This window comes from Impatiens glandulifera, chromosome 7 (assembly GCF_907164915.1).
Source record: "Impatiens glandulifera chromosome 7, dImpGla2.1, whole genome shotgun sequence".
Taxonomy (NCBI): domain Eukaryota; kingdom Viridiplantae; phylum Streptophyta; class Magnoliopsida; order Ericales; family Balsaminaceae; genus Impatiens; species Impatiens glandulifera.
This window is the reverse complement of record NC_061868.1, coordinates 40,246,525-40,318,613: the sequence shown is the minus strand read 5'-3', so window position 1 is coordinate 40,318,613 and position 72,089 is coordinate 40,246,525. Positions and strand designations below refer to the sequence as shown.

The following is a 72,089-nucleotide window of genomic DNA, read 5'->3' as shown; positions in this document are numbered from 1 at the left end:
AATATTTCTAATTTAATAAAACTTATAAAGTTAAAATCTTATAATTTACATTGGATTTAGAGAACGTGCTGAACAATGTAAGACGTATTGCTTTTATTCCATCGTTCTACGAGAGCATTATGAACAACCTCATACAAGTTTGAATCTTCGTTGTGAGACCCTTCAAAATATCAATCTTAATTTTCTTTGTCATTCTATCCCACCATTCACAAACTAAATGAAGACAAGGTTGTTCAGTGTCTACTTCCCTTAACATCTCATAAATTGAACTTGTGAAAGAAAGTTTATAATCATTTTTTTCTCAAAATTGTTCATCCAATATTTTGTACTTCACTGCTCTAGCCTTCACTACATCATCCTCTTTGTAGAGATCCCATTTTTCATTAATTTCCATGGTTTCAAGGCATTTCTTGATTTTCCTAAACATTTTATGCATAATGACCGTGGAAGCAAATTGAGTATTCAAAAGTGAAAGTATCTTCAAGTTCCAGTTATCAATGAAAATTGATAATCTAATTCATTATAAAATTCTTAATTATTTAAACACCACTTGATACTTATGTTATCCACTTGCACTATTCAAAGGCAAAATATGATACAACTAAGGAGATTTGGGATAATCTTGTCAGACTATATACGACAGTCAAATTTTTGAGTCAAATTTTTGCTAAGTAGTATCAGCTAGAGATAAACATTAGTTCATTTTAGCAGAATAATAAGAGTATACATGAATTTTATTTTACCATGTCTGATCTTTGAGATCAATTGACCTACACTGAGTCTGCACAATTGCGGAAATTTGAACCTTACATAGCTCATCGTGAAGAGCAACGTTTAGTGCAGTTCTTGATGGCCCTTCGAAATGACTTTGAGGGACTACATTGATTAATTATACAACGCTCTCCTCTTCCTACTGTTGACTTTGTTGTCAATGAATTGCTAGTAGAGAAAAATCGACTTAGGTCTAAAGTAGACAAGTGATCTATTACGTCTACACATCCATTTGTTTTTGTTACTAGCAATCAAAATTGACATACTTCTAAGGTCTGTCTAGATTAATGTGTATTATGTAAGTAGAAGAGATTGAAATGTTCAATGTCCAAAATTGGTGAGTAAGAATTAACAATAACTACGACTACCTCAACAACAACGTTCGTCACCGAGTGCCCCATTGATTTATCGCCCACCGTATATTAGTAATACAATTGTTGCTCCGACCTTTGATTCATATATGTTTGAGCAGTTTCAGCAGTTCCTCGCCTCACAGCCTCACGCTATATCCGTTTTATCTCATAAAGGTTTGTCATTGTCTGATAATTTATGTACAACGTCTCCCTTATGGATATTAGATTTAGGCGTCTCTCATCATATGTCTTCTGATATTAACTCATTTACACTTATCACGTGTAATCAAACACCGAACTAAAAATAAAATCTCTAAAACGTGTGTGTACACTTAAAATATTTTTTTTTCCTAATTTCTCGAAAAGTAAATTAGGTGACAACTCTAAAAAGTAAAAAACTAGTTTAAATCGATATTTAAAATACACTCTAGTCAAATATATCATTTTGATTAATCATTTCACTCAAGATTCGAGATAAATGTAAGTTATAGGATACGACAATCAAGTTCGAAAACTCATTTTTTTTTTAAGAGTGATAATAGTGGCATTGGGCAACTTAAAAATACATTAATTTATATATATATATATATATATATTTCTTTTTTATTATATATTACATGAGAAGGGATAGAGATAGAAAATTGGAAGGAAATATGTTACATTGAAAAAAAAAAAGTATGAGAAAGAGAATTTTTATTTTTCTGCAAATCAGCCACGTTGTTCTTTTTCAATTTTTTTTTATCTCCATTGAGATTAGTTATTTCATTATTTATATATATATATATTTTATTAATTATATTATTTAAATTATTAAACTACATTTATTTTTATTCTATATTATATAATTAGAATGTTTGATTTAATGACCTCAAATAATTTAGTTTTTAATAACTTATATCTATTTTAATTTTATTTGAAAATGATTAATATTCAAGTAATCAAGTTCAAACCAGGCTTCTCTAGAATACTTTTATTTATATTTGAAATATTTAAGTTTTAAAATTTGAAGTCCATAATTTTATTGTTTTATTTTTAAATATGCTAAAATATAAATTCAGAATGACTTAATTCTTATGATAATATGGTCTAGATATTATTTAAAGATTTTTTTTATCATTCATTAATTAAAATAATTTAAATGTCAAGAAAATAAAAAAATCAATAATTTTGATCAGAAAAAGTTATTATTTGATTTTAATAGAGTTGTACAAGTATTTTTTTTTTAATTTTTATATTAAATCAAATTTCATATAATTTAAAATATATAAAAAAATAAACAATTATCCTTTATAGGATAAGATATGAAAAACGTGCACGCTTTCCAAAGGCCTGTGAGTTCCCATTAAACCTCCAATCATAAAGTTCAAGAGCTCGTTTGATTGTTAATTTGTTTATAATTTAAAAAAGATCATATTTTTCTTAAATCATTTATTTATTAAATTTATTAATAAAAATACTAAAATATATTTACTTTAATTTTTATAAAATTTATATTTTATATAAAAGATATTATAATAATTTAAGAAATTAAAATTTTAAATAACTTATATTTTATTCACAGAATTTTTTATTATAAAAAACTTAATAAAATTCAAAAAAAGACTTTTTAAAACGGTATAACAAATTATTAATGTTTGAAGAGTGACAGAGAAAGAAAATTTTGAAAGAGGAAATGAATAAGAGAATTACGTATCACTACATTACTGACTGAAAAAAAAATATAGGTGAAAAAAAAGACCGAAAAAAATTATTAATTTTTTACGAATCAAATTACGTCACTTAATTTTTTTCTCAAATTCCCTAATCCAATTGTTCCTCCTCCAGTGAGAAAAATTATCATATATATATATATATATATATATATAATATTGTAGAATGATTATAAGGTAGTTAAAAAGAATACCACACATTCATAACCTAAGTTGGCATTTAAAAAAAAAATTTAATATAATTTTTCTTTTGTCTAGAAAGTTCACTTTTTTATTTTTTTAATGTTTTTTTTTTAAATATTTTTTTTTTCTATCTTCAACAAATGTTGCCGACGTAGGATTTGTGGTTTTATTTTCGTTACCCCTATTAATATTCTTTATTTTAACTAGAATGACACTCACAATAATGACCCGTTTCAACTCAAAAGCGTTTTCAGTTGAACCGTGATATTTTTGACATCTTAAACCGACTATTAATACTGAATTACCTTGTAGTTTAATAAGTAACGACGTTTTTGAAAGAGTTAAAACCAATTTCTTTTTACTATAGAGTCTCAAATTGTCAATTATTAAAAGTCTTACTTTAATATTAATTTTTATATAAAATAAGAATATATTAGTATTTACATTAAATGATTTAGTACGTCAAAGAGGCCTAATTAATGTTTTCGCGTAAAAAAGATGACATGTCATCGTCAACATGTACCAAGAAGCGAAATGAAATTCATACTCTATAATATAGAGAGAGAGGACATGATCTATAAATAGAAGATCAAATTATATCAATTTAGGGATTTTGCTTTGAACAATTGATCGAACAAGATGAAGAAATGTGAAGATTCCTCAATTGTCGCCCAAGGTCGATTAGCTGTTCTATCGGCTCATCTCTTAGCTGCAGTGGAATCCAACGACTTCTCTTTCCTCGAGACATCCTGCGTTTCATCTCAATCAAACGTTGCTCCTCCACCGAACCTTAAAGGCTCGTTGACGATCGTTGATGATCGGACTGGAAAGAAGTATCAGGTTCAGGTTACCGAGGACGGAACAATCAAAGCCACCGATTTGAAAAAGGTTCATAAGTTATAAGAAAAATACATGATTTTAATTGAATGAGTATAGTCTATATAGTCTGTGTGAGGATAACTTGATTCGATTCAGCGACTGAATGAAATGTGATTTTGATAATTTAATGATGGTTGTGTGTTGCAGATAACAATAGGGAATAATGATAAGGGGATTAAACTTTATGATCCAGGATATTTGAACACTGCTCCTGTTCATTCATCAATATGTTATATTGATGGTGATGAGGGTATCCTTAGATATAGGGGTTACCCAATTGAGGAGTTGGCAGAAGGCAGTTCCTTCTTGGAAGTGGCCTACCTGCTAAGTGAGTTTTCTGTGAATCTCTTTGTATCATTACTGGAATCAACTAGTGTTTGTCTCTTTTCATTTCAATCTTACTTGTTACTAAAAAGAAGGAATCATCCTTAATGTATGATAACTACAGAAACTGCTAAGTTCTTCTAATCTCAAGGGAATTCGTGCACTTGTAATACATATACAATACAAATAAAGAATGGCTATACTCAGAGGAAGATTTTCTAATTTATGTAGTTGGTGTTTTCTTTACTTCATGGGGAATGGGAGAACTTGCACACTAGCCTCTGGTTAGATTCATAAATACAGATTTATTCAGAAGACTTTGTCTTCTTTCAATGGTTAAATTTTGGTTTAACAATAGTTTTTGACATATTTGGAAGCTACTCATGAAAGAAGCATCTTGTTACATTATCATAAATGAATTAGGGTTATTTACTGGTGGAGAAATATGTCTGAAGTGATTTTTTCATGTTATCAATGTTCCTCCTACTATTTTGTAATTTTGTTGGTGTCTTTCCTACAGTGTATGGCAATTTACCTTCTCAGAATCAATTAGCCGACTGGGAATTTGCTGTTTCTCAACATTCAGCAGTTCCACAAGGAATTTTGGTGCGCCATCTTTCTCTATCCTATAACTGAAGATTAATCATTAATTAGCATTAGATACCTGCAGTTTTATTATCGAAGAATTATTTTAAGGTGGTCCTTGATGCTTATATATTGCTAGATGTGTATACAAACACTTGAGTATTGTACTAGTGGTTCATCTGAAAATGTCAGATTATACCCACATAACTCACAGCTTCCATTTTCTAGCATAAAAAAAATGGTTCTTGGAATTTTATTCTACAATAAATCTTTATGGGGAAGACTGAGTTCATCAGGGCAATCAATAAAACTTTTTCAACTAACTCTGCTGTCAGATCATTGATTGTGCTAAACATGCCTTGAGGTTAAGAATATTCAATCACCATATATATTTGGGCTTTAACAAACACCAACTAATCTCACAAATTAGTATATTAGAGGATGGCTCATCTCAAGAAAATTCTCTCTTTTCCTGTTGAATATCCAACTGGCATGGTTTCTTGTTTTGAAGCTTCACATTTGTGTAATTCTCTATTTCTAGAGTTCTTAAATATTTTTTCTTCTGGCATGTACCATTACATGTGCTTCACATAGAATTGCATGTGTTGTATTTTTATTCCCAATCATTTTGAAATAGAAAAAATTTAACCTGTAAACAATTCACTTACAATGAGTTTCCCGAAACAATGTCAATCTCTGTGGTGCAGGATATCATACAGTCAATGCCTCATGATGCCCACCCGATGGGTGTCTTGGTCAGTGCAATGAGTACTTTATCCATCTTCCATCCTGATGCCAACCCTGCTCTCAGAGTAAGTAAATAATTAAATTTATGGCTATTTGATATTTTTGTGTAAAAGAATTGTATTGGTCACATCTTTATCATGTTGCAAATATTGTGATGTGAAACAAAGAATAGTAAAAAGAAGAAGGTAGAACTGAAAATTATAGCCATTATAGTAGAAGAGATAAACTAAGAAATGAACTCACATTTTCAATATCAATCAAAGAGAAGACCTAAACATGGGAGTTGGGTTATTTACAGAGCCAGCTCCTCAAGTAAAGATGATTATAACTAACTCATATCCTATTTCAACTCAAATAGAGTCTGAAAATACTAGATAAATAAAAAAACCCTAATCTCCTATTATTGAGAACTAACAAGTAAATGTAGTGACATGTGTTAGGATCAAGCTTTTCACATAAGTGTTAATTATTTTAACTCTTGATTTGACAGTCAACGTTTTAGATCTTACTGTGAAGACTTGTTGAGTTATTTCCTTCTTGGGATAACTTCTCATTAAGGATCTTATGTATTCTTGTTTAATCGGTTTAATTATAACTGTTACTTCTACTTGGAGATTTCTTGACCATTTACTGCTTGTTTGTTGGTGGTAGGGCCAAGATCTGTACAATTCTAAACAAGTGAGAGATAAACAAATTGTTCGTATTCTGGGAAAGGTTAGTTATTTCTGTGACTTTGGTACTATTTGAACACTGTAACCCTTCAATGATCAACAAGATTCATCATTTGCAAACTAACATCCATTTGTAAGTTTTTTTTATCATGTTCTCATGTAATTGTTATACTCAGGCGCCAACTATTGCTGCAGCGGCATACTTAAGGATGGCAGGAAGACCTCCTGTTCTTCCCTCCAGCAACCTTTCCTATTCAGAGAACTTCTTATATATGCTAGATTCTTTGTATGTTCTTCCCCTTGTTCCCCCTTTTTACTGCTAAATCTATATACAAATTAATCATCATATAATATCATGATGTCGCATATTGTGTTTGTGTGCATGCAAATGCACAGAAGCCTCATATGATTAGGAAAAGCTTTTGGAATCACTAGTTTACTCTTGATAATATACCTATTTCAGAAAGAAAAAAAAAGATTTCCTAGGAATCTCTTGCAGGATATAGTTGGGGCTTTTTTGATGTGGTTTATTTGGATTAATCTAAATAAATAAATATCTCATCATCAATCACTTCTTCCATCAAATTATTCAAATTATCAACTAGAGTACTTTGTTCTTTATAACATTTTAATGTTAAATACTAAGGACAATTTTAGTCATTTTCATCAAACAAGATGTTTTTTTTTTTGAAAAAAAAACCTATTTTTCAGAAAATTCCCACAGAAAATAAGTTCTCAAACATTTGTTCTTTCTTATACCCAATCTAATGGTAAATAACATCTTTTGTATCTACTCACTTGGATTGCAGGGGCGATAGGTCTTATAGACCAAACCCTCGACTAGCTCGAGTTTTGGACATTCTCTTTATCTTGCATGCTGAGCATGAAATGAACTGCTCAACAGCTGCTGCAAGGCACCTTGCTTCCAGGTAATTATCTGTTTTGTATGTATTGATGTATAACTAACTGGCACTGAATCATGCATCATATGTCACTATCTATTTATGCAGTGGAGTGGATGTATTCACAGCTCTTGCTGGAGCTGTTGGAGCACTATATGGTCCTCTACATGGTGGAGCAAATGAAGTATGTTGATTATTTAGCTAAAAGCCTTTTAAGAGTTCTGAGATAGATAAAATAGATGTCCGCCCTCTTGATTTGGTTTAGGTCAATGTACCAGTTTATTCTTAGTTTTCTTAGTTTTAGCCTCTTTCCCTGGATGTAACAGGCTGTGCTTAAGATGCTGAGTGAGATTGGAACAGTTGAGAATATTCCAGATTTCATTGAAGGTGTTAAAAACAGGTCAATGGTGATAATTTTGGCTTTGTTTAGTGGTCAAAAGGTTCTTATTCCTTCTGTTACATACATTCTCATACAACTATTGTGTTCCTTCTGATCTGATTTATTAGGAAGAGAAAGATGTCCGGTTTTGGCCATCGTGTTTACAAAAACTATGACCCCAGGGCAAAGGTCATTCGGAAGCTAGCTGAAGAAGTGTTTTCCATTGTCGGTCGGGATCCTTTGATTGAGGTTAGTTGATAAAAATATATAATGATTTTGCTTTTAGTTGCATTGATTCTTAAGAGTAAATTTAAGCCTATGTTAATAGCCACCCATAGTGGTTTAAGTAGTAAGAGTAATGAACTCAAGGGTTGAGCTCTCAAGTTCAATTCCCACTGCTAACCTCCATCCATGTATAAATCCTAATTTAAAAAAAAAAAAAGATAATTACTACCCATTTGACATTGATATTAAAGAAAAACAATTAGAAATATAGTTTCTTTATAACCAAACCATGGAAACAGGTTGCTGTTGCTTTGGAGAAAGCTGCCCTATCAGATGAGTACTTTGTGAAGAGGAAGCTATATCCAAATGTTGATTTCTACTCGGGATTAATTTACAGGTACTAGTAAAAATAAACGAGATAATTACTTCTCTTTTTTAATACCACAAGAGTTATCTACAGAGAATATTAAATAATAATAATGATTAGGGCAATGGGGTTCCCAACGGAATTCTTTCCTGTTTTGTTTGCTATCCCTCGGATGGCTGGGTATTTGTCGCACTGGCGAGAGTCTTTGGATGATCCAGATACAAAGATAATGAGGCCTGCACAGGTTTGTTTCTCATACCAAGTGAATTACCTTCAATATAAGAAATGTGTTTTTTTTTCCGGGGGATTGAATATATAGTTTTGTTGTGGTTACTAGGTGTACAAAGGGGTATGGTTACGCAGTTATATGCCTGTTAAGGAAAGGATGGGTTCGTCGGCGGAGATGGGTGATAAGCTTGGCCAGGTTTCAGTTTCTAATGCGACTAAGCGTCGGCTTTCTGGTTTTGCCACATAAAGAGGTATAAGCCCTAGGATTGAAGAATTGGATGTTTTCGGGTTATTCAGAATAAGTGTGGTTCTTTTCTGTTAAACTTTATGTATTGGTATAGCATAATAATTAAAAAACAGTTTATCAAGTTTCTTTTTCTTTCTGGTGGTTTACTGTTCCTTCAATAAAAACTTGATATTTTTCTTGGGATTTTTTATATTTGTTTTTTATAATATAGAAAAGCTATATATGTACTCACTCATTTCATATTGTCTTAAGGTCTTGTTTAATCTGGGGTTATGAGATTATTTGAATAGGCAAGGCATTGTTTTCAAATAAACTCTAACCTATTTGAGTGAAAAAAGTATTTTTGCTTCTTTTTAAATAGGTGTAAGAAAAATTCTAAACCAAGAAATTTCGGAGGAAAAAATGCAAAACTAATACTTTTCTTAGAATTTTACATCAATTATCCTATTACTCATATATTAACAAATTTGTTTTGGTTAAATAGTTTTCTGTTTTTAATTTATTTTAATTAAATATATATATTATTATTTGTTATTACCTTTTGTCTCTAGTATATGTGAGTAGGAATGATGGTCTTATAGAGTTTTTTTTATTATTATTATAAATAAATTATTTACAACTCTAATAAAGTAAAAGAATAAATTATGGTCAAATTGAATATTATGGACTAATTGAGATTTTGTACGTGTTATATGATTGCAAATGATACAAGCGGCTCGCGAATCACTTGGTCAAAGTCGAGAATTTAACTTTAATTAAGTTCGGGTTGAGCTCGAGTCGGCTTGTTAAATATTCGAGTTGATTTCGAGCTCATATAATAATTGTTCGATAGTTTGTCGAACTTTTTCGAGCTTGATAATAAATAATATATTTATTTATTTATTTTAATATTAAAATCTAAAATTTAAAATAAATATTTTTTTAAATATTTAAAAATTTAATTTAATTTTAAGTTTTTTGAGTCGAACTTGTAGGTAAATAGTTTAGTGGAACTCCAATTTATAAACTTGTTCGAGTTTGAGTCGAGTTAATAAATACTTAATCGAGTCGAGTCACATTCTCGTTTTATCTATCAAAATTGGGAGAACTAGTATTATGATAGATAATTTAAATAATAAAATTGACCATATAAATTTTTTGTTTGAATGGAATTGAAAATAATCTACAAATAAGCTCAAAATAAAAACATTTGAATTTGGAGTTGGGATTGAAGCATTGAAAATAACCATTCCATGAGAGCTTCATCATCAATCCTGGTCTTCTTTAATGTCTTTTTCTTCTTACTGGCTTCGATCATTCAATTGCAGAGACATCAAAACTCTTAAAATAATCCATGGAAAATTCATAGTCTCAAACAATTATCACAAACCCATATCCATCCAACCCATGTTCATCACTCTCTACACTCATTTTCAAGATCTGGAAAGTTCCATACTCGTATTTCAATCAATTCGAGAACCAAATACCGTATCTTGGAACTCAATCATCAAATCCCATATTCAATTCGGCTATGGAGATTCAGCCATCTCACTTTATCGTCAAATGCGAAACTTCAACATTCAACACGATGATTTCACCTTGCCGATACTAAACCAATCAGCACTTTCAATTCATAATGGATTATCATTTCTCAATGCTCTTCTTTCTTTATCAATTCGGTTAGGTTTGGGATCAGAACTGTATTTCTGCAATACCATGATTGCTCTGTATGTGAAATGTGGGGATTTTAGTTATGCTCGTCAACTGTTCGATGAAATGCCTGATAGGGATGTTGTTTCATGGACATCAATTATCTCTTGCTGTAATTATGAAGGGAATATTGACATTGCTTTCAAGCTGTTTAAGGAAATGAATATAGTTTTTAAACCTACCTCAATAACAATGGTGGTCATGTTTGATTCTTGTTGTTCATTGTATCAAGGTAAGCAGTTACATTGTTATGTAATCAAAATAGGATTTCCCATTGAAGAATCTCTGCAAAACTCGATTTTGAAAATGTATACTGATAATGGGCAGCAAGATGAAGCTGAAAATTTCTTTGAGGAAATACCCATGAAAGATTATGTCTCTTGGAATATCATGATCATGCATGCAGCTAAAAAGGGAAACTTTATGAACGCTGTCGAGTTGTTTAAACGAATGCGGTTTAAATTAGGATTGAAAACAGAGACACTCACAATCATGATCTCGAATAATATCAATCTCTTGCATGGTGGAATGATACATTGTTTGTCGATAAAGTACGGGCTTGACGGGGATTATGTTTTTCGTACTTCATTGTTGGATTTCTACGCTAAATTCGGCGAGTTGAAAAATTCGACTCGAGTTCTTACTGAAATGCCATTCAAGAACGAAGTTACTTGCAACGCGATGATGTCTGCCTTTGTAAAATGTGGTGCTTATGACGAGGCCATCCGTTTGTTCAACCGAGTAATTCATTACTCCGATATCAATCCAACGGCTCTAATCTTCACGACTCTCATCTCCGCGTATTCCCATATCGGAGCATTACGTCTTGGTAAAGTTCTTCACGGTTATTTGATAAGAACTTTGTTATACAATAATCAAAACACTTCTCATTTAGAGACTTCCATCTTAAACATGTATCTTAATTGTGGAAGCATTTCGTATGCTAAAGCATGTTTCGAAAAAATAGTTACTAAAGATATCGTGACATGGACGACCATGATAGACGGTTATGGCATTCATGGTCTAGGTGTCGAAGCTCTTCAACTTTTCGATAGGATGTTGAAGGAAGAAGAAGGAATTATGACACGAAGTGGAACAAGTATAAGCATAAGTATAACTTTCTTGAGCTTGTTATCGGCTTGTAGCCACTCGGGCTTACTAAATGAAGGATTTAGAGTATTTAATTTAATGAAATGGGAATTTGGAATTGAACCGGACTTGGATCATTACACTTGTGTAGTGGATATGTTGAGTCGAGCTGGGAATTTGAAAGAGGCTATATGCATGATTCTTAAACGGGTGGTTTTACCCGATGGTAGGATTTGGGGAGCATTGCTTGCGGGTGCCCGAGTTTATGGAAGTGAGGAAGTTTTCGGGGAATATGTTGCTTCTAGGGTTCTTGAATTGGAACCGGATAATGTTGGATATTATACTTTGGTTAGTAATATGGAAGCTAAAGTTGAGAAATGGGGTGAAGTTGAAGAGATTAGGAAATGCATGAGAAATAAAGATTTGGTTAAGAAACCGGGTTGTAGTTATGTTGAAGCGGGTGGGTCGATCCACGGGTTCGTTTCCGGGGATAGATCGCATTCGAAAACGTTTCAAATATATGAGTTGTTGGGTGGTTTAACGGGCCAAAACTCAGGGATTTAATGATATAGAACTATTGTTTTAAAATTTAGCTCTTTTTTTAAATGATTTTTTTTTTATGATTTTCAACATTATTTTATTGAAATGTTATGTTTTTATTTATAAACAAAAAGATAATTTTCAACCCAACATAAATCTAAATTATCAATTAAAACAGTAAAATTAGGAACCTTGAACTTTATCTCAATTATTGTATTGTTCTTATTTGATTTTACATCTTTAATTGTATTCTTAAATAAATCTACAATAAATTTCTTATTAACTTTAAAAGTTAAAACAGTTATTAATTTGTTTAAATATACTTTTATTATACAATAATATTACAAGAGAATTTTTGGTTTAATATCCCCTAAAAAGAAAGCTCAAATAATATTAAACACTCTAACAAAAAAATAAATAATAATAAATGAAGTTGAGTTGCGCCTCACTTGCTCTTCCATGATGAAGTGGTTGCGATTTGGAGTTTATTATGAAACATGACTGATATTTAGTGAGTTATGATGTAACATATTGTTAACTGTTAGGAGATGTGGATAAAGACGCTGAGATTAGTTGGTTTAAGTCGTTAAGTCATTTTCCGTTTATCTTTTAATGAACTATTTGACTTAAAAGAAACCGTATAACATTCAATAATCGTTGTCGACGGATAAGTGTAATACATAATTTTATTATAATGTCAATCAAATGTTTCATTGAGTAAACCGGTTGAGGCGGCCGAATAAGTTATTGGTCTTTTCAAGAATTTCCGTGTTTGTTAATTTTTGTTTATTTATGGGTAAACATTGTTGTATTGTGTTGTGTTGTTTTTTAATAATTTTTTTTATTATTTTTATTATTAAATTTAAACTATTCTCATTTATATAATTTTATTTAATAATTTTTAAAAGAAAAATAAATCAAATAATAAACCATACAATTAACATTCAAGTCTAGACATCAAGTGATAGTACAAATAAATTCAAACAACTACTACAGCACAAGGATTAATTACAAAAGTTAAAAAGTAAATTAATGAAAATTTTGCTTGTAAAGTGCTCATTCTTTAATCCCATAAAAAAAATCAAAATTTGATATACTTCTCATTAGCCTTTTATTGATGTGAATTATTTAGATTAAATTCAAAATCAAATTTGTATTAATGTTTTCATAAAATAAAAATTAATTTATTTAGAAAGAAAACATAAACAGATCAATCAAACAAGCCCTTACAGCATAGCCTGCCTATATATTAGAGGAGACTCTCTCTCTCTCTCTAGCTTACATTTATATTAACTGCTTGCTACTGGAGAAGACATCCAAAGGGATCGCATTGATCCCAATTTATATATTATTATTATTATTATTATTATTATTATTATTATTATTATTATTATTATATAGTTTACAGGGAAATTGGGATCATATGGAGGATCATGCTATACCTTTGGATTCCTCCTTCAGCAGCTCTATATATCTCCAATCATATTATTTATTAATTAATTTTATTTAATATCATATTATTAAATTAAGGAATTAGCTAGGGCTACCTACATCTTCCCAACAATCAAGATTTCAAGAGTAAGTTTTCTCAATCCCTTTGTCATTCATTGTTTTTTTTTTTTTTTTAATTTTTCTGATTTTTGTTTTGTGTTATACCACTAAGTTATTATGAATCTGTCCGTGAAAATTTGAAAGATATATTTTATAGTTATGGAGAATCTTGAGCTGAAAAAGTTAGATACATTGTTGTATGGAGAAATCCGAGGATTGATGAATGCTTTAAGAGATAAACATTGGAGGGAGATTATAGTCATTGACTTAGCGGTCGTGGTGTTATGATATTATTACTAACTTTTATTTTTTGTATTAGATTATATAGTGACAACTCAATTGTGAGAAATTCATATGTGCAATTAGTTTGTATTTTTTTTCCCCTCATTTTGGTTGTGGTTGTTAATAAAAGCTCTATGGGTGCATTTCTTTTAAGAAAGGAAAAGAAAATCAAATGTACTTGTCTTACTAATTACATATTTCTTTCTTTTATCAAAGTTAGTTTTATTAAGAAAGTTGTTAGTTTACTATCTTTCTGTTCTTATAAAAGACACACAATCAAATAGGGGTGAATATTGGACTGCAATTTAGTATCTCATATAGAAACTTATAAAATTCTCATTGGGCAACCATTTTTTTAAGATACAATTTTCGATGATGTAAAGACAACATCATGAGAAAAACAATCGACATGTTTGTTAAAAGTCGTAACATGAATTATCTTAAGTTAATCAAATTCAAATATGAAAAAAAGGATATATATATGAAAAGTGGAATTGATAATCAATACAAACAATTGAATCACACAATCCAATTATTCTAAATGTCACCTTATTAGCAAGTAATTATAACTCAATAACCGCTCACACTTATAAACAAATACTATTTCTTGTTATTTTTCAATTTGAAACACCAAAATCTTCTCAATTGAACCGACCTCATGACACTTAAATTCCACAATATTCAAGAAGTGGCAATTGTCACTATGATACCAAATAGTATAACAATTAATTCCTCAATATTCAAGAAGTAGCGATTGTGACTATGATACCAAATCGTATAATACCTTGTCTACATATATTCAAGCAAATAGCTTAACAAACACAGATAAACTCAAGCTCTTAAAGTATCACTACTCGAACTCGAATGATGAAAAGTTCCCGGGTACTAGGGTTGTTCTAGAAATAAATTAAAGGGTATTTTTTTTTGGTTAAGAGGTCAATACATGTGCGGGGAAGATAATAAGACAATGGGACATTTCCAAAAAATTAAATTCCTAGACCAATTACATAGATAGTGAGCTGGAAGACAAATATAATCCTTACAAAATTGTATAGTGTTGATGTACTAAATATTGAATGCCTTAAATTCAAAAAAAGTATGATCCTTACACATTTGTCTAGTGTGTTGTACTAAATGAATATTGAATGCATAAAACTAAAGGGGGGAAGGGGGTATGCATCCATCCATGTGGTGAGGCCTTTTGAAACGTGTCCTTGGAACCTATGCCATAACTTTGAAACATGTAGGACGTCTCTCCTCTTTAAGATATCCCCACCCAACTTTCCTTTTTTTTATTTGTCTCCTTTTTAATCCCATGGTTTTTACTTTGCACGTTTCACCACAATGGAATGATTTACGCTCGCTCGTTACCATCTGTGATCCGCCTTAGGTTAAGTTTATTAGGTCTATCATTTCTGAAATGAGTTTGAAGGATAAAAAAAGTCATGTGTGAGTCTTCTACAACTCTATCGAGAAGTTATACTTTACTAATGAGGTTATTAAAAGTTGAGTTTATATTATGTTGAACGAGGAATGATCGTGAATTCACAATTAAGTTGGTTACCGAGTTACTACATCTACAAGTTGAGTTGAATGAGAAAAGGGCGCGAACTCAATGATAAAGTTGCATACCTTAATTAATAAGGAGAAAAAAAAGATACAGAACAATTTTGATTTTATAACGTTTTAAGAGAAAAAAAAGATACAGAACAATTTTGATTTTATAACGTTTTAAGTTGAAGTTGAAAGCATGAGTCTTACTAGATTTTCTATAATAAAGAAATAATAAAAAAGTTAGTTTAGGAAATGTGCAAAACTATGTAGAGGTTGTACACTTGTACTATCCTAATATCTAAGATGAACAAATTTTTATTAACTATTAAACTTTTATGTATCAAAATTTTTAAGTTAATCTATTCTTAATTTTTTTATTACATTAAGTTCAAACTCTAAACTATAATTTTTTTGTCCTCTCTCAAAGAAAATCTATTTAATTTGTTCTTTTTTTTATGTTAATGTGACACAAAAATGTGTAATGAATCATAATATAAAATGGTAAAATCTAAATGTGTACAAAAGTTTCATAAAGTCAATGAAAACTAAAACAAGACAATATATAAATCTACAACTTTAGTTTACATCATGTAAAAAAATGTGGAATGCATTCAAAACTAGTTAAGCATTTGTATGGTGGAAAAGAACACAAAAATATGAATCACTTACAACGCATACAAAAAATACGAATTAATTAAACTTAAAGACGTTTATAGATAGAATCGAACCTAAAACATATTCTCTTAAACAAAATTTTTATCAATCCTCATATTTGCTTGGCTTTAAAGAATTTATTTGGTTGGTCGACATAGTCTCTAAATTTATATAAATAATGATTTCACTTTCACTAGTCACATCCTTATTTGTCCCATTATTTTTGTGGGAGGAATTTATGGGCAGTAGAATGCTGGAATTGTCTACAAATGAGGAGGAATATGCACTCCATTTGTCCCCTTCTCACACAACACATTATTTAATTATGAAAGATCCTAGGACCCAACAACTGTCAAAACAAAACCTTATAAATTGTTTTATTTAACCCTTAAAATAGTCAATGTATTCAATCTTTAATTAAAATTGAATACAAACTTATTAATTAAAATGAAGTGAGAATATCAAAATAATTATTTGTGTTCTTTTTGTTATTGGTAGTAATAACTTAAATCCAAATATTTGTACATTTCTTTTTTTTAGTTTGTGAAAAATAAAAACATTAATAAAGATGCCCATGATGAAGAATGTTTTTCTTATATTGTAAAAGGCACCAAGAAGAATCAAAGACAAAAGATATGTCTAATCAACATGAAGACACTAACAATAACATTATTGGTCTATATTGACCCTACTAGGAAACACATATTTTTAGTCAATACTTTTATTAAGATTATTTAGTATAAGTTTGTGAATAATTTTGTAATTAAAGAAAATTAATATATTTTTGTAAATAGTTATTACGATAATCAAATTAGTTAGAAGTTATCGCACACAATAAATGATATTTCATTCGAATACATAGATTTGAATGATTGTACAATCGATGAATACATATTTGAAAGATTGCATAATTGGGGAGTGGGTAAATAGTGGGTATGAATGTAATGTAATTACCTAACCAACATGTGGTATGAAAATGTGGTATGAGGCAGATGGTCACCCACAAATTTCCACCCATGATTCTCTATATATGCCATTGATGAAGAAGATTGAAATAGCAGGATTAATGGCAATTAAAGAGGAAAAAGATGGGACCATTATCTAAGTCAATCCCCAACTATGGTAGTTGGGATAGCAAAAAGATACAAGATGTGGCCAAATCACAACCACCCTTTTAACATGTTTGCCAATCCCATTACTCCTCACTTGAAAGCCTATTACATTAGAGCGAAATGGCAGACCAATCTGAATTTTCTTATAAGATAACATCGATACACAACTTTCCCATACGTAATAATTTCCCTATCTCGAGTCCAAAACAATGAAGAACCATTCCCATTATCGGACTCCTTCACCAGATGCAAAAAAAACCCACATAAACCAAATTAGTTTCAATCATAAGAATAGATCATCAATGCATGCAAAGTGGATCAAATACAGAAAATGGAGAAACCCAATGTAATTTGATTATAATTCAATAATTGAATTTGCAACATAAAATTGTAACCTCCAAAGGAACATGTTGATAATTAGCCAGGCTACAAATAGGAGAAAAAATATATGTATGGACCATGTATAAATAATTAAATAGAGACTTTCTTATTTCCTATTCTCTTTGGTCCTGATGGCTGTCTGCTTTAATAAAACAGAGCCATCTTCTTGTTCTTGTTCTATAACTCTCTTCTATAAATCTGCAAAGATATGGTATGTTTTAGAGTCCACAGAAATAAGCCTCAATGCAGCTACAGCAGCTGCAAATGATAAACAACCAAAGAAGATGACATTAAACCAATGCCACGTCTTCTGAGCTGTTGTCAACTTATTGTTCATCGCCCGAAGATACATATGGTTTGCCAGTATAAACGTGAGTGGGAAAGTACTTATAGCCCCGGTTAGGCTCATGAAATCTCCCAAGAATGGCAACATTGCAGCCACAAGCGTGTTGAATGTCAAATAACCGCCTCTAACCATAACCCTAAACGACAGATTCCCGAAATCCAAAGCGCTCCCTTTTATTCCGTACTTAGTGTCTAGATACTCGTACATTGGACTTGCAAATATATGTAGAGAAATGACCGTTTGTAGGAAAGCAGCAATGTTGGCAAAAGCTTTCACCCAAACAGGACCGTTGACACTGTTGAGTAGAAAAGTTGAAGTTGTTGATCCATATGCCCAATAGCCAATGAAGGTGACAATGTACATAGGAAAGACCCCAACTGTGAATTGAAAGTATAGGGCTTTCATCATGTTTTTAACAACTGGCTGCTTAATTGTCGCCTGTTATTCGGAGTTGACAACAGTCAGATAAATAAGGGAAAATCCAATATATAAGTCTCTAGCTTAGAAATTCAACCTAAAACATGTAAAGAAGTTGATATTTACTTACTTCTTAGTCCAAAAAAAGTTTATATTTACTTTAATAAATTCTGCACAAAATTTTAGGCCCTGTTCGATCTTGGTTGTTTGGTGCAAGTTATTGAAAATCAGGTTATTTGGGTAAAAATGTAATGAAAAAATGTTTTGCAAAAAGTAAATAGAGGGTATTTTGATAGATGATTTGAATGGATTGATGATTGGAAAGTCAGTTATTTGGGATTAAATTCAAATAACCCATATCGAACAAGGCACAGGGTAGTTACTTATATAGACAAAGACCATGACTTATTTGAGACTAATTTCAAATAAATAATTATCCAATCAATAATTTACTTGTCAATCACATCGTTCAAATCAACAACCATAATACCCTCTACTAATTGTTTTTTATATATTTATACACCTAATGTCTTTTTACCTAAATAACTCAAAATAAGCTAATTTTCAATAACTTACATCAAACGAGGTTATTTGGAAATAACCACTTGGTTATTAAAATAACCCTAGATCAATCAAGGCCTAAATTTGTCAAGAAGGTTGACATAATGAAATCATAACAGTATCCATCATTACATCTTTAGTATCAATATTAGCTTTACACATATTTAGTTAATTCTCTCCAGCTTGATAATTCAATCAACATAAAAGAAGCTTTCAGGTTTTCAGACTTTGTTCACTACTAGAAAATGGAATGCAGCTGGATCTTATTCATGGATGAGAGGAATTATAAGCTGCCACTTGCTGGATTTTGGTCCAGTGTATCTGTCTCCTCATTATGTCAAAATATGCTATGTTTGGTTGGAATTGAGAGTCCAAGTCCAAATCTTTTGTTTATGGATGACTTAAAATAAGGAATTGATATTGAAATTATGATTATAATGGAATGGAAAGCATATGATTTTTTAAGTTTCAACTACATCTGTCCCACTTTGGAACTATGAGTTCTCCAAACATAAAAATTGAATTATAATTTGATTCCTATTTCTATAAAATTGGAATTATAATTCTAACTCCAACTATACTATTCCAAACATATAGTCTAATAGCATTTCTTTTTCATTATGTATCTGCTAATCAAATGGTGAGCTATCCTAACACTATTGTAAACCAAGTAGAGAATGGTTGTGGTTTTTCTTTTGGGTAGTCTGAAAGAGGAGACAGAATTTGAATTATTTGATCTTCAAGGAAAAGTTTGAGGGCTTTTCCCAAAAGAAATGTTGCAACACATTAGAAAAGATTCAACCGCACCAAGCAATTTCTCATCACCAATTCTCTTCACAGGGACAAAATGTACATCATTGATGCAAATAACCAATACCCAAGACATACCTGTATCTCCGGAAGCATTCCTGTGTTAAAAGCAAAAACAAGATTTGCAACTGCACCAATGGTTGTGAAGATCTTGTCTGTCTTTGTTCCAGGAATGCCATAATCCCTTGGTGGAGCTTGTATTCCTAGCATCAGAGACAAATAACATTAGGAATGTGAATTATATAAAGGTTTGTTACCACTAACATAAGTTCTATAACATAATTACATATTCATGTTACAATATGCTCAAGGAATTCCTACAATGCAACCAATATTTTCTCTCTTTTTTGAGTGGTTAACGGAAATAGATCAAATAGAAGCGGGTTAGCATGGTACTCAACTTTACATACAAAAGTCCAGTATGAACAATTTATTTTTTAATTTAGTAAGCTAGCACGACTCCCACAGTCATTATGCCTACTTTAACTTAAGACGTTCTTAGATGAGAATCAAACCTGAGACCTTTGGACATCATATGTTCAAACTTTTAAGTGATCCATTGTCCTAATAAGCACAATGGTGGCCAATACTAAATTTTTAACTAGTCACATTTGTAAGCACTTATAATTTTGGTTTTTCCATAAGATGAGAAACAAGTCAAACAACCAATAAATATTTGAATTTGTCTCATAAATTTAGTTTCCAAACATAATCTTATCCATATATACTTCTTTTAATGCAGAATTTTGGGATAATTAGTAGTTTCCTCCCTGAACTTTGTCTCAATTCTAGGATAACTCCTAAAGTACATATGTTTGATATTGGTCCCTATACTTTAAAAAAGGTATGGTATACCTCTTTCTAACTTTAAAAATCAATACATCATCTATATGCCACATAGATGGTGACATGGAATATTTATTTTTAATTTAATTGTCATATTTAATTCATGTTATATTTTATTTAAAAAAAATGTTTTCTTAACTAATTTATTATTTCAGATTTTATTTATTTTAACAATTGTTTTTTAAATTTCAGTTTTTAAAAACCTAAAAAATGTCAGTTTTTTAAAATGTTCATTTTTTTTTACAAATTTCTGATTTTATAAAAAAAAAATCAGTTTATTTTACTTTTTTTATTATTTCCATTTCAATCCATGTACAATTTTGTTTTTTTTCTGTAAAATATTATTTTATTTAGAACAACAATCTAATTATTTTTTATTAACAATAACATAATTGTTTTATTTAGATAGGTGTTAATTGAAAGTTTTAAGCAAAAAAAAATAATAAATGAATTAGATATTATTCTAAAATATCAATATTTTGAAAGAAAGGAAAAAACTAATTTTTACATGTATTAAAACTATAATTTAAAAAGCAAAAAAATACAAAAAAACTAAAAAATAAATCAGTTAAAAGAACCTGAAAGTAAAAATAAAAGTTATAAAAAACTGAATAAATGAATCAATTAAAAACACTGAAATAAAAAAAAACATTTAAAAAGAATTGAAATTTAAAAGAATCAATTAAAAAAACTGGAAAAAAATCATTTAAAAAAATATAATAGGGATTAAAATTGACAAATAAATTAAAAACAAAAAAGTGACATCTGGATGTTTATCTAATGCAACAGAAATAATTCTGGAAATAAAGATTCAGAATCATCACTATGTTTCTTTTTGTTCGTGTGCTTGAATTCCCATTTTCTTTCATTTTCTAATTGGGCAGAGATTGACAGTCATAATAGCATCATACTCCAGGAAGTGAGATACTTAAAAATGACTTTCAGTTTCTTTGTTGTAGAAAGGATAAAAAAAGTTATGAATCTTTAGCTATTTTTTTTTTTGGGAAGAATCTTTAGCTATTTTAAAGAATACTCTAACAGGAGGGATATGATGCATGATAACTATGACAAACAAACAATGAACAAGAGCAAGTGATCATACCATCTTTAGTTGACAGCACGATTGCTACAACAATATACACCATACTCAATAAAGCTGACACTCCCAGCCAAATCCTTAAGGCTGACAAATGGGGAATTCCAATGGCAAACATGCCACAAACAACCCCAGAAATTGCTATGAAGTATGGGAGCTTCATTGTATGTTCATCGGTGAAAAGGACATAAACCCCCTGCATTTATAGTAGTCAGCCATCAGCTAATCATGCACTGAAACGATTCACACAAAGACACCGAACGATGAATATGTGAGTTTTATGGAAGAAATGTTTATAAAGAAAGACAAGTATAACTCTTCATCAACAATCAGTTTAACATCATTTGGTACAGGGAAAGACGAATCCACACCTCGTGTGAAACAGGGCTCGTTTTTCATTTATCGAGCAAGAGAAAACATATAATTCAAACATTTCTAGTTTTGTGCAACTGTGTATAACCCAATTTCCCATTGAAAGGGGTTGACACTTCATTTGCCTTTATGTTGCTACTGTTTTCCTAAAATTAGCTAGATATTTGTGTTTTAACTGTAGTATCAATAAAGTTGTTTTCAAATAAAAAAAAATCCAATTCTTCCCCACCAAACCCAAGTCATAATCTTAGAGCTCAAAATCAGGTAATGAGAATAATTTGACTGTAATCTACATCTTTTATTACCTTGAGGGATTGACCAGCTAAGATGATATATCCAGTATTGATCATAAAAAGATTTGCGTATTGCAATGTCCATGTGAGTGAATAAGCTCTCTTACCTGCAACATCAGTATACATACATATAATCAGTCTTTGAATAATTAATCTTGCCTATAAGCTAACCTCTTATATTGTTATGTAACAGTACCATATACAAATCCTGCAAGATCTCTATATCGTATATGCCTTGTCCCTCCATACTCATGAAGCTTAGCTATAAGAGAGTTAGCATACAAGGATATAGCAGTAGCTGCAATCAAGCCAAGAACACCAGGCAACCATCCAAGAGGAACCATAATTGTTCCAGAATATCCCAATACATAAGCACTGTTAATACCAGTAGTGAGAACAAATCCAACCTGAAACCATGAATCTAAAGGAAAAAGAAGCACAATTCACCACATAAGAAGTTAAATCGATATAGTAAACCCTAAATTCGATGGAAAAAAAGTTTAGCAGCGGTAATTGATGAGCAGTTTAGGGAATATTTCGAGTTTTCGACAAAATTCCCCAATCGAATCTATAGAAATAAGGTAAACACAGTTAGAAAGAAGAGTGAGGATTACACACCACTGCTAATCTGATGAGCGGTTTCAGGTATTCCAATGACAAATTGTTCTTCAGTGTAGACCTTCTTGTTAGGAGGAGGATTTTGATAATCGTTTTGACCTACCATTGCCGCTACAATGACTTGTTCTCTTAGGAAGAGAATGTATTATCGTCGTCTTCTTCTTCTTCTTCGCGTTTCTTTATATAGTCTGAATTGTAATCCGCCGCATTTCCAAATTCCACATGCAAAGCCAGAGTAGTAATGAGAGAGATAGAGACAGAGTCAGAGAGAGAAAGAAGAGAGAGAGAGAGAGTAGCAAAGAAAAAGGAGGAGAGCGAGAAGAAAGGTGATCCAGTATTTTATTTATTTATTTTATTATTGGTCAACAATAAGGGCTTCATAATATAAAATAATAATAAATTTATTTATTAACATTCATTTAAAATTAATTATTCATAAATTAAATCACTCGTTTTGATTAGGTTATCTATCATTTAATCAATTTTATTTAATTAAGAATTTTTTTTATGATTTACAATGAGTTTAGATATTTTTACAAATAAATGAACTGTCTTGGTTAAGTCTTGGTTAGAGTGAATATTGTAGACTAGCGGATCTGGTGGTCGCATAAAGGCGGTAAGATTCTTATTTTAAAGAAGGTACCACTTGAAAAGACTAAGAGAAAAAATAGGCAAGGTAGTTGATATGTGAAGCACAAGGTTCTCAGAAAACAGATAAAGGAAGTGACATAGTGAATGTATGAAGTCTTCCACAAAGTCCTAAAGTAGAGTAGAGTTAGGACAAGTAAGATGAGTACGATATCACAGACGTGGATTGCCTCGAGAACGGGTGGATGGAGGTCGTTGGGCCATTAGGAAGAGCTTTGAAAATAGTCAATTTTGATTCATTTTACTATTTAATAACTTATAATCAGATCCTAGTAATTTTTTAGGCTAGGTCCTTCCATCAAATTTTTGATCAGAGACATGGTCGAAAGTATATTAACTTCGCTTATTCCTTCCCATTGCTTCTGAGCGAGTCCGGGCATATCAAAAACTTTGCCGAGCTAACCGTTCCAAGGCAAAATATACATGACAATTTCATTACTACACTACCTTAATTATGCTATGAAAGTATCTAATATTTATATTTTATCGTAACATTTCATCATAACATAGTATTTTTTTTTTTTGGATTTATTTACCACATTTGTAAAAACAAAATAGTAATTATTTATTTATTTTTGATTTTTACAATTATTTTTACACATTACACATTTTTTAAGTAGTTTTAAACGGAAATATTTAAAAAAAATACTTAATTTAAAATATAAATACGTCTAAATTGATAGACAGTACACAAATTCACGTCGTTATTAAGTTTTTACAAAAATAAATAAATAATTTATCTTTATTCAAAATTTCTCAAATATTTATGTAAACCGTTTTAATCATACAAAAATCTTTAACAGATTAGAATTAGAATGTATAAATATCAAAATAATATTATATTCTTAAAAAATATCTTTAAATATCCTTTCATTTAAAAACGTGATAAATTAATTAAAAAATAAAAAATAATATATTATAAAAATGGTGTGAATTTGAAAAAGACAATTTGAACCCATGTGAAAGAATTAAAAGTTTGAGTCAACCCCCAAATTCTCATCTCAAATAACAATTCACCCTTTATAATTTTGTTAATTATTTTTAATTATTATTATGGTTAAGAGAATAAATACCTTTTGTAAATAAAAAATAATAATGGGATTAATTTTGCATCTTATTTAAAGGTAGGAAGTTGGGTGGAACTGAAATTCTTTCTTTGACTAACTTTTTAAAAGGAAAAAAAGTATGCTTTGAAGAATCAAACAATTCCCAATAAAAGAGAACTTTTGACTAAATTAAATAATATGTACACACAGAGAATAAAGTAGTATTATGTCTTATTCTGTTTTTCTTTTTGTTAATATATATGTCTTATTCATGTAACAATAAAAAAAAGTAAATTCACTAACTTTCTATACTCGTTATTATAAGAGAATCAAGAAAGCTTTAGGGTTGAATCTTAAAAGAAAATAAAAATAAAGAGAAAAAAAAAGGTTTAATAAAAAATGAAGGTTTTGAAATCTTCTTTCTATTTCTATATAAATTGAAATTAGGGATTGGAATTAAGTGAGGCATAGATAGATTGAGAAAGAAATTTCAGAAAATCTAGGGTTTGGGAAATTTAAGGATTTATTTGTAATAATTGATTTTGAATTTCTAAAGATTATTATTTATTAGTGTTAGATTTGTTCTTAATGCAATTTTTACAATTATTAACACCGTTTGAAGGAATGAGTTTGCGATTTAACTCTCGAACCCGGTCCAACTCGTTTTTGATTTATTCTAGACCCGCGAGTCTGACTACTCTGAGTTGACTCGGGAAATTATTAACATGGGAAGGATTTGGGCTGGGCTTTTTGAGACTCCAGTACTAATAACCCAATATTAAACCAAAATAAATAAAAAAAATGAGACTCTTTTTCTAATAGCTTAGACAATGATCTATTGATATTCATGTCAATTAGATATCATTTGTTAATAGGATATCTTCATCTCAAGTTTTATTCTTTTACTCTAAAACTATTCATAAAAAAAAACTTATAAATTGAATGAGTAATTTATATCTAAACTTAATCCGATGGGTACTATCTATACATTAGAATTTGGTTCACTCAATTTATAAATTTTTAAATAATATTTTATTTAAAAAGACTCCCTAATAAATAATTATTTTAGATGGATAAATCTAAATAATTAAACACAAATTAAGTAATTATTTTGAGACAATGTTGTATCATCTCAAATTAATTAAATTTAAGACTTAATTAAATCAAATAACTATTTTGTATAAATATTGCTGCCATTTAAATCCCAAAATTATCAAAATTTAAGCCTTAATATACACAAAATAATAGATAAAATATGCAAAATATGAATTTTATGTAATTAATTTGGTATATTTTTGTATGTAATAAAAATTATATAAAAATAAATAAAGAGAGAAAGTCAAACGAGGCCTAAATAATTTGGCCCAAATCAAACAAAACATAAGTCACGCAAGGCCAAAGCGCGGACACTGATGGAGTGATTGTTGATAGGAGGAAACTCAACGAAAGATTCAATGAAAACAGGTCCACGAATCTGACGTGGCCTGCCAGGTGTCCCCACGTCCCGAAAGCGCTCATTTCGGTTCCCGAAACCACTCATTTCGGGTCCCGAAACGGTCATTTCGAGAAGAAAAAAAATAAAATAATTTTTTTTCCCGAAATGACCGTTTTGGGACCTAAAATTACCGTTCCGGGACCCGAAGATACAGTTTCGAGACATTTGAAAATTTTCTCTCTCCCACCCACGTATTATGACATGTTGATTCGTGGACTTACTTTCATTGAATATTTCGTTGAGTTTATCATTTTTCTTGTTGACAGTGCGTCCAATCACCCACGTCAAAGGATGAAACGATATTGTTTCACTAGTTCGTCTTCTTTCTCGCAATATCGGATAATAACATGACTGATTTTTGATTTTTTCAAACTTCATCCTCAGTGAATCAAATTGGCTGAAACTAAAAGCCAAACGATTACCTTAGACGCTGGATCATTTCGCCTATAATCCTAGCCGAATCATGACCTAAAGTGATAGAATTCGGCCGAGCAAGTGACCGGCCATTAATGACCTTCAAAGAAATTATATCCTCTTGAAGCTTCAAATGACCTATTAAACTATTAAATAGGATCCCTTGGCCATGAAGAACAACCAGGATCAAAACTAATACTAATAATCAAGCTCAAATAAAAATCCCCTGTTAAAAAATTTCAAGTTTTTAAATATTACCCAAACTAGAAACATGAACATTATGCTTATTGCAGTCCATTATCAATTTAAATATAAAAATACACGAGATTGAATCTGTACGAGAGAAATTACTTGTTATTTAATTGAAATTTTATCAAAATGTTAAAATAAAAATAAATTATATTTTTTAAATGTGTATTTTTAAAAAGGTTTTCACATTAAAGTAATATTCCAGCTCATGATGCAAAGCCATGCATGCCCTTCTCCACATAGGGGTTGCATGTGTCTCTTGCTGCTACTATACACATTAATTAATTTGGCTGCATCCATCATGTACAAAAGAGTTGGAATTAATTAGAAATATTAATTTACAAAATAGATATAGTTAGAAATTAGCTTGTTTTTATAATTTGTATGGTTTGAGCTCCCAAAAACAAAACACAAAAATTGGATTAATGAAAAATGGGTTATCTATATCATTCAGAAATAACAATAAAGTGCAAACTATAGAGATAGAATAGTTTAATTTATTGCAAATTATAGACAAACCAAAACCATGCACAAAACAAGCAGACATGAGCTTTAATTTAACTTAGCCAAGGTTGCCGTGTACAAATTCTTCTTCAAAAGATAATGTAAAACAAAAACCAGCAACGCAATGATGCAAACAGCAATGCAAATATATGAAACATAGGTGGAGTTCTCTCATCAAGTTCTCTCCCTTATAAATTACCCCTACAATCCACATTCTTCATTCATTCATTCCTATCCCACTTCCTAATTAGCTAGCTAGCTAGCTATCTATAGCCATGGTTAACTCTTGTGTACTTCCAATTAGCATACTATGCTTCCTGGTCCTTACAACCGGAGGCTCTGCTTATAGACATGAAGCTGGCCAACAACAACAAGCGCAGTGTCGCATCCAAAGCATCAACCCTCTCGAGCCTGCCAGGCGCCTCCAGCATGAAGCCGGTTACACCGATGTCTGGGACCAGACCTTTGACCAGATTCAGTGTGCCGGTGTGGCCGCCTCCCGCCACCTTATCCAGCAAGGAGGCCTCCTCTTGCCTACTTTCAGCAATGCCCCTTTGCTGGCTTATGTTGTAAAAGGCATGTTGTTGTTCTTTTGTTAAATTTTACTATTACTATTTAATTTAGAATACTTATTTAATATTGTGAAACATGCATGCATGGAATGGAATAGGTAGGGGAATTGTTGGCACCATAAATCCAGGCTGCGCAGAAACGTTTCAATCGAGCGAACAAATTGATGTTGGAGGACAATTTGGCTCACAAAAGTTTAGGGATCAACACCAGAAGATCCATCGTTGCAGGAAGGGAGACATTGTTGCCTTCAAAGTTGGTGTAGCTCATTGGGTCCATAACGATGGCAACGAAGACCTTGAACTCATGGTGGTCCACGATACCAGCAACGTCGAAAACCAGCTCGATCAAAACCTCAGGGTAACTAATTAACATATCACATATAAATATATATTCGAAAATTATTAACCGCGTGCAAGCAAGAATATATATAAATTAGACAACGAGTCTTCTTGAATTAATTGTGTTGTAGAGATTCTTCCTTGCCGGTAATCCTCAAGAGTCAGAAATGCAACAGAGGAGGAAGTACAGTGGTCAACAACAAGATGATGAGAACTTTTCGGGCAACCTTTTCCAGGGATTTGAGACCGAGGTTTTGGCGGAATCTTTCCAAGTCGACATGGAGACAGCCGCAAGACTACAGGGACAAGATGATAACAGAGGATTCATTGTGAGGGTAGGTAAAGAATTTGAAATGCAAAGACCATCCAAATACGAAGAAGAGGAAAGAAGAAGAGAGTGGAGCCCAAAAAGCAACCGATTCGAGGAAACCGTTTGCACAATGAGGATCAGAGAAAATCTCGATGATCCAGAGAGAGCAGATGTGTACACCGCTCAGGGTGGTCGCATTAGCACCGTCAATAGTCATAACCTCCCAATTTTGAAGGAAATCCAATTGAGCGCCGAGAGAGGAGTCCTTTACGAGGTAATAATTAAGCATATATACAAATAGCTAGTGATAGACATATATATATATAGAGAGACTCAAACTAGCTACTGACAATGTTTTCTAACGCAATGTTTCGATCTCTTCACTTCAAGAACGCAATGGCGGCTCCACACTGGACTCTTAACGCCCACAACATAATATACATATTGCGCGGAACGGGCCGAATCCAAGTGGTGGGTCACTCCAACCGGGCCGTCTTCAATGGCGAAGTCCGTCAAGGGCAGCTATTGGTCGTCCCTCAGAACTACGCTGAAGTCAAGCTGGCAGGAAACGAAGGATTGGAGTGGGTGTCGTTCAAGACAAATGACAGGGCGATATCAAGCCCGTTGGCTGGGAAGACTTCGGTGATCCGGGCAATGCCGGTGGAAGTGGTGATGAGTGCTTTCCGAATGTCGAGAGACGAGGCACAAAAGCTAAAGTATAACCGACAAGAAGTGAGGATCTTCCCGCGATCAAAGAGGCAATCCGAGAGGATTTGAAATTGTAGTAAAAATAGTTTGAGTATCTATAAATGCGAGAATCATCATAAATAATAAATAAATGTATGTATGTCATTCGAGTTCTAACTACTAATAAATAATGACATTTTTATTTTACCGTCAATATTTCTATAAAATATACATCCTCTTATAACGAAGACAGATGATGAATTACATATGGTGATGGAGAATTATCGAGAAAATCATACGATAGTGGAGGGGACTAAAATTTCAACAAAAGAAAACGAGACTCGTCAAATATGACGTGACAACAAATAATGACTAGTGATTTAGTGGGTATCCAAGAAATATACATGGGATAAAACGTGGAAGAAGTTTATGAATCACCGTTGATGAAAATATAGAGTAACACAAACACCTAAACACACGTAAATAGTCATACATTGGATCTTTGCGGTACTAACGTTGTAACAAAGTAACGTATGCCATGTGTTTACGCGGAAGAATATTTATGAGGTATGTGGTCATTTGGAGAGCATGATGCCAAAATGAGGTGGGTATCTTGGCATGAGTGAGTAATGTACGAATCATATTATTGATAGTACGAAACTATCTCTCGGCCTTGCCGTTCTAAGACGAAGTGTGAGGACATTAGAAGCGAAAGGTCATTTCATGCGTGGACGCAAATTTCCTAAACGAATGATTATTGAATTATCTCCCATTATTACATTGAAAAGATTTTATATCCCTCTCAAATTGAGTTTTGACGAGTGTCCGAAATTACAAGAAAACACTAAACACTTGGGATTTATGAGATAAAGGGAAAGTCCACAAAAAAGACGAAAAATCATCGAGAAACAAAATATAATATATATGGCCCATAGAACTTAACACAAGACACGTCCATACATCAGTATGAATAATGTCAAATGGTAACAAAGAAATCGAAATAGATACCTTAAACGACAAACAAACATATTTTCCCAATGAACACGAAGGACAAATATGATAAATATGTTGTTTATTTCAGTGAATTAATTTATTTAATCAAAAAGATTCAAAACTAGAGTTGTTAGGATGACCTAGATGACTATGCCACAAAATGGCGACAAAGCAACAAAAAATAGAAGACGACACCTAATTCTCAGTTATGATTGGATATAGATCCCCTTAACTGTCACATCTCATTAGATGTGTTCCTGTCTGAAAATACTTTACAGAAAACCCAAAAGGATCAAATTCAATAGACACATAATTATTTGTAGTGAATTTACGAACATAAACTAGATTTTTAACAAAAGAAGGAACATGGAGCTAAAACATAATTCAAGGTAAGTTTATGATTCGAAAAAGAAATAGTGGTATGCCCAATACCCGAAACTGGAATCATATTACCATTACCTACAAGAATTAGGGGTGAGCATATTTTGGGTTAACCCAAACCCAACCCTAACCCAAAATATTAATTTGGGTTGGTTAATTTGGGCTAGGTTGAGTATGGGTTGGGTTAGGGTTAACCAAATTACCAAAATTATATAAATTCAATTTAATTATCTCTTATTAATCCAATATAAACTAACCATCTTCCAACTTCAATATATTCTCTTGATTTTTATTACGTTGATCTCCATTTCATCGAACAAGTTTTTAACATGTTTAACATGTTTAACACATTTTTCATACATTTAACATGTTTTTCACATTTTTGGCACGTTTAACACGTTTTTGACATGTTTAACACATTTTTTTACGTTTTTGGCACCTTTAACACGTTTTTAACACGTTTATCACGTTTTCCATACATCTAACATATTTTTTTTACGTTTTTGGCATGTTTAACACGTTTTTGACATGTTTAACACGTTTTATACGTTTTTCACATGTTTAACACGTTTTTCAAGAAAGAAATTCAAGAACTCACAATGGAAGAAATAAAATTGCTGAAGATATTTGGGGAGATATAACTTCAGATGGAAATGCACTCATTCAATCCTAGAGAGGAAGCGAAAAGAATGAAGAGAATAGAAAGTTTTGTCAAATATGACATATTTCGTTTGAGAAAATTACAAGTAGAATTAAAGTAAAAACTCTATAGGCGCTAATTGGTTGTTGTTGTTGTCTGTAATTCAATTATTGTTTCATTGTCAATTCTAGAAATTGTCTAGATCTGATTTTAAACTTTTGTATTTTTTTCTCTCTTTTGTATTTTTTTAATGAAATGACACTAAGCTGTTTTCCAAAAAAAACATGTTTTTCACGTTTAACACGTTTTGAAAAGTTTAACATATTTTAGGCACATTTAACACATTTGGTTACGTCTAACACGTTTTTTACGTTTTTGCCACGTTTAACACATTTTTGATATTTTAACACGTTTAACACATTTTTACACATTTAACATGTTTTTGACATGTTTAACACATTTTGACAAATTTTTGGCACGTTTAACAGATTTTTTGCAAATCAACACTTTGGCACGTTTAACACGTTTTTTTACATTGTTTTGCATGTTTAACACATTTTTGACATGTTTAACAAGATTTATACATTTTTGACATGTTTAACACGTTTTCACGTTTTTGACACGTTTAACACATTATTGTTACATTTAACACGTTTGAAAACATTTAACACATTTTTACGTTTTTGGCAAGTTTAACACATTTTTGACATGTTTAACATGTTTTGACATGTTTAACACATTTTGACACATTTAATATGTTTCATATATTTTTGGCACGTATCATATTTTGACATGTTTACCACGTTTTGGCACGTTTAAACGTGTCAAAACATGTTAAATGTGTCAAACGTGTTAAAAAATTTCAAAACGTGTTAAACGTGTTAAAAACATGAGAAACATGTTAAACGTAACAATAATGTGTTAAACATGTCAAAAACATGGTAAATGTGTTAAACGTATTAAAAACGTGTTTAACATGCCAAAGATGTGAAAAACATGTTAAACGTGTGAAAATGTGTTAAACGTGTCAAAAACGTGTTGAATGTGTCAAAAACTTGAAAAACGTGTTAAACGTGTTAAAACGTGAAAAACGTGTCAAACACGTGAAATAATGAAAACGTGAAAAAACATGTCAAAATGTGTTAAACGTGTCAAAACGTGTTAAACGTATCAAAAACGTGAAAACATGTGAAAATGTGTTAAACATGTTAAAAACGTGTTAATTGTGTCGAAAATGTGAAAAATGTGTTAAACGTATCAAAAATGTGTTAAACTTGTGAAAACGTGTTAAACGTGCCAAAAAACATGAAAAACATGTTAAACTTGTGAAAAATGTGTTAAGCATGTCAAAAACGCGTTAAACGGATAAAAATATATAAATAAAATAATTTAGAATAAGTACATGTTAGGATTTCTATCTCCCAAATCTGACCAGCTTGAAACAATCTGTAAAAATGCAAGAAAGAAGAACACAAGAAGACACAGATTTATAGTGGTTCACTCAAATTGAGCTACGTCCACTTCAGCCACCACCAGATTTCACTATGAAGAAGAAGAAGGAATACATAGTTTTTAAATCACACTTTATCTCTCTATAATTCTGTCTTAACAATGTAAACCCTTAATAATCACATATTTATAGGGTAAACATTCAGGTAATAAACCTAAATAACTTTGGTTAAGCCCAATCCAAAAACCAAAAAGAAAACTCAATAAACTCTAATTAACAATGTAGAGTTTATTATAAGTGTAGACTCCATAACTCAACAATCTATCACTTGGAGACTAACTTCATCATATCTCGATCGGTAGTGGCTTTCCATTCGGTGTCTTAACGAAGAAGACCAACTAAAATTGTACACAACTTCAGTTTCTCATTTGTCACAACTTTCGTCAACATATCAGCTGGATTCTCACTCCCGAGAATCTTCCAAAAGCTAATATTTCATCTTCTAAAGCTGACAGGATGAAATGATAACGAACATATATATGCTTCGTCCTTCCATGATAAACATGATTCTTTGTCAAATGAATGGCACTCCGACTGTCGCATCGCAACACACTTCCCTCGTAGTCTTGACCCAATTCTCTCAAAAAGGGTTGTAACCACATCATCTCCTTAGCAGCCTCTGTCACAGCAACATACTCTGTCTCATAACTAGAAAGAGCAATAATCTTCTGCAATTTTGAAACCCAACTGATTGCAATACTTCCTAGAGTATAAATATACCATGTTGTGCTCTTCCTACTATCAACATCACCATCATTATCAGCATCAACATATCCTTCCAAACTCATATTAGACTTTCGAAAACACAAAGCGAGACTCATACTTCCTCTTAAGTATCGTAGTATCAACTTTACTACTTCCCAATATTGTCTACCCGGGTTGCTCATGAATCTGCTAACAACTCCCACTTCATGTGATATGTCTGGTCTTGTGCAAACCATCGCATACATAATACAACCAATGGCAGAGGCATACGGAACAGTGGCCATGTAATTTTTCTCCTCCTCTGTTGAAGGCGACTGATCTTTAGATAGTCTGAAGTGACTAGCTAAGGGAGTAGTAACTGGTTTTGCATCATACAAGTTGAACCTACTAAGAACTTTCTTCACATATTCTTCTTGTGAAAGCTTGAGAACTTTTTCAACCCAATGATTTATTTAGCAGCACCCAAATCCTTCATTGCAAACTTTTCAGACAAATCTTTCTTGATCTTGTTAATCTCATACAAGCTTGCTCCAACAATCAACATGTCATCAACGTAGAGGAGCAGAATAATGTATGATTTATCAAATCTCTTGATATAGTAGCAATGATCAGCTTCACACCTTAGAAAATTGTTACTTTTCATGAAGCTATCGAACTTCTTGTACCATTGCCTTGGAGCTTGTTTCAAACCATATAGACTCTTTTGAAGCTTACACACAAGCTCATCTTTTCCTTTGATTTCAAATCCTTCTGGTTGTCGCATATAAATCTCTTCATCTAAATCATCATGAAGAAAAATAGTTTTGACATCCATTTGTTGAAGATGAAGGTCTTCTTTCACAACCAAACTCAAAATAGTTTTAATTGTCATCAATTTAACTACTGGAGAGAAGATCTCATTGTAGTCAATACCTTATTTCTGTTGAAATACTATCACAACCAACAATTCCTTGTACCTCATGGTTTTATCATGTTCTTCTTTAATCCTGAAGATCCATTTGTTGTGAAGTGATTTCTTTCCCCTTGGTAGCTTAGTGAGCTCCAAAGTCTGATTCAACGTCAAAGAGTCCATCTCATCTTTTATTGCAGACTCCCACTTAACTGATTCATCAGATTGTATTGCTTCCTCGTAGCATTCAGGTTCACTTCTATATGTCAACAAGATATAGTTTAGAGATGGAGACCACCTCTCAACTAATTTTCGATTCCTTGACGATCTTCTCAACTGTATAACCAGTGTTTGCTGATTTACCTATGGGGCCACGTTCTCAACAATTTCATCTTCAACAACACATTGTTCTTCTGCGACAGTTGGTATATATTCAGCTGAAAATTCTCTCAAATCGATTGTACTAGTCTCTTCCAACTTGGAATCACCATCTGATGTCTTTCCAACACAATCTTTGTAGAGAACTTATTCATTGAAGATAACATTTCTGCTACGAATGATCTTCTTTGATTGTCCCAAAAACGATAACCAAACTCGATATCACCATAACCAATGGAAAAATATTTATTAGATTTTGGATCAAGCTTGCTCCTATCACATTCATTAATATGAACATATGATAAACAACCAAACACTTTCAAATAAGAAAAATTTACCTTTTTATTGCTCCAGACTTCTTCAGGAATTCTGAATTCAAGAGGAACAGAGGGTCCCCTATTTATCAAGTAGGAAGCAGTATTTATAGCTTCTGCCCAGAAGGTTTTAGGCAGCCTTGCATGCAATCTCATGCTTCTAGCACACTCATTCAATGTTCGATTCATTCGTTCAGCTACTCCATTCTTTTGAGGCATTCGGGGAACAGTCTTTACCATATTGATCCCATTCACATCATAATACTCTTTGAAATCTGAATTGATATATTCACCTCCGTTGTCGGATCTCAAACACTTAACTTTCTGATTTGTTTCATTTTCAACCAAAGCCTTCCATTTTTTGAAAATAGCAAATACTTCAGACTCGTGCTTCATAAAATATACTCATACATTTCTTGTCGAATCATCTATAAACGTCATGTAGTATTGTGATCCGCCAATAGAAGAAATAGGTTTAGGTCCCCACACATTAGTGTGTACCAACTCTAGCCTTTCTTTCTTCAGCTCCTTCCTAATCTTTAAGAAACTCACCCGTTTCTGTTTTCCAGGAATGTAGTTTTCACATAACTGATGTTCAACTGACTTTAGTTCTGGAATTTGTCCATTCTTCAAAAGAATTTTCATCCCTTTTTCGCTCATATGGCCCAACCTGCAATGCCACAGCTCACTGTTCTTCGAGTCATCAACTACAGCAGCAATTGTTTCTCTACAAGTTGAAGTCGTGTATAACGTTCCAGTTTTGTGACCTCGAGCAACAACTATTGCTCCTTTAGTCACCTTCCACGCACCATATCCATAACTGAAATTATGACCTTCTTCATCAAGTTGTGTAACATAAATCAGATTGCGCATTAAACCTGGAATGTGTCTCACCTTATTAATCTTCTAAACAAAACCATTTTCCATCTTCAATTTGATGTCCCTCATGCCAACAATATCCAGTGGCTCACCATCTGCGAGATAAACTTTCTCATAGTTTCTAGCCACATAATTCTCCATTAATTCTTTGTGGGTAGTGGTGTGGAAAGACGCTCTTGAGTCCAAAACCCATGAATCTATCGGGCTATCAACAGACAGAAGTAATGCATCAGTGACAATTTCTATAACAACGTTTGTTGCATCATTTTTATCATCATTGTTTCTCTTCGGTGCTTTACAGTTCCTCTTAAAATGACCTTGTTTACCACAATTCAAACACTCAAATGTCCGCCCAGACTTGGACTGACTCCTCCTGCTCCTCGACATAGATTTGCTCTTACCTCGGTTGAAATTTTTATCATTACCTCTACCCTTGTTTTCCACATTCAGAGCAGAACCTTTGAACGTTTCACCAGAATCAATTTTACGAACCTCTTTAGCAAGAATACGATCTCTAACTTCAACAAATTTCAGTTTAGCATTTCCAACTGAATTACTAATTGCTGCCCTCATAGGTTCCCTACTATTTGGTAGAGATGCTAACAAAATCAGGGCACTAACTTCATCCCCAAAATCAATCTCAACATTGTATTGAATTCATTCAAATGAGTAGTGACAGAAGTACCATCAACTATTCTTAAGTAAAAGAGTCTTTTCATTAAGTGTACCTTGTTGTTAGCAAATGGTTTCTCATACATATGAGAAAGAGCTTTCATCAGACTCATGTTGGTCTTCTCCTTTACTACATTGTGAGCAACCGTCTTGGCTAACGTCAATCGGACAACTCCTAAAACCTATCTATCAAGGAGTTTCCATTCAGCTTCATCCATCTTCTCTGGTTTCTCACTCAAAGGAACATGAAGCTTCTTTCCATAGAGATAATCTTCAATATGCATTCTCCAGAAGGCATAATCTGTCCCATCGAATCTTCCAATCCAATGTCCTATACTGTTCTCACTTGCCATTGTTTCCAATGCTCAGATCTAGCCTAGATGCTCTGATACCAGTTGTTATGATTTGTATCTTCCAAATCCGACCAGCTTGAAACAATCTATAAAAATGTAAGAAAGAAGAACACAAGAAGACACAGATTTATAGTGGTTCACTCAAATTGAGTTACGTCCACTTCAGCCACCACCAGATTTCACTATGAAGAAGAAGAAGGAATACATAGTTTTTGCCTTACACTTTATCTCTCTAGAATTCTGTCTTAACAATGTAAACTCTTAATAATCACATATTTATAGGGTAAACATTCAACTAATAAACCTAAATAACTTTGGTCAAGCCAAGTCCAAAACCAAAAAGAAAACCCAATAAACTCTAATTAACAATATAGAGTTTATTATAAGTGTAGGCTCCATAACTCAATAGTCCATACCCAAACTAAAAACATAAACATTATTACAGTCAATTATCAATTTAAATTTAAAAAGTACACTAGATTGAATCTGTACAGTCAAGATTGTTGAGAAATTACTTGTTATTTAATTGAAATTTTATCAAAATGTTAAAATAAAAATAAATTATATTTTTTAAATGTGTATTTTTAAAAAGGTTTTCACATTAAAGTAATATTCCAGCTCATGATGCAAAGCCATGCATGCCCTTCTCCACATAGGGGTTGCATGTGTCTCTTGCTGCTACTATACACATTAATTAATTTGGCTGCATCCATCATGTACAAAAGAGTTGGAATTAATTAGAAATATTAATTTACAAAATAGATATCGTTAGAAATTAGCTTGTTTTTATAATTTGTATGGTTTGAGCTCCCAAAAACAAAACACAAAAATTGGATTAATGAAAAATGGGTTATCTATATCATTCAGAAATAACAATAAAGTGCAAACTATAGAGATAGAATAGTTTAATTTATTGCAAATTATAGACAAACCAAAACCATGCACAAAACAAGCAGACATGAGCTTTAATTTAACTTAGCCAAGGTTGCCGTGTACAAATTCTTCTTCAAAAGATAATGTAAAACAAAAACCAGCAACGCAATGATGCAAACAGCAATGCAAATATATGAAACATAGGTGGAGTTCTCTCATCAAGTTCTCTCCCTTATAAATTACCCCTACAATCCACATTCTTCATTCATTCATTCCTATCCCACTTCCTAATTAGCTAGCTAGCTAGCTATCTATAGCCATGGTTAACTCTTGTGTACTTCCAATTAGCATACTATGCTTCCTGGTCCTTACAACCGGAGGCTCTGCTTATAGACATGAAGCTGGCCAACAACAACAAGCGCAGTGTCGCATCCAAAGCATCAACCCTCTCGAGCCTGCCAGGCGCCTCCAGCATGAAGCCGGTTACACCGATGTCTGGGACCAGACCTTTGACCAGATTCAGTGTGCCGGTGTGGCCGCCTCCCGCCACCTTATCCAGCAAGGAGGCCTCCTCTTGCCTACTTTCAGCAATGCCCCTTTGCTGGCTTATGTTGTAAAAGGCATGTTGTTGTTCTTTTGTTAAATTTTACTATTACTATTTAATTTAGAATACTTATTTAATATTGTGAAACATGCATGCATGGAATGGAATAGGTAGGGGAATTGTTGGCACCATAAATCCAGGCTGCGCAGAAACGTTTCAATCGAGCGAACAAATTGATGTTGGAGGACAATTTGGCTCACAAAAGTTTAGGGATCAACACCAGAAGATCCATCGTTGCAGGAAGGGAGACATTGTTGCCTTCAAAGTTGGTGTAGCTCATTGGGTCCATAACGATGGCAACGAAGACCTTGAACTCATGGTGGTCCACGATACCAGCAACGTCGAAAACCAGCTCGATCAAAACCTCAGGGTAACTAATTAACATATCACATATAAATATATATTCGAAAATTATTAACCGCGTGCAAGCAAGAATATATATAAATTAGACAACGAGTCTTCTTGAATTAATTGTGTTGTAGAGATTCTTCCTTGCCGGTAATCCTCAAGAGTCAGAAATGCAACAGAGGAGGAAGTACAGTGGTCAACAACAAGATGATGAGAACTTTTCGGGCAACCTTTTCCAGGGATTTGAGACCGAGGTTTTGGCGGAATCTTTCCAAGTCGACATGGAGACAGCCGCAAGACTACAGGGACAGGATGATAACAGAGGATTCATTGTGAGGGTAGGTAAAGAATTTGAAATGCAAAGACCATCCAAATACGAAGAAGAGGAAAGAAGAAGAGAGTGGAGCCCAAAAAGCAACCGATTCGAGGAAACCGTTTGCACAATGAGGATCAGAGAAAATCTCGATGATCCAGAGAGAGCAGATGTGTACACCGCTCAGGGTGGTCGCATTAGCACCGTCAATAGTCATAACCTCCCAATTTTGAAGGAAATCCAATTGAGCGCCGAGAGAGGAGTCCTTTACGAGGTAATAATTAAGCATATATACAAATAGCTAGTGATAGACATATATATATATAGAGAGACTCAAACTAGCTACTGACAATGTTTTCTAACGCAATGTTTCGATCTCTTCACTTCAAGAACGCAATGGCGGCTCCACACTGGACTCTTAACGCCCACAACATAATATACATATTGCGCGGAACGGGCCGAATCCAAGTGGTGGGTCACTCCAACCGGGCCGTCTTCAATGGCGAAGTCCGTCAAGGGCAGCTATTGGTCGTCCCTCAGAACTACGCTGAAGTCAAGCTGGCAGGAAACGAAGGATTGGAGTGGGTGTCGTTCAAGACAAATGACAGGGCGATATCAAGCCCGTTGGCTGGGAAGACTTCGGTGATCCGGGCAATGCCGGTGGAAGTGGTGATGAGTGCTTTCCGAATGTCGAGAGACGAGGCACAAAAGCTAAAGTATAACCGACAAGAAGTGAGGATCTTCCCGCGATCAAAGAGGCAATCCGAGAGGATTTGAAATTGTAGTAAAAATAGTTTGAGTATCTATAAATGCGAGAATCATCATAAATAATAAATAAATGTATGTATGTCATTCGAGTTCTAACTACTAATAAATAATGACATTTTTATTTTACCGTCAATATTTCTATAAAGTATACATCCTCTTATAACAAAAATATTAAAAATTGTATATCACTTTAGATTACAAAATATCAATTTTAAATATCAAAATATAGATATTTTCTTTTAGTGAAAACTCTAGTTAATATTAATCTAGATTTCAACATTTAATAAATATTATTAACTAATACTTTTAACTTTTCAATTTCTTTGTATTTATTTGTAATATTTAAAGTGACAATAATAACATTTTCTTGTAGTTTAATTACTATTTTCTTAATGATTAAATATGCAAATGTTTCATTTGAATAATATATTTATTTAAAGCGTAATTAAGAAATTAATTAAAGATGCAAATGTTCTCATTTGAATAATATATTTATTTAAAGTCTAATTAAAAATTAATTAAGTAGGCAATGATAGAAAAATAAAATAAAAAATAGTTGATATCTTTTAACAAATTATTTAGTAATATATATAAAAATTGAAATGTATTGTTGAATTTGAACATAATATGAGAAGTACAAAACACTTATATATATATATCTTAATATTAAAATTCAATAATAATAATGGTTAAATTAGTATTATTTATTTAGCCTAAGTTACATCTAAATCTCTTCTTTCAAACATTATAATTTAATATTTTTTATTATTAAATTTTATTTTAACGGTTTCAAACGCGTTAACTTAGTATCTACGTGACATTTATAAATAAATAAATAAAATCTATGTCAATAATTTAATGGTGGGGATGGAGATAAAAATGTAGACTGATGATGAATCACATATGGTGATGGAGAATTATCGAGAAAATCATACGATAGTGGAGGGGACTGAAATTTCAACAAAAGGAAACGAGACTCATCAAATATGACGTGACAACAAATAATGACTAGTGATTTGGTGGGTATCCAAGAAATACACATGGGATAAAATGTGGAAGAAGTTTATGAATCGTCGTTGATGGAAATATAGAGTAACACAAACACCTAAACACACGTAAATAGTCATACATTGGATCTTTGCGGTACAAACGTTGTAACAGAGTAACGTATGCCTTGTGTTTACGCGGAATAATATTTATGAGGTATGTGGTCATTTGGAGAGCATGATGCCAAAATGAGGTGGGTATCTTGGCATGAGTGAGTAATGTACGAATCATATTATTGATAGTACAAAATTATCTCTCGGCCTTTCCATTCTAAGACGAAGTGTGAGGACATTAGAATCGAAAGGTCATTTCATGCGTGGACGCAAATTCCCTAAACGAATGATTATCAAATTTCATCCCATTATTACATAGAAAAGATTTTATATCACTCTCAAATTGGGTTTTGACGAGTGTCTGAAATTACAAGAAAACACTAAACACTTGGGATTTATGAGATAAAGGGCAAGTCCACAAAAAAGACGAAAAATCATCGAGAAACAAAACATAATATATATGGCCCGTAGAACTTAACACAAGACACGTTCATACATCACTATGAATAATGTCAAACGGTAACAAAGAAATCGAAATATATACCTTAAACGGCAAACAAACATATTTTCCCAATGAACACAAAGGACAAATATGATAAATATGTTGTTTATTTCAATGAATTAATTTATTTAATCTAAAAGATTCAAAACTAGAGTTGCTAGGATGACCTAGATGACTATGCCACAAAGATGACGAAAAAGCAACAAGAAACAGAAGACGACACATAACTCCCGGTTATGACCGGATATAGATCCCCCTAACTGTCACATCTCATTAGACGTGTCCCCATCCGAAAATCCTTAACAGAAAACCCAAAATGATCAAACTCAATAGACACATAATTATTTGTAATGAATTTACGAACAAAAACTAGATTTTTAACAAGAGCATGAACATGGAGCTAAAACATTATTCAAGGTAAGTTTAGAATTCGAAAAAAAATAGTGGTATGTCCAATACCCGAAACCGGAATCATATTATCATTACCTACAAGAATTAGGGGTGAGCATATTTTGGGTTAACCCAAACCCAACCCTAACCCAAACCCAAAATATTAATTTGGGTTAGTTAATTTGGGTTGGGTTGAGTATGGGTTGGGTTTAATTTGGGTTGGGTTAGGGTTACCCAAATTACCCAGATTATATAAATTTAATTTAATTATCTCTTATTAATCCAATATAAATTAACCACCTTCCAACTTTAATATATTCTCTTGATTTTTACTACATTGATCTTTATTTCAGTCGAACACATTTTTAACATGTTTAACATGTTCAACACATTTTTCACACGTTTAATATGTTTTTCATGTTTTTGGCACGTTTAACACGTTTTTGACATGTTTAACACGTTTAACACGTTTTCACATGTTTTCACATTTTTGGCACCTTTAACACAGTTTTGACACGTTTATCACGTTTTTCATATATCTAACATGTTTTTCACGTTTTTGGCATGTTTAACACTTTTAACACGTTTTGACACATTTAACACATTTTTTTTACGTTTTTGGCGAGTTTAACACATTTTTTACATGTTTAATATGTTTTGACATGTTTAACACATTTTGACACATTTAACACGTTTCTAATGTTTTTGGCATGTTTAACACATTTTGACATGTTTAACACGTTTTTGGCACGTTTAAACATGTCAAAACGTGTTAAATGTGTCAAACATGTTAAAATTTTGTTAGATGTTCCAAAACATGTTAAACGTGTAAAGAATGTGAAAAACGTATTAAATGTGTTTTAAAATGTGTTAAACATGTCAAAAATGTGTTAAACGTGCTAAAAACATAGAAATCATATTAAACGTATCAATAATGTGTTAAACATGTCAAAAACGTGGTAAATGTGTCAAAAACATGAAAAACGTGTTAAACATATTAAAAATGTGGTTAACATGCCAAAAACATGAAAAACGTGTGAATAAACGTGTCAAAAACATGTTAAATGTATCAAAAATGTGAAAAACGTGTTAAACGTGTTAAAACGTAAAAAAAACGTGTCAAAACGTGAAATAATGAAAACGTGAAAAAACATGTCAAAATGTGTTAAACGTGTCAAAACGTGTTAAACGTATCAAAACGTGTTAAACGTACCAAAAACGTGAAAACGTGTGAAACATGTTTAAAACGTGCTAATCGTGTCGAAAACGTGAAAACGTGAAAAACGTGAAAACGTGTGAAACATGTTTAAAACGTGTTAATCGTGTCGAAAATGTGAAAACGTGAAAAAAGTGAAAAACGTGTCAAAAACGTGTTAAACTTGTGAAAACGTGTAAAAAACGTGTTAAACGTGCCAAAAAACATGAAAAACGTGTTAAACTTGTGAAAAATGTGTTAAGCATGTCAAAAATGTGTTAAACGAATAAAAATATGTTGAATGAAAAAATTAAAAATTAATTTGGGTTACCCAATCCATACCCAACCCATATTAGTAAATAATATAGGTTGGGTTATGGGTTGAGTAAATTTAATTTGGGTTGAATATGGGTTGGGTTTACCCGTTTGCTCACCCCTAACAAAAATATCATGTTTAATGCTTGAATTGAAATAAGACGAGAGAGTACCTTATTGAGATGTCATGTGGTACGTCGCACCCGTGTCCATGTACCATGTCGTCAAGAGACGTAATATTAAGGGTATACATGACCGCTTCAATGTCAGTTGGAGTTGGTGGAGACTGAGCCATGTATGCTTTTGGCCGCGGACCAAGGAGACCTGACTGTTGTTGTGGTATCGACGAACAAGAGGTGGAAGGAGGTCTCTTCCATTGAAACGTTGGAAACGGACATGGAGGAGAAGCCAATGGCCACTACCAAGACAATGATGGTGAGCCTGAATGACCAGCCCATTGTTGCGGCCAAGGAGAAGGAGGTCGACTTTGGACTTGGCACTTGTTAGGATCGGGGACGCCCTTGGAGGACCGGGGTGTTTCCGGATTCTTGAAGGGTGGCCGCTTACAACAACACACAACACTTTGGTGATAGTCCGGTTAGAGACTATGACCTTTCTCAGCACTACGCAAACTGTCACAGACTCTTGAAACGGGTTCAAGGGCGGAAATGTCTGTTTCAGTCTGAAGCAACGTACGCGGCTTGGATGAGGTTTATGAGGAGTCGGTTTTAGAGATATGAGTGGACCGGTTTTGATTGAGGAGTGAGATTATGTTTTGGTTTGTATTTTGGTTTTAGAATTAAGTAAGCAAGAAGTAAATAAACGACACGAGACAAGATTTTTTATGGTTGTTCGGATCAAACCCTCCTACGTCACCCCTTCCTCTCAGATTATGAGAGGGATCTCCACTAACTTTCAAAGTTACAACAATTACACTACCGGTCGAGCCTAACTCGCTACTCGCCGGTTACACCAACTCACTCTTGATGTAATACAATAACACAACACAAACAAAGCTTTCGGTAAATGACACAACGGTTTTGGATCGCGCGTGAGATTTCTTTCTCTCTCTTAAGATGTTCGTAACTTGCCATTAATGAGGTCGCTTCGTCTTCCTTTTATAGTGAAGAGCATTACAACGGTCACTTTCTTCTCTCACCGTGGGATTGGTCAATTCAAATTCACGCCGGTTCATAGAGGTTGCTTGCACGTTTCAACTTCCTGACACTTGGCAAGCATGCAGATACCTCTCAAGTATAAATGACGTAGCCGGCTGGCAGATTTGGACACGTGTCAGGCATGCACCTTCCGGCTGTCTGAGTCGGATCTTCGGATCAGCTGTTTCATCATTGTTTTTATTGCATGCTTCTGATCCGGAACTTATCTTCTTTTATTTTCCCAAGACACGTCTATTTCGTCACATTATGTCGTCTTTGTAGTTCGTAGTTTCCGGTTGACTCTTTCATAGTCTAATCCGGCTTGGAATGTAAACTTTTTTTTGTTAGCCGGTCTGTTGAGAATGTTGAGATATGTTGAGACCGGTTTTTCTTGATCATGGATTGATCATCTGAATCCGGATTGTTTTTATATATTCCTCAGCCGGTTTATGCAGTTCCAGCCGGTTTATACGAGTCGATATGTTCCTGCACATAAGATTTAGTAGTAGTTTAGTTTTCTGACCGGTTTCAAAAATTATCTTTACTTAATTTTTCTATCACACTGGGACTGCCTCAATCGACCCCATTACGAGATCCCTTCTTGTTTGGCTTTTACTGAGATCCCCACGACGACATACGATATGACCCATTCATCCCAAACGCATTGGAGATAAGAGCTACATCCAACGTCGGTGTCAAAACAGAGGCCACCCGTTTTGCCAAGCCAGATTCCTCCAAAATCAACATGGATCGCACTTGGTAGAACTGAAGCAAAGGATCACTCTATCGGAGTAACGTTGCCACCCCGTTGTACACCTCCTTTAGACATGCGACCAACTACAATATGAGGCGGTCGTTCAAGACCGGACTATTGACGCCCTGCAACTAATCGTCCAGGACTTTGAGATGTTGACAAACCAAGACCCTGGAAAAATCTACCGTGATGGTGGTAGAAAACTTTTGTTCGAGGGAAACCACACAAGAATGAAGGTTATATTGAAAAATATCACGTAGCCGTGTCTAGGCATGCTCGAGTGTAGTGCCCGATTCCAAGATCATGTGAAGGAGATCCTATGAAATTGTGTCATAGATCCACTAAAGGACAATGGCATCGAGAGTTAGTCACATATCTTTCTCTCCATCCGTCGATGACAAAGGTAGAATAGGGACCGACGGGATGATGTGATGAAGGACCCGAAAGAACGGGCATGGATCTTGAACAACTCTACCAATGTTTTATATTGAATGTTTTTCAACTCAAGAACAATGGAGACGTGATTCTTGATGTTAGAAATGGAAAGGGCCTAGTGAATCATTGATTGTTACTTGTCATCGAAAAAGAAAAGTGATTGAAGAGAAGATGAACTATTAGGATACGATGTAAAAGAGTGATTGAAGAAAAGATAGTAGAAAATGGACTGTTAGGTTAGAGCGCGGCGGAAAAGAGAAGAGAGAAAAATAATAGACTCAGGTACCATAAATGAATATAATACGTATTTCTATTCATTCCAAAATGTAAACTATATACAAGATTATAACATTGAGATCCACTAATCTAGAGATCTCCAATATATTAATTAGACCTACCATATATAGAAAAATTCAAGATAACTATTAATTGATTACGATACATCTCTAGCCTCAATCTTGAGTCATACAAACAAAAATATCTACAATAATCGAGAGAAAGATAGAGAGATAAATAACATAAAATGTAGTCATATTATTTATTTATTACCTCAAGTAGTGATTCTAAGCGAATCAGGACTCTATTTGTTTATGGTATGACCTGAAGTAGGGGACAAGGGGATCGACGATTTAGGAAAAGATCCTCGGATGGCAAAAGGGGGATCGACGATTCGGGAAAAGAAGAGAAGTTCTCGGGTTGTTTGATTATTAATTAGGCAATACTGATGGGTGGAAACACTAATTGGTACTATGACTTGAGTAATATCGATTGATGAATCGACACTATGACTAATAAGCACGGAAAAATTACCGCCCATTTGCCATGGTTACATTTTAGGACTATACCGATTAGTTTTCCACCAATCGGTATTGTTAATGGGCTTGTATCGATTGGTTGTGACACCAATCGGTGGAGATGGTCGCCATTTACCATTTTTTACTAGTGATTACTTAGTATAATTATATGTTTTTTAAATAAGTATAATATTTTATTTAAATATTTATAATATAAACCCATGCAACACGTAGAATACATTCTAATAATTATTTAAAACATTCAAGATTTTGCTATTCATTTAGCTTATTTTGTTTGAGAATTTAAACACGAAATTTGTGTGATATGATTATTTGAATTAATTAAAATATTTTTTATATATATTATTAGTAATAGACAAGCAAGTACTAATCAAAATTAGGGTTTGTCTAGTTTTAATTATTAATCTTTCCACTTTTTAAGTTTATTAATGAAATGTTGTTAAGTCGTTTTTAAAAAAATATATATATATAAATAAAATAATTTAGAATAAGTACATACCTAAACTAAAACATAAACATTGAATGGTACAATCAAGATTATTGAGAAATTACTTGTTATTAAAATTGAAATTTTATCAAAATGTTAGAATAAAAATAAATTATATTTTTTAAATGTGTATTTTTAAAAAGGTTTTCACATTAAAGTAATATTCCAGCTCATGATGCATGCCCTTGTCCACGTAGGGGTTGCATGTGTCTCTAGCTGCTGCTCTATGTATTTATTTAATTTGGCTGCACCCATAATGTACAAAAGAATTTGAAATTAATTAGAAATATTGTTTTACAAAATAGATGAACTTGTTTTATAATTTTTATGGTTTGAGCTACATAAAACAAATCAAAAAAAACAAAGATTGTATTAATGAAATGGGTTATGATCTATATCATTCAAAAATAACAATAAACTGCAAACTATAGAGATAGAATAATTTAATTAATTATTGCTAGCTAATTGTATGTATGAGGAAACTCGTGATGTTCTTGTTTCCAAACAACAAGACAAACCAAAACCATGCACAAAACAAGCAGACATGAGCTTTAATTTAACTTAGCCAAGGTTGCCGTGTACAAATTCTTCTTCAAAAGATAATGTAAAACAAAAACCAGCAACGCAATGATGCAAACAGCAATGCAAATATATGAAACATAGGTGGAGTTCTCTCATCAAGTTCTCTCCCTTATAAATTACCCCTACAATCCACATTCTTCATTCATTCATTCCTATCCCACTTCCTAATTAGCTAGCTAGCTAGCTATCTATAGCCATGGTTAACTCTTGTGTACTTCCAATTAGCATACTATGCTTCCTGGTCCTTACAACCGGAGGCTCTGCTTATAGACATGAAGCTGGCCAACAACAACAAGCGCAGTGTCGCATCCAAAGCATCAACCCTCTCGAGCCTGCCAGGCGCCTCCAGCATGAAGCCGGTTACACCGATGTCTGGGACCAGACCTTTGACCAGATTCAGTGTGCCGGTGTGGCCGCCTCCCGCCACCTTATCCAGCAAGGAGGCCTCCTCTTGCCTACTTTCAGCAATGCCCCTTTGCTGGCTTATGTTGTAAAAGGCATGTTGTTGTTCTTTTGTTAAATTTTACTATTACTATTTAATTTAGAATACTTATTTAATATTGTGAAACATGCATGCATGGAATGGAATAGGTAGGGGAATTGTTGGCACCATAAATCCAGGCTGCGCAGAAACGTTTCAATCGAGCGAACAAATTGATGTTGGAGGACAATTTGGCTCACAAAAGTTTAGGGATCAACACCAGAAGATCCATCGTTGCAGGAAGGGAGACATTGTTGCCTTCAAAGTTGGTGTAGCTCATTGGGTCCATAACGATGGCAACGAAGACCTTGAACTCATGGTGGTCCACGATACCAGCAACGTCGAAAACCAGCTCGATCAAAACCTCAGGGTAACTAATTAACATATCACATATAAATATATATTCGAAAATTATTAACCGCGTGCAAGCAAGAATATATATAAATTAGACAACGAGTCTTCTTGAATTAATTGTGTTGTAGAGATTCTTCCTTGCCGGTAATCCTCAAGAGTCAGAAATGCAACAGAGGAGGAAGTACAGTGGTCAACAACAAGATGATGAGAACTTTTCGGGCAACCTTTTCCAGGGATTTGAGACCGAGGTTTTGGCGGAATCTTTCCAAGTCGACATGGAGACAGCCGCAAGACTACAGGGACAGGATGATAACAGAGGATTCATTGTGAGGGTAGGTAAAGAATTTGAAATGCAAAGACCATCCAAATACGAAGAAGAGGAAAGAAGAAGAGAGTGGAGCCCAAAAAGCAACCGATTCGAGGAAACCGTTTGCACAATGAGGATCAGAGAAAATCTCGATGATCCAGAGAGAGCAGATGTGTACACCGCTCAGGGTGGTCGCATTAGCACCGTCAATAGTCATAACCTCCCAATTTTGAAGGAAATCCAATTGAGCGCCGAGAGAGGAGTCCTTTACGAGGTAATAATTAAGCATATATACAAATAGCTAGTGATAGACATATATATATATAGAGAGACTCAAACTAGCTACTGACAATGTTTTCTAACGCAATGTTTCGATCTCTTCACTTCAAGAACGCAATGGCGGCTCCACACTGGACTCTTAACGCCCACAACATAATATACATATTGCGCGGAACGGGCCGAATCCAAGTGGTGGGTCACTCCAACCGGGCCGTCTTCAATGGCGAAGTCCGTCAAGGGCAGCTATTGGTCGTCCCTCAGAACTACGCTGAAGTCAAGCTGGCAGGAAACGAAGGATTGGAGTGGGTGTCGTTCAAGACAAATGACAGGGCGATATCAAGCCCGTTGGCTGGGAAGACTTCGGTGATCCGGGCAATGCCGGTGGAAGTGGTGATGAGTGCTTTCCGAATGTCGAGAGACGAGGCACAAAAGCTAAAGTATAACCGACAAGAAGTGAGGATCTTCCCGCGATCAAAGAGGCAATCCGAGAGGATTTGAAATTGTAGTAAAAATAGTTTGAGTATCTATAAATGCGAGAATCATCATAAATAATAAATAAATGTATGTATGTCATTCGAGTTCTAACTACTAATAAATAATGACATTTTTATTTTACCGTCAATATTTCTATAAAATATACATCCTCTTATAACGAAGACAGATGATGAATTACATATGGTGATGGAGAATTATCGAGAAAATCATACGATAGTGGAGGGGACTAAAATTTCAACAAAAGAAAACGAGACTCGTCAAATATGACGTGACAACAAATAATGACTAGTGATTTAGTGGGTATCCAAGAAATATACATGGGATAAAACGTGGAAGAAGTTTATGAATCACCGTTGATGAAAATATAGAGTAACACAAACACCTAAACACACGTAAATAGTCATACATTGGATCTTTGCGGTACTAACGTTGTAACAAAGTAACGTATGCCATGTGTTTACGCGGAAGAATATTTATGAGGTATGTGGTCATTTGGAGAGCATGATGCCAAAATGAGGTGGGTATCTTGGCATGAGTGAGTAATGTACGAATCATATTATTGATAGTACGAAACTATCTCTCGGCCTTGCCGTTCTAAGACGAAGTGTGAGGACATTAGAAGCGAAAGGTCATTTCATGCGTGGACGCAAATTTCCTAAACGAATGATTATTGAATTATCTCCCATTATTACATTGAAAAGATTTTATATCCCTCTCAAATTGAGTTTTGACGAGTGTCCGAAATTACAAGAAAACACTAAACACTTGGGATTTATGAGATAAAGGGAAAGTCCACAAAAAAGACGAAAAATCATCGAGAAACAAAATATAATATATATGGCCCATAGAACTTAATACAAGACACGTCCATACATCACTATGAATAATGTCAAATGGTAACAAAGAAATCGAAGTAGAAACCTTAAACGGCAAACAAACATGTTTTCCCAATGAACACGAAGGACAAATATGTTATTTATTTCAGTGAATTTATTTATTTAGTCTAAGAGATTCAAAACTAGAGTTGTTATGATGACCTATAAGACTATGCAACAATGATGGCGACAAAGCAGCAAAAAACAGAAGTTGACACCTAACTCCCAGTTGTGACCGAATATATATCCTCCTAACTGTCACATGTCATTAGACGTGTCCCTGTCTGAAAATACTTTATAGAAAACCCAAAAGGATCAAACTCAATAGACACATAATTATTTGTAGTGAATTTACGAACAGAAACTAGATTTTTAACAAAAGAAGGAACATGGAGCTAAAACATAATTCAAGGTAAGTTTATGATTCAAAAAAGAAATAGTGGTATGCCCAATACCCGAAACCGGAATCATATTACCATTACCTACATGAATATCATGTTTAATGCTTTAATTTAAATAAGACGAGAGAGTACTTTATTGAGATGTCATGTGGGACGTCGCACCCGTGTCCATGTACCATGTCGGATCAAGAGACATAATACAATGGGTATACATGATCGCTTCAATGTTAGTTGGAGTTGGTGGAGACTGAGTCGTGTATGCTTGTGGATGCGGACTAAGGAGACCCGACTACTATTGTGGCGTCGACAGATGAGAGATGGAAGGAGGTCTCTTCCATTGAACCGTTGGAAATGGAGGAGAAGCATAGGTCCACTACCAAGACAATGATGGTGGGCCTAAATGACCAACCCATTGTTGCGGCAAGGGAGAATGATGTCTACTTTGGACTTGGCACTAAGACTACCCTGATCGACCCCATTACGAGAGACCTTGTTCTTTGGCTTCTGCCGAGATCCCCATGATGACATGCGATATGACCCATTCGTCCCAAACGCGTCGGAGACAAGAGCTACACCCAACGTTAAGGCCGAACCAGAGGCCACCCGTTTCGCCAAGCCAGATTCCTCCAAAATCAACATGGATCGCACTCGGTAGAACTAATGTAAATGTTCACTATATGGGAGTAACTTTACCACCCCGTTGTACATCTCCTCCAGGCTTGCGACCTACTACAATACGAGTCGGTCGTTTAAGACAGGGCTAGTGACGCCCTACAACTGATCGACCAGGACTTTGAGACGTTGACAAACAAAGACCCTAGGAAAATCTACCATGATGATGGTGAACTTTTGCTCGAGGCAAACCGCACAAGAATGATAGTTATATTGAAAAATTCCACGTAGCCGTGTCTAGACTTGCTCGGGTGTAGCGCCCGATTCCAAGATCATGTGAAGGAGATCCTATGATATTGTGTCATAGATCCACTAAAGGACAATGACATCGAGAGTTAGTCACGTATCTTTCTCTCCATCCGTCGATGGCGGAGGTAGAACAAGGACCGCCAAAATGATGTGATGAAAGACCTAAGAGAACGAACATGAATCTTGAACAACTCTGCCCATGTCGTGTATTGAATATTTTTCAACTCAAGAACAATAGAGACGTGATTCTTGATGTTAAAAATGGAATGGGTCAGGTGAATCCTTGATTGTTACCCGTCATCGGAAAAGAAAAGTGATTGAAGAGAAGATGAACAGAAGATGAGCAGTTAGTATATGACGTAAAAGAGTGATTGAAAAAAAGATAGTAGAAAATGAACTGTTAGGCTAGGGCGCGGAGGAAAAGAGAAGATCTCGGGTTGTTTGATTATTAATTAGGCAATACTGATTAGTGGAAACACTAATCAGTACTATGACTTGAGTAATACCGATTGGTTGTTTCATCAACCAATCGACACTATGACTAATAAGCATAGAAAAATTTCCGCCCATTTTTCATGGTGACATTTTAGGGATATATCGATTGATTTTTCCACCAATCGATATTATTAATGGGCTTGTACCTATTGGTTGTAACACCAATCGGTGGAGATGGTCGTCATTTACCATTTTTTTACTAGTGATTGCTTAGTATAATTATATGTTTTTTAAATAAGTATAATATAATATTTAAATATTTATAATATAAACTCATGCAACACGTAGAATACATATTAATAATTATTTAAAACATTCAAGATTTTGCTATTCATTTACTTTATTTTGTTAGAGAATTTAAACACAAAATTTGTGTAGTATGAGTATTTTAATTAATTAGAATATTTATATATATATATTATTAGTAATGGGAAAACAAGTACCAATCACATTAGCCAGGGAAAATTCATTTCACTCACTGAACCTTATTGTCAATTTACACCTGCGTCAGCCGAGATAAGAATGTCTTGCACTTGTCTCACCCAGGAAGTGGGTTGATAAACTACATGCCATATCATTTTTCCCACTAAAAAATACAACGTGGGACGATGCCACTTTTTAAACCTATAGCTAGTTTAGTCATTTCCGAATGAATAAAAGTTCTCTTTCTTTTTCTCGATCGAAAGAACCTTAATCGAATGCTGAAAAAGATAAACTTAAAGACAAGGAAGAGGAGGAGGTATAAGATGAAAACAAAGATATAGTAGAGGAAAAAAGCGAAGAGAAAACTAAAGTTGTTGATCCTTAATTATGTAAAACTGAACCAGATAAAAGTAGTAACAAAAACCTAGAAATCCTGAAGAAAATACATTTTATCATATTACTACAGGTTCATACAGAGGAAGATTAAATAATGGAAACAGACAAATATCATCAACTGCTATAATTCAATCTCACTTCATGAAAAACGATAGAGAGAAGGGACATTGAAGAAAACAATATGGTCAAAAAGGCGGACATAGAGACAACACGAGTTGTGATAGATAGATTGTAATATTTGTTCATTTTAATTAGTGTTTGTAATGTGATTTGACTAGGGTTTGTCTAGTTTGTTTGTCATCTTACAATCAAAACTAGGGTTTGTAATCTCCATTCAAAAACTTTTGAGTCGTTTGTTTTGTCATCTTAGAATCAAAACTAGGGTTTGTTAATCTTCCCACTTTTTGGGTTTCTTAATAAAATATTGTTAAGCAGTTTTTTTTTAAATATATATATATATAAATAAGGAATTTGTCTTAAAAAACAAAAAAATATATTAATAAAATAAAATAATTTAGGATAACTACATACCCAAACTAAAACATAAATATTAAATGATACAATCAAGATTATTGAGAAATTACTTGTTATTTAAATTGAAATTTTATCAAAATGTTAAACTAAAATAAAATTATTTTTTTTAAATGTGTATTTTTAAAAAGGTTTTCACATTAAATAAATATTCCAGCTCATGATGCATGCCATGCATGCCCTTCTCCACATAGGGGTTGTATGTGTCTCTAGCTGCTTCTATACATATTGATTAATTTGGCTGCATCCATCAAGTACAAAAGAGTTAGAATTAATTAGAAATATTGATTTCCAAAATAAAATAGATATTGTTAGAAATTAGCTTGTTTTATAAATTTTATGGTTTGAGCTCCCAAAAACAAAACACAAAAATTGGATTAATGAAATGGGTTATCTATATCATTCAGAAATAACAATAAAGTGCAACTATAGAGATAAAATAGTTTAATTTATTGCAAATTATAGACAAACCAAAACCATGCACAAAACAAGCAGACATAAGCTTTAATTTAATTTGGCCAAGGTTGCCGTGTACAAATTCTTCTTCAAAAGATAATGTAAAACAAAAACCAGCCATGCAATGATACAAACATCAATGCCATATCAAAACTTAGGTGGAGTTCTCTCAGCAATGTCATATCAAAACTTATAAGGTGGAGTTCTCTCATCAACTTCTCTCCCTTATAAATTATCACTACAATCCACATTCTTCATTCATTCCTATCCCACTTCCTAATTAGCTAGCTATCTATAGCCATGGTTAACTCTTGTGTACTTCAATTAGCATACTATGCTTCCTGGTCCAACAAGTTAATCATATTGACGCCACGTCATTTCCTCTCTTATTCCCTTACCAAACAGAATAATATCCATACATCACTATGAATAATGTCAAACGGTAACAAAGAAATCGAAATAGTTACCTTAAACGGCAAAAAACATATTTTCCCAATGAACACGAATGACAAATATGATAAATATGTTGTTTATTTCAGTAAATTAATTTATTTAATCTAAAAGATTCAAAACTAGAGTTGCTAGGATGACCTAGATGACTATGCCACAAAGATGGCGACAAAGCAACAAAAAACAGAAGACGACACCTAACTCCCAGTTATGATCGGATATAGATCCCCCTAACTATCACATCTCATTAGACGTGTCCCCGTCCAAAAATCCTTAACAGAAAACCCAAAAAGGATCAAACTCAATAGACACATAATTATTTGTAGTGAATTTACGAACAAAAACTAGATTTTTAACAATAGTAGGAACATGGAGCTAAAACATTAATCAATGTAAGTTTAGGATTTGAAACAGAAATAGTGGTATGCCCAATACCCGAAACCGGAATCATATTATCATTACCTACAAGAATTAGGGGTGAGCATATTTTGGGTTAACCCAAACCCAACCCTAACCCAAACCCAAAATATTAATTTGGGTTGGTTAATTTGGGTTGGATTGAGTATGGGTTGGGTTAAGGTTACCCAAATTACCCAAATTATATAAATTTAATTTAATTATCTCTTATTAATCCAATATAAACTAACCATCTTCCAACTTCAATATTTTCTCTTGATTTTTACTACATTGATCTCCATTTTAGTTGAACACGTTTTAAATATGTTTAACACGTTCATCACATTTTTCACACGTTTAACACATTTTTCACATTTTTGGCAGATTTAACACCTTTTTGACATGTTTAACATGTTTTTCACGTTTTTGGCACTTTTAACACGTTTTGACACATTTATCACGTTTTTCATACATCTAACATGTTTTTCACGTTTTTGGCATTTTTAAAATGTTTTTGACATGTTTAACACGTTTTACACATCTTCACATGTTTAACACATTTTTCAAAAAAAAAAATTCAAGAACTTACAATGGAAGAAATAGAACTGCTGAAGATATTTAGGGAGATATAACTTTAGATGGAAATGCACTCATTCAATCCTGGAGAGAAATCGAATGAAATGAAGAGAATAGAAAGTTCTGTCAAATATGGGATATTTTGTTTGAGAAAATCACAAGTAGAATCAAAGTTAAAACGCTATAGGCGCTAATTGATTGTTGTTATTGTCTATAATTCAATTATTGTTTCATTGTCAAATATAGAAATTGTCTTAAACATTTGTATTTTTTCCCTCTTTTAGGTTTTTTTTAATGAAATGGCACTAAACTGTTTTCCCCAAAAAAAACACGTTTTCACGTTTTTGACATGTTTAACACGTTCAACACATTTTGGACACATTTAACACATTTTGAAAAATTTAATATATTTTTGGCACATTTAACACATTTTGTTACGTTTAAAATGTTTTTTTACGTTTTTTTCACGATTAACACATTTTTGTCATTTTAACACGTTTTTACACATTTAACATGTTTTTGACATGTTTAACACATTTTGACAAAATTTTGGCACGTTTAATAGATTTTTTGTAAATGTAACACGTTTTGGCACGTTTGACACATTTTGACACGTTTAACACGTTTTCACATTTTTTTGAAATGTTTAACACGTTTTTGACATGTTTAACAATTTTTTTTACGTTTTTGACATGTTTAACACGCTTTTTCACGTTTTTGACACGTTTAACACATTATTGATACATTTAACACATTTGTTTTTACATTTTTAGCAAGTTTAATACATTTTTGAAATGTTTAACACATTTTCACATGTTTAACACATTTAACACGTTTCACATGTTTTTGGCATGTTTAACATATTTTGGCATGTTTAACACATTTTTGGAACGTTTAAACGTGTTTAATGTGTCAAATGTGTTAAAAATTTGTTTAACATGCAAAACGTGTTAAACATGCAAAAACGTTTTAAACGTGTCAAAAACGTGAAAACGTGTTAAATATGTTTTAAAATGTGTTAAACATGTCAAAAATGTGTTAAATGTGCCAAAAACATGGAAAACATGTTAAACGTCTCAATAATGTGTTAAACATGTCAAAAACGTGGTGAGTATGTCAAAACGTGAAAAATGTGTTAAACGTATTAAATACGTGTTTAACATGCCAAAAACGTGAAAAACATGTTTAATGTGTGAAAATGTGTTAAACGTGTCAAAAACATGAAAAACGTGTCAAAATGTGTTAAACGTGTTAAAACATGAAAAAACTTGTCAAAAACGTGAAATAATGAAAACGTGAAAAAACATGTCAAAACGAGTTAAATGTACAAAAAAACGTGGAAAACGTGTGGAAAACGTGTTAAACATGTTTAAAACGTGTTAATCGTATTGAAAACGTGAAAAACGTGTTAAACGTGCCAAAAAACATGAAAACCGTGTTAAACTTATGAAAAATGTGTTGAGCATGTCAAAAACGTGTTAAACGGATAAAAATATGTTGAATGAAAAAATTAAAAATGAATTTGGGTTACCCAATAAATACCCAACCCATATTAGTAAATAATATAGGTTGGGTTATAAGTTGAGTAAATTTAATTTGGGTTGAATATGAGTTGGGTAATACGGGTTGAGTTTACCCGTTTGCTCACCCCTAACAAGAATATCATGTTTAATGCTTGAATATAAATAAGACGAGAGAGTACCTTATTGAGATGTCATGTAGGACGTCACACCCGTGTCCATGTACCATGTCGTCAAGAGACGTAATATTAAGGGTATACAAGGCCGCTTCAATGTTCGTTGGAGTTGGTGGAGATTGAGCCATGTATGATTTTGGACGCGGACCAAGGACACCTGACTGCTGTTGTGGCGTCGACAGACGAAAGCTGGAAGGAGGTCTCTTCCATTGAACCGTTGGAAACGGACATGGAGGAGAAGCCCATGACCACTATCAAGACAATGATGGTGGGCCTGAATGACCAGCCCATTGTTGCGGCCAAGGAGAAAGAGGTCGACTTTGGACTTGGCACTAGGACTGCCCCAATCGACCCCATTACGAGAGCCCTTCTTCTTTGGCTTCTGTCGAGATCCCCACGATGACATATGATATGACCCATTCACCCCAAACGCATCAGAGATAAAAGCTACACCCAACGTCGGTGTAAAACCAGAGGCCACCCGTTTCGCCAAGCCAGATTCCTCCAAAATCAACATGGATCGCACTTGGTAGAACTGAAGCAAAGGATCACTCTGTCTGAGTAATGTCGCCACCCCGTTGTACACCTCCTCCAGGCCTGCGACAAACTACAATATGAGGCGGTCGTTCGAGACCGGGCTATTGATGACCTACAACTAATCGGCCAGGACTTTGAGATGTTGACGAACCAAGACCCTAGGAAAATCTACCATGATGGTGGTAGAAAACTTTTGTTCGAGGGAAACCATACAAGAATAACGGTTATATTGAAAAATCTCACGTAGCCGTGTCCAGGCTTGCTCGGGTGTAGCGCCCGATTCCAAGATCATGTGAAGGAGATCCTATGAAATTGTGTCATAGATCCACTGAAGGACAATGACATCGAGAGTTAGTCACATATATTTCTCTCCATCCGTCGATGGCGGAGATAGAATAAAGACCGACGGGTTGATGTGATGAAGGACCCGAGAGAACGGGCATGGATCTTGAGCAACTCTTCCCATGTCGTGTATTGGATGTTTTTCAACTCAAGAACAATAGAGATGTGATTCTTGATGTTAGAAATGGAAAGGGTCGGGTGAATCCTTGATTGTTACCCATCATCGTAAAAGAAAAGTGATTGAATAGAAGATGAACTGTTAGGATACGACGTAAAAGAGTGATTGAAGAAAAGATAGTAGAAAATGGACTGTTAGGCTGGGGCATGGCGGAAAAGAGAAGAGAGAAAAATCATAGGCTCAAATACCATAAATGAATACAATACGTATTTCTATTCATTCCAAAATTTAAACTATATACAAGATTACAACATTGAGATCACTAATCTAGAGAGCTCCAATATATTAATTAGACCAGCCATATATAGAAAAATTTAAGATAACTATTAATTAATTACGATCCATCTCTAGCCTCAATCTTAGGTCATAGACACAAAATATCTACAATAATCGAGAGAAAGATAGAAAGATAAATAACATAAAATGTAGTCATATTATTTATTTATTACCTCAAGTAGTGATTCTAAGCGAATCAGGACTTTATTCGTTTATGGTGTCACCTAAAGTAGGGGGACGACAATAAAGGGATCCGCGATTTTGTATCTTTGGACGGCAGCAGGGGGATCAACAATTTGGGAAAAGAATAGAAGAAATAAAAGAGAAGCTCTTGGGTTGTTTGATTATTAATTAGGCAATGCTGATCGGTGGAAACACTAATCGGTACTATGACTTGAGTAATACCGATTGGTTGGTGAAATAACCAATCGACACTATGACTAATAAGCATGGAAAAATTGCCGCCCATTTTTCATTGTGACATTTTATGGCTATACCGATTGATTTTTTCACCAATCGGTATTATTTATGGGCTTGTACCGATTGGTTGTAACATCAATCAGTGGAGATGGTCTCTATTTACCATTTTTTACTAGTGATTACATTGTATAATTATATGTTTTTTAAATAAGTATAATATAATATTTAAATATTTATAATTAGGCAACACCTCGAATACATACTAATAATTATTTAAAACATTCAAGATTTTTCTATTCATTTACTCTATTTTGTTAGAGAATTTAAACACAAAATTTGTGTGGTATGAATATTTGAATTAATTAGAATATTTTTATATATGTTATTAGTAATGGGAAAGCAAGTACCAATCACATTAGCAAGGAAAGTTCATTTCACTCACCGGGCCTTCTTGTCGATTTGCACCCGCGTTAGACGATATAAGAATGTCTTGCACTTGTCTCAACCATGAAGTGGGATGATAAACTACATGCCATATCATTTTTCTCACTAACAAATACAACGTGGGACGATGCCACTTTTTAAACCCAGAGCTAGTTCAGTCACTTCCGTATGAATAAGAGTTCTCTTTCTTTTTCTCGATCAAAAGAACTTTAATCGAATGCTGAAAAAGATAAACTTAAAGACAAGAAAGAGGAATAGGTAGAAGATAAAAATAAAGAAATAGCATAAGAGGAAAGGTTGTTGATCCTCAAATACATAAAACTGAACTAGAGAAAAGTAATAACAAAATCCTAGAAATCCTGAAGAAAATACATTTTATCATATTACTACGAGTTCATATAGAGGAAGATTAAACAATGGAAACAAATAGACATCATCAATTGCTTTAATTCAATCTTCCTTCATGAAAATTGAGAGAGAAAGGGGGGTAGAAGAAGACAATATGATCAAAAGGCGAACATGAAGACAACACGGGTTGGGATAGATAGATTGTAATATTTGTTCATTGTAATCGGTGGTTGTAATGTGATTTGACTGCTACCATTCAAAAAATATTGAGTCGTTTGTTTGTAATCTTACAATCAAAACTAGAGTTTATCTAGTTTTAATTATTAAACTTCCCACTTTTTGGATTTCAAATGTTGTTAAGTCGTTTTCAAATATATATACCCAAACTAATTTGTCTTAAAAAAACATAAAAATATATAAATAAAATAAAATAAATAAGTACATACCCAAACTAGAAACATAAACATTATTGCAGTCAATTATCAATTTAAAGTACACGAGATTGAATCTGTACAATCAAGATTATTGAGAGATTACTTGTTATTAAAATTGAAATTTTATCAAAATGTTAAAATATATATATATTTTGTAAAAAGGTTTTCACATTAAAGTAATATTCCAGCTCATGATGCATGCCCTTGTCCACGTAGGGGTTGCATGTGTCTCTAGCTGCTGCTATATTTATTTATTTAATTTGGCTGCACCCATAATGTACAAAAGAGTTTGAAATTAATTAGAAATATTGTTTTACAATATAGATGAACTTGTTTTATAATTTTTATGGTTTGAGCTACCAAAAACAAATCAAAAAAACAAAGATTGGATTAATGAAATGGGTTATGATCTATATCATTCAAAAATAACAATAAACTGCAAACTATAGAGATAGAATAATTTAATTAAGTATTGCTAGCTAATTGTATGTATGAGGAAACTCGTGATGTTCTTGTTTCCAAACAACAAGACAAACCAAAACCATGCACAAAACAAGAAGAAGACATGAGCTTTAATTTAATTTGGCCAAGGTTGCCGTGTACAAATTCTTCTTCAAAAGATAATGTAAAACAAAAATCAACAATGCAATATTGATGCAAACAGCAATGCAAATATATGAAACTTAGGTGGAGTTCTCTCATCAACTTCTCTCCCTTATAAATTATCCCTACAATCCACATTCTTCATTCATTCATTCCTATCCCACTTCCTAATAATTAGCTAGCTAGCTATCTATAGCCATGATTAACTCTTGTGTACTTCCAATTAGCATACTATGCTTCCTGGTCCTTACAACCGGAGGCTCTGCTTATAGACAAGCTGGCCAACAACAACAAGAGCAGTGTCGCATCCAAAGCATTAACCCTCTCGAGCCTGCCAGGCGCCTCCAGCATGAAGCCGGCTACACCGATGTTTGGGACCAGACCTCTGACCAGATTCAGTGTGCCGGTGTGGCCGCCTCCCGCCACCTTATCCAGCAAGGAGGCCTCCTCTTGCCTACTTTCAGCAATGCCCCTTTGCTGGCTTATGTTGTAAAAGGCATGTTGTTGTTCTTTTGTTAAATTTTACTATTACTATTTAATTTAGAATACTAATTAAATATTGAAACATGCATGCATGGAATGGAATAGGTAGGGGAATTGTTGGCACCATAAATCCAGGCTGCTCGATAGAAACGTTTCAATCGAGCGAACAAATTGATGTTGGAGGACAATTTGGCTCACAAAAGTTTAGGGATCAACACCAGAAGATCCATCGTTGCAGGAAGGGAGACATTGTTGCCTTCAAAGTTGGTGTAGCTCATTGGGTCCATAACGATGGCAACGAAGACCTTGAACTCATGGTGGTCCACGATACCAGCAACGTCGAAAACCAGCTCGATCAAAACCTCAGGGTAACTAATTAATTAACATATCACATATAAATATATATTCGAAAATTATTAACCGCGTGCAAGAATATATAAATTAGACAACGGGTCTTCTTGAATTAATTGTGTTGTAGAGATTCTTCCTTGCCGGTAATCCGCAAGAGTCAGAAATGCAACAGAGGAGGAAGTACAGTGGTCAACAACAAGACGAGAACTTTTCAGGCAACCTTTTCCAGGGATTTGAGACCGAGGTTTTGGCGGAATCTTTCCAAGTCGACATGGAGACAGCCGCAAGACTACAGGGACAAGATGATAACAGGGGATTCATTGTGAGGGTAGGTAAAGAATTTGAAATGCAAAGACCGTCCAAGTACGAGGAGGAAAGAAGAAGAGAGTGGAGCCCAAGAAACAACGGATTCGAGGAAACCGTTTGCACAATGAGTATCAGAGAAAATCTCGATGATCCAGAGAGAGCAGATGTGTACACCGCTCAGGGTGGTCGCATTAGCACCGTCAATAGTCATAACCTCCCAATTTTGAAGGAAATCCAATTGAGCGCCGAGAGAGGAGTCCTTTACGAGGTAATTAATTAAGCATATATACAAATATACATATAACGCCCACACTGACAATGTTTTCTAACGCAATGTTTCGATCTCTTCACTTCAAGAACGCAATGGCGGCTCCACACTGGACTCTTAACGCCCACAACATAATATACATATTGCGCGGAACGGGCCGAATCCAAGTGGTGGGTCACTCCAACCGGGCCGTCTTCAATGGCGAAGTCCGTCAAGGGCAGCTATTGGTCGTCCCTCAGAACTACGCTGAAGTCAAGCTGGCAGGAAACCAAGGATTGGAGTGGGTGTCGTTCAAGACAAATGACAGGGCGATATCAAGCCCGTTGGCTGGGAAGACTTCGGTGATCCGGGCAATGCCGGTGGAAGTGGTGATGAGTGCTTTCCGGATGTCGAGAGACGAGGCACAAAAGCTAAAGTATAACCGACAAGAAGTGAGGATCTTCCCGCGATCAAAGAGGCAATCAGAGAGGATTTAAAATTGTAGTAAAAATAGTTTGAGTATCTATAAATGCGAGAATCATAATAAATAATAAATATATGTATGTCATTCGAGTTCTAACTACTAATAAATAATGACATTTTTATTTAAAACTCTTATATATATCTTAATATTAAAACTCAATAATAATAATGGTTAAATTAGTATTATTTATTTAGTCTAAGTTACATCTAAATCTCTTTTTTCAAACATCATAATTTAATATTTTTTATTGTTAAATTTTATTTTAACGATTTCAAACGTCGTTACCTTAGTATCTACGTGACATTTACAAATAAATAAAAAAATCTATGTCAATAATTTAATGGTGAGGGTGGAGATAAAAATGCAGACGGATGATGAATCACATATGGTGATGGAGAATTATCGAGAAAATCGTACGACAATGGAGGGGACTAAAATTTCAACAAAAGAAAACGAGACTCGTCAAATATGACGTGACAACAAATAATGACTAGTGATTTAGTGGGTATCCAAGAAATATACATGGGATAAAACGTGTAAGAAGTTTATGAATCGCCGTTGATGGAAATATAGAGTAACACAAACACCTAAACACACGTAAATAGTCATACATTGGATCTTTGCGGTACAAACGTTGTAACAAAATAACGTATGCCATGTGTTTACGCGGAAGAATATTTATGAGGTATGTGGTCATTTGGAGAGCATGATGCCAAAATGAGGTGGGTATCTTGGCATGAGTGAGTAATGTACGAATCATATTATTGATAGTACGAAACTATCTCTCGGCCTTGCCGTTCTAAGACGAAGTGTGAGGACATTAGAAGCGAAAGGTCATTTCATGCGTGGACGCAAATTTCCTAAACGAATGATTATCGAATTCTCTCCCATTATTACATTGAAAAGATTTTATATCCCTCTCAAATTGGGTTTTGACGAGTGTCCGAAATTACAAGAAAACACTAAACACTTGGGATTTATGAGATAAATGGAAATTCCATAAAAAAGACGAAAAATCATCGAGAAACAAAACATAATATATATGGCCCATAGAACTTAACACAAGACACGTCCATACATCACTATGAATAATGTCAAATGGTAACAAAGAAATCGAAATAGTTACCTTAAACGGCAAACAAACATGTTTTCCCAATGAACACGAAAGACAAATATGATAAATATGTTGTTTATTTTAGTGAATTAATTTATTTAATCTAAAAGATTCGAAACTAGAGTTGCTAGGATGACCTAGATGACTATGCCACAAAGATGGCGACAAAGCAATAAAAAACAGAAGACGACACCTAACTCCTAGTTATGACCGGAAATAGATCCCCCTAACTATCACATCTCATTAGACGTGTCCCCGTCCGAAAATCCTTAACAGAAAACCCAAAAAGGATCAAACTCAATAGACACATAATTATTTGTAGTGAATTTACGAACATAAACTAGATTTTTAACAAGAGCAGGACCATGGAGCTAAAACATTATTCAAGGTAAGTTTAGGATTCAAAAAAGAAATAATGGTATGCCCAATACCCGAAACCGGAATCATATTACCATTACCTACAAGAATTAGGGGTGAGCATATTTTAGGTTAACCCAAACCCAACCCTAACCCAAACCCAAGATATTAATTTGGGTTGGTTAATTTGGGCTGGGTTGAGTATGGGTTGGGTTAGGGTTAACTAAATTACCCAAATTATATAAATTTAATTTAATTATCTCTTATTAATCTAATATAAACTAACCATCTTCCAACTTCAATATATTCTCTTGATTTTTATTACGTTGATCTCCATTTCAGTCTAACACGTTTTTAACATGTTAAACACGTTTAACATATTTTTTATACGTTTAACACGCTTTCACGTTTTGGCATGTTTAACACGTTTTTGACATGTTTAACACGTGTTTTACGTTTTTGGCACTTTTAACACGTTTATCACGTTTTTCATACATCTAACATGTTTTTCACATTTTTGGCATGTTTAACACGTTTTTGACATGTTTAACATGTTTTACACGTTTTTTACATGTTTAACACGTTTTTCAAGAAAGAAATTCAAGAACTCACAATGGAAGAAATAAAATTGCTGAAGATATTTGGGGAGATATAACTTCAGATGAAAATGCACTCTTTCAATCCTAGAGAGGAAGCGAAAGGAAAGAAGAGAATAGAAAGTTCTGTCAGATATGAGATATTTCGTTTGAGAAAATCACAAGTAGAATTAAAGTAAAAACTCTATAAGCGCAAATTGATGGATTGTTGTTGTCTGTAATTCAATTATTGTTTTATTGTCAATTCTAGAAATTGTCTAGATCTGATCTTAAACTTTTGTATTTTTTTTCTCTCTTTCGTATTTTTTAATGAAATGGCACTAAGCTGTTTTCCCAAAAAAAACATATTTTTCACGTTTTTTACATGTTTAAAACGTAAACAAGTTTAACACATTTTGAAAAGTTTAACACATTTTTGGCACATTTAACATATTTGGTTACGTTTAACACGTTTTTTTTACGTTTTTGCCATGTTTAACACATTTTTGACATTTTAACACGCTTAACACATTTTTGCACATTTAACATGTTTTTGACATGTTTAACACATTTTGACAAATTTTTGGCACGTTTAACAGATTTTTTTAAATCAACACGTTTTGGCACGTTTGACACATTTTGACACGTTTTTTTACATTGTTTTGCATGTTTAACACGTTTTTTCACATGTTTAACAAGTTTTTTTTTTAAAATTTTTGACATGTTTAACACGTTTTGACACGTTTAACACATTATTGATACATTTAACACGTTTGAAAACATTTAACACATTTTTTTACGTTTTTGGCAAGTATAACACGTTTTTGACATGTTTAACATGTTTTGACACATTTAATATGTTTCATATGTTTTTGGCACGTATAACACATTTTAACATGTTAAACACGTTTTTGGCACGTTTAAACGTGTCAAAACATGTTGAATGTGTCAAACATGTTAAAATTTTGTTAAACGTTCCAAAATATGTTAAACATGCCAAAACGTGGTAAATGCGTCAAAAACATGAAAAATGTGTTAAATGTGTTAAACATGTCAAAAATGTGTTAAACGTGCTAAAAACATGGAAAATATGTTAAACGTATCAATAATGTGTTAAATATGTCAAAAACGTGGTAAATGTGTCAAAAACGTGAAAATGTGTTAAACGTATTAAAAACGTGTTTAACATGCCAAAGACGTGAAAAACGTGTTAAACGTGTGAAAATGTGTTAAACGTGTTAAATGTGTCAAAAACGTGAAAAACATGTTAAAACGTGAAAAACGTGTCAAACGTGTGAAATAATAAAAACGTGAAAAAACATGTCAAAATGTGTTAAACGTGTCAAAACGTGTTAAACGTACCAAAAATGTGAAAACATGTCGAAAACGTGAAAAATATGTTAGACGTGTCAAAAATGTGTTAAACTTGTGAAAACGTGTTAAACGTGCCAAAAAACATGAAAAACATGTTAAACTTGTGAAAAATATGTTAAGCATGTCAAAAATGTGTTAAACTGATAAAAATATGTTAGATGAAAAAATTAAAAATTAATTTTGTTTACCCAATTCATACCCAACCAAACTCATACCCAACCCATATTAGTAAATAATATAGGTTGGGTTATGGGTTGAGTAAATTTAATTTGGGTTAAATATGGGTTGGGTAATACGGGTTGAGTTTACCCGTTTGCTCACCCTAACAAAAATATCATGTTTAATGCTTGAATTGAAATAAGACGAGTGAGTACATTATTGAGATGTCATGTGGGACGTCGCACCCGTGTCCATGTACCATGTCGTTAGGAGACGTAATATTAAGGGTATACATGGCTGCTTCAATGTCAGTTGGAGTTGGTGGAGACTGAGCTATGTATGCTTTTGGACGCGGACTAAGGTGACATGACTGATGTTGTGGCGTTTGAAGGACGAGAGCTGGAAGGAGGTCTCTTCCATTGAACCGTTGGAAATAGACATGGAGGAAAATCCCATGGCCACTACAAAGACAGTGATGCTGGGCCTGAATGACCAGCCCATTGTTGCGGCCAGGGAGAAGGAGGTCGACTTTAGACTTTGCATTGGGATTGCCCCGATCAGCCTCATTACAAGAGCTCTTCTTCTTTGGCTTCTGCCGAGATCCCAACGATGACATACAATATGACACATTTGTCCCAAACTCATCGGGGATAAGACACCCAATGTAAATGTCAAATCAGAGGTCACCCGTTTCGCCAAGCCAGATTCCTCCAAAATCAACATGGATCGCACTTGGTAGAACTGAAGCAAATGATCACTATGTCGAAGTAACATCGCCACCCCGTGTACACCTCCTCTAGGCCTGCGACCAACTACAATATGAGGCGGTCATTCGAGACCGGGCTATTGACGCCCTACAACTAATCGACCAAGACTTGGAGATGTTGACAAACCAAGACCCTGAGAAAATCTACCATGATGGTGGTAGAAAACTTTTGTTCGAGAGAAATCACACAAGAATGATGGTTATATTGTAAAATCTCATGTAGCCGTGTCCACGCTTGCTCGGGTGTAGCGCCCGATTCCAAGATCACGTGAAGAAGATCCTATGAAATTATGTCATAGATCCACTGAAGGAAAATGGCATCGAGAGTTAGTCACATATCTGTCTCTCCATCCGTCGATGGCGGAGGTAGAATAGGGTCCGACGGGATGATGTGATGGACCTGAAAGAACGAGCATGGATCTTGATAAACTCTACCCATGTCGTGAATTGAATGTTTTTTAACTCAAGAACAATAGAGACGTGATTCTTGATGTTAGAAATGGAAAGGTCCCAGTGAATGCTTGATTGTTACCTGTCATCGGAAAAAAAAATTGATTAAAGAGAAGATGAACTATTAGATTACGACGTAAAAGAGTGATTGAAGAAAAGATAGTGAGGGTACACGAGATTGAATCTGTACAATCAAGATTATTGAGAGATTACTTGTTATTAAAATTGAAATTTTATCAAAATGTTAATATATATATATATTTTGTAAAAAGGTTTTCACATTAAAGTAATATTCCAGCTCATGATGCATGCCCTTGTCCACGTATGGGTTGCATGTGTCTCCAGCTGCTGCTATATGTATTTATTTAATTTGGCTGCACCCATAATGTACAAAAGAGTTTGAAATTAATTAGAAATATTGTTTTACAATATAGATTAACTTGTTTTATAATTTTTATGGTTTGAGCTACCAAAAACAAAACAAAAAAACAAAGATTGGATTAATGAATTGGGTTATGATCTATATCATTCAAAAGTAACATTAAACTGCAAACTATAGAGATAAAATAGTTTAATTAATTATTGCAAGCTAATTGTATGTATGAGGAAACTCGTGATGTTCTTGTTTCCAAACAACAAGACAAACCAAAACCATGCACAAAACAAGCAGACATGAGCTTTAATTTAACTTGTCCAAGGTTGCCGTGTACAAATTCTTCTTCAAAAGATAATGTAAAACAAAAATCAGCAATGCAATATTGATACAAACAGCAATGCCATCTCAAAACATAGGTGGAGTTCTCTCATCAAGTTCTCTCCCTTATAAATTATCCCTACAATCCACATTCTTCATACATTCATTCCTATCCCACTTCCTAATTAGCTAGCTAGCTATCTATAGCCATGGTTAACTCTTGTGTACTTCCAATTAGCATACTATGCTTCCTGGTCCTTACAACCGGAGGCTCTGCTTATAGACAAGCTGGCCAACAACAACAAGGGCAGTGTCGCATCCAAAGCATCAACCCTCTCGAGCCTGCCAGGCGCCTCCAGCATGAAGCCGGTTACACCGATGTTTGGGACCAGACCTCTGACCAGATTCAGTGTGCCGGTGTGGCCGCCTCCCGCCACCTTATCCAGCAAGGAGGCCTCCTCTTGCCTACTTTCAGCAATGCCCCTTTGCTAGCTTATGTTGTAAAAGGCATGTTGTTGTTCTTTTGTTAAATTTTACTATTACTATTTAATTTAGAATACTAATTAAATATTGAAACATGCATGCATGGAATGGAATAGGTAGGGGAATTGTTGGCACCATAAATCCAGGCTGCGCAGAAACGTTTCAATCGAGCGAACAAATTGATGTTGGAGGACAATTTGGCTCACAAAAGTTTAGGGATCAACACCAGAAGATCCATCGTTGCAGGAAGGGAGACATTGTTGCCTTCAAAGTTGGCGTAGCTCATTGGGTCCATAACGATGGCAACGAAGACCTTGAACTCATGGTGGTCCACGATACCAGCAACGTCGAAAACCAGCTCGATCAAAACCTCAGGGTAACTAATTAACATATCACATATAAATATATATTCGAAAATTATTAACCGCGTGCAAGTGCAAGAATATATAAATTAGACAACGAGTCTTCTTGAATTAATTGTGTTGTAGAGATTCTTCCTTGCCGGCAATCCGCAAGAGTCAGAAATGCAACAGAGGAGGAAGTACAGTGGGCAACAACAAGATGAGAACTTTTCAGGCAACCTTTTCCAGGGATTTGAGACCGAGGTTTTGGCGGAATCTTTCCAAGTCGACTTGGAGACAGCCGCAAGACTACAGGGACAAGATGATAACAGAGGATTCATTGTGAGGGTAGGTAAAGAATTTGAAATGCAAAGACCATCCAAATACGAAGAAGAGGAAAGAAGAAGAGAGTGGAGCCCAAAAAGCAACAGATTCGAGGAAACCGTTTGCACAATGAGGATCAGAGAAAATCTCGATGATCAAGAGAGAGCAGATGTGTACACCGCTCAGGGTGGTCGCATTAGCACCGTCAATAGTCATAACCTCCCAATTTTGAAGGAAATCCAATTGAGCGCCGAGAGAGGAGTCCTTTACGAGGTAATTAATTAAGCATATATACAAATAGCTAGTGATAGACATATATATATAGAGACTCAAACTAGCTACTGACAATGTTTTCTAACGCAATGTTTCGATCTCTTCACTTCAAGAACGCAATGGCGGCTCCACACTGGACTCTTAACGCCCACAACATAATATACATATTGCGCGGAACGGGCCGAATCCAAGTGGTGGGTCACTCCAACCGGGCCGTCTTCAATGGAGAAGTCCGTCAAGGGCAGCTATTGGTCGTCCCTCAGAACTACGCTGAAGTCAAGCTGGCAGGAAACCAAGGATTAGAGTGGGTGTCGTTCAAGACAAATGACAGGGCGATATCAAGCCCGTTGGCTGGGAAGACTTCGGTGATCCGGGCAATGCCAGTGGAAGTGGTGATGAGTGCTTTCCGAATGTCGAGAGACGAGGCACAGAAGCTAAAGTATAACCGACAAGAAGTGAGGATCTTCCCGCGATCAAAGAGGCAATCCGAGAGGATTTGAAATTGTAGTAAAAATAGTTTGAGTATCTATAAATATAAATGCGAGAATCATAATAAATAATAAATAAATATATGTCATTCGAGTTATAACTACTAATAAATAATGACATTTTTATTTTACAGTCAATATTTCTATAAAGTATATCCTCTTATAACAAAAATATTAAAAATTGAATAACACTTTAGATTACAAAATATACATTTTAAATATCAAAATATAGATATTTTTTTTAGTGAAAACTCTAGTTAATATTAATCTAGAGTTCAACATTTAATAAATATTATTAACTAATACTTTTAACTTTTTAATTTCTTCGTATTTATTTATAATATTTAAAGTGACAATAATAACATTTTCTTGTAGTTTAATTACTATTTTCTTAATAATTAAATATGCAAATGTTTCATTTGAATAATATATTTATTTAAAGCGTAATTAAAAAATTAATTAAAGATGCAAATGTTCTCATTTGAATAATATATTTATTTAAAGCCTAATTAAAAAAATTAATTAAGTAGGCAATGATAGAAAAATAAAATAAAAAATAGTTGATATCTTTTAACAAATTATTTAGTAATATATATAAAAATTGAAATGTATTGTTGAATTTGAACATAATATGAGAAGTAAAAAACACTTGTATATATCTTAATATTAAAACTCAATAATAATAATGGTTAAATTAGTATTATTTATTTAGCCTAAGTTACATCTAAATCTCTTCTTTCAAACATTATAATTTAATATTTTTTATCGTTAAATTTTATTTTAACGGTTTTAAACGTCGTTAACTTAGTATCTACGTGATATTTACAAATAAATAAAAAAATCTATGTCAATAATTTAATGGTGAGGGTGGAGATAAAAATGCAGACAGATGATGAATCACATATGGTGATGGAGAATTATCGAGAAAATCATACGATAGTGGAGGGGACTAAAATTTCAACAAAAGAAAACGAGACTCGTCAAATATGACGTGACAACAAATAATGACTAGTGATTTAGTGGGTATCCAAGAAATATACATGGGATAAAACGTGGAAGAAGTTTATGAATCACCGTTGATGGAAATATAGAGTAACACAAACACCTAAACACACGTAAATAGTCATACATTGGATCTTTGCGGTACAAGCGTTGTAACAATGTAACGTATGCCATGTGTTTACGCGGAAGAATATTTATGAGGTATGTGGTCATTTGGAGAGCATGATGCCAAAATGAGGTGGGTATCTTGGCATGAGTGAGTACTGTACGAATGTGAGGACATTAGAATCGAAAGGTCATTTCATGCGTGGATGCAAATTCCCTAAACGAATGATTATCGAATTTCATCCCATTATTACATTGAAAAGATTTTATATCACTCTCAAATTGGATTTTGACAAGTGTCTGAAATTACAAGAAAACATTAAACACATGGGATTTATGAGATAAAGGGAAAGTCCACAAAAAAGACGAAAAATCATCGAGAAACAAAACATAATATATATGGCCCATAGAACTTAACACAAGACACGTTCATACATCACTATGAATAATGTCTAACGGTAACAAAGAAATCGAAATATATACCTTAAACGGCAAACAAACATATTTTCCCAATGAACACGAAGGACAAATATGATAAATATGTTGTTTATTTCAATGAATTAATTTATTTAATCTAAAAGATTCAAAACTAGAGTTGCTAGGATGACCTAGATGACTATGCCACAAAGATGACTATGCCACAAAGATGACGACAAAGCAACAAGAAACAGAAGATGACACATAACTCCCAGTTATGACCGGATATAGATCCCCCTAACTGTCACATCTCATTAGACGTGTCCCCGTCCGAAAATCCTTAACAGAAACCCAAAAATGATCAAACTCAATAGACACATAATTATTTGTAATGAATTTACGAACAAAAACTAGATTTTTAACAAGAGCATGAACATGGAGCTAAAACATTATTCAAGGTAATTTTAGAATTCGAAAAAGAAATAGTGGTATGCCCAATAACCGAAACCGGAATCATATTATCATTACCTACAAGAATTAGGGGTGATCATATTTTGGGTTAACCCAATCCCAACCCTAACCCAAACCCAAAATATTAATTTGGGTTAGTTAATTTGGGCTTGGTTGAGTTTAATTTGGGTTGGGTTAGGGTTACCCAAATTACCCAAATTATATAAATTTAATTTAATTATCTCTTATTAATCCAATATAAACTAACCATCTTTCAACTTTAATATATTCTCTTGATTTTTACTACATTGATCTTTATTTTAGTCGAACACGTT

The 72,089-nt window shown here is 33.5% G+C and overlaps 8 protein-coding genes across 8 annotated transcripts; 7 read left to right on the top strand and 1 right to left on the bottom strand.

Annotated features, from left to right (window-relative positions):
• The first annotated feature begins 3,586 nt into the window (after positions 1–3,586).
• On the top strand, positions 3,587–8,749 carry LOC124945659 (citrate synthase, glyoxysomal-like). Its single transcript, XM_047486129.1, has 13 exons — positions 3,587–3,904; positions 4,043–4,223; positions 4,740–4,825; positions 5,512–5,616; positions 6,203–6,265; positions 6,399–6,508; positions 7,032–7,151; positions 7,233–7,308; positions 7,451–7,524; positions 7,632–7,752; positions 8,028–8,125; positions 8,216–8,339; positions 8,433–8,749. Exons 1-13 carry the CDS (start codon positions 3,656–3,658, stop codon positions 8,568–8,570), a joined length of 1,545 nt encoding a protein of 514 aa, XP_047342085.1. The 5' UTR covers positions 3,587–3,655; the 3' UTR covers positions 8,571–8,749.
• A 1,062-nt stretch (positions 8,750–9,811) lies between these two features.
• LOC124909891 (pentatricopeptide repeat-containing protein DOT4, chloroplastic-like) lies at positions 9,812–11,912 on the top strand. The gene has a single exon (XM_047450521.1). It carries the CDS (start codon positions 9,837–9,839, stop codon positions 11,910–11,912), a length of 2,076 nt encoding a protein of 691 aa, XP_047306477.1. The 5' UTR covers positions 9,812–9,836.
• A 5,461-nt stretch (positions 11,913–17,373) lies between these two features.
• Positions 17,374–23,033, bottom strand: LOC124910394 (proline transporter 2-like). The gene is made up of 6 exons (XM_047451028.1): positions 22,782–23,033; positions 22,360–22,584; positions 22,176–22,270; positions 21,505–21,694; positions 19,635–19,759; positions 17,374–18,206 (listed from the first exon to the last, which is right to left on the bottom strand). Exons 1-6 carry the CDS (start codon positions 22,885–22,887, stop codon positions 17,613–17,615), a joined length of 1,335 nt encoding a protein of 444 aa, XP_047306984.1. The 5' UTR covers positions 22,888–23,033; the 3' UTR covers positions 17,374–17,612.
• Positions 23,034–27,412: 4,379 nt separating this feature from the next.
• On the top strand, positions 27,413–29,135 carry LOC124909890 (11S globulin seed storage protein Ana o 2.0101-like). The gene is made up of 4 exons (XM_047450520.1): positions 27,413–27,713; positions 27,808–28,067; positions 28,180–28,632; positions 28,749–29,135. Exons 1-4 carry the CDS (start codon positions 27,413–27,415, stop codon positions 29,133–29,135), a joined length of 1,401 nt encoding a protein of 466 aa, XP_047306476.1.
• An 8,816-nt stretch (positions 29,136–37,951) lies between these two features.
• LOC124909889 (11S globulin seed storage protein Ana o 2.0101-like) lies at positions 37,952–39,674 on the top strand. The gene is made up of 4 exons (XM_047450519.1): positions 37,952–38,252; positions 38,347–38,606; positions 38,719–39,171; positions 39,288–39,674. Exons 1-4 carry the CDS (start codon positions 37,952–37,954, stop codon positions 39,672–39,674), a joined length of 1,401 nt encoding a protein of 466 aa, XP_047306475.1.
• A 7,919-nt stretch (positions 39,675–47,593) lies between these two features.
• On the top strand, positions 47,594–49,316 carry LOC124909888 (11S globulin seed storage protein Ana o 2.0101-like). The gene is made up of 4 exons (XM_047450518.1): positions 47,594–47,894; positions 47,989–48,248; positions 48,361–48,813; positions 48,930–49,316. Exons 1-4 carry the CDS (start codon positions 47,594–47,596, stop codon positions 49,314–49,316), a joined length of 1,401 nt encoding a protein of 466 aa, XP_047306474.1.
• Positions 49,317–60,709: 11,393 nt separating this feature from the next.
• On the top strand, positions 60,710–62,395 carry LOC124909887 (11S globulin seed storage protein Ana o 2.0101-like). Its single transcript, XM_047450517.1, has 4 exons — positions 60,710–61,007; positions 61,100–61,362; positions 61,473–61,919; positions 62,009–62,395. Exons 1-4 carry the CDS (start codon positions 60,710–60,712, stop codon positions 62,393–62,395), a joined length of 1,395 nt encoding a protein of 464 aa, XP_047306473.1.
• Positions 62,396–68,080: 5,685 nt separating this feature from the next.
• Positions 68,081–69,792, top strand: LOC124909886 (11S globulin seed storage protein Ana o 2.0101-like). The gene is made up of 4 exons (XM_047450516.1): positions 68,081–68,378; positions 68,471–68,730; positions 68,843–69,292; positions 69,406–69,792. Exons 1-4 carry the CDS (start codon positions 68,081–68,083, stop codon positions 69,790–69,792), a joined length of 1,395 nt encoding a protein of 464 aa, XP_047306472.1.
• Positions 69,793–72,089: the final 2,297 nt, after the last annotated feature.

Bases quoted from the DNA above. Each gene is read 5' to 3' on its own strand.
- LOC124909889 (XM_047450519.1), top strand. From the start codon at position 37,952: ATGGTTAACTCTTGTGTACTTCCAATTAGCATACTATGCTTCCTGGTC. The intron at 38,607-38,718 runs GTAACTAATTAA...ATTGTGTTGTAG, and splicing joins AGCTCGATCAAAACCTCAGG to AGATTCTTCCTTGCCGGTAA. The intron at 39,172-39,287 runs GTAATAATTAAG...CTTCACTTCAAG, and splicing joins AGAGAGGAGTCCTTTACGAG to AACGCAATGGCGGCTCCACA.
- LOC124945659 (XM_047486129.1), top strand. From the start codon at position 3,656: ATGAAGAAATGTGAAGATTCCTCAATTGTCGCCCAAGGTCGATTAGCT. The intron at 4,224-4,739 runs GTGAGTTTTCTG...TCTTTCCTACAG, and splicing joins GGAAGTGGCCTACCTGCTAA to TGTATGGCAATTTACCTTCT. The intron at 7,152-7,232 runs GTAATTATCTGT...CTATTTATGCAG, and splicing joins GCAAGGCACCTTGCTTCCAG to TGGAGTGGATGTATTCACAG.
- LOC124910394 (XM_047451028.1), bottom strand. From the start codon at position 22,887: ATGGTAGGTCAAAACGATTATCAAAATCCTCCTCCTAACAAGAAGGTC. The intron at 22,585-22,781 runs GTGTGTAATCCT...TTTTTCCTTTAG, and splicing joins CGCTCATCAGATTAGCAGTG to ATTCATGGTTTCAGGTTGGA. The intron at 19,760-21,504 runs GTATGATCACTT...CTCTGATGCTAG, and splicing joins CGTGCTGTCAACTAAAGATG to GAATACAAGCTCCACCAAGG.
- LOC124909888 (XM_047450518.1), top strand. From the start codon at position 47,594: ATGGTTAACTCTTGTGTACTTCCAATTAGCATACTATGCTTCCTGGTC. The intron at 47,895-47,988 runs GCATGTTGTTGT...GGAATGGAATAG, and splicing joins GCTGGCTTATGTTGTAAAAG to GTAGGGGAATTGTTGGCACC. The intron at 48,249-48,360 runs GTAACTAATTAA...ATTGTGTTGTAG, and splicing joins AGCTCGATCAAAACCTCAGG to AGATTCTTCCTTGCCGGTAA.
- LOC124909887 (XM_047450517.1), top strand. From the start codon at position 60,710: ATGATTAACTCTTGTGTACTTCCAATTAGCATACTATGCTTCCTGGTC. The intron at 61,008-61,099 runs GCATGTTGTTGT...GGAATGGAATAG, and splicing joins GCTGGCTTATGTTGTAAAAG to GTAGGGGAATTGTTGGCACC. The intron at 61,363-61,472 runs GTAACTAATTAA...ATTGTGTTGTAG, and splicing joins AGCTCGATCAAAACCTCAGG to AGATTCTTCCTTGCCGGTAA.
- LOC124909891 (XM_047450521.1), top strand. From the start codon at position 9,837: ATGTCTTTTTCTTCTTACTGGCTTCGATCATTCAATTGCAGAGACATC.
- LOC124909890 (XM_047450520.1), top strand. From the start codon at position 27,413: ATGGTTAACTCTTGTGTACTTCCAATTAGCATACTATGCTTCCTGGTC. The intron at 27,714-27,807 runs GCATGTTGTTGT...GGAATGGAATAG, and splicing joins GCTGGCTTATGTTGTAAAAG to GTAGGGGAATTGTTGGCACC. The intron at 28,068-28,179 runs GTAACTAATTAA...ATTGTGTTGTAG, and splicing joins AGCTCGATCAAAACCTCAGG to AGATTCTTCCTTGCCGGTAA.
- LOC124909886 (XM_047450516.1), top strand. From the start codon at position 68,081: ATGGTTAACTCTTGTGTACTTCCAATTAGCATACTATGCTTCCTGGTC. The intron at 68,379-68,470 runs GCATGTTGTTGT...GGAATGGAATAG, and splicing joins GCTAGCTTATGTTGTAAAAG to GTAGGGGAATTGTTGGCACC. The intron at 69,293-69,405 runs GTAATTAATTAA...CTTCACTTCAAG, and splicing joins AGAGAGGAGTCCTTTACGAG to AACGCAATGGCGGCTCCACA.